The 70,605-nt window shown below is 35.1% G+C and overlaps 7 protein-coding genes and 1 long non-coding RNA gene across 9 annotated transcripts; 4 read left to right on the forward strand and 4 right to left on the reverse strand.

Moving 5' to 3' along the window:
* Positions 1 to 5,970: 5,970 nt before the first annotated feature.
* LOC133687059 (4-coumarate--CoA ligase-like 1) lies at positions 5,971 to 8,685 on the reverse strand. Its single transcript, XM_062107013.1, has 6 exons — positions 8,258 to 8,685; positions 7,567 to 8,148; positions 7,210 to 7,408; positions 6,955 to 7,100; positions 6,444 to 6,511; positions 5,971 to 6,315 (listed from the first exon to the last, which is right to left on the reverse strand). Exons 1-6 carry the CDS (start codon positions 8,672 to 8,674, stop codon positions 6,090 to 6,092), a joined length of 1,638 nt encoding a protein of 545 aa, XP_061962997.1. The 5' UTR covers positions 8,675 to 8,685; the 3' UTR covers positions 5,971 to 6,089.
* A 5,270-nt stretch (positions 8,686 to 13,955) lies between these two features.
* Positions 13,956 to 16,498, forward strand: LOC133683332 (uncharacterized). 2 transcript variants are annotated; one of them, XR_009836894.1, is made up of 3 exons: positions 13,956 to 14,303; positions 14,439 to 14,703; positions 15,064 to 16,498. It is a non-coding gene; the product is annotated as an uncharacterized LOC133683332 (long non-coding RNA). The 2 variants fall into 2 exon arrangements; XR_009836888.1 differs by having other exon boundaries at positions 14,439 to 16,498.
* A 13,894-nt stretch (positions 16,499 to 30,392) lies between these two features.
* LOC133680848 (uncharacterized) lies at positions 30,393 to 32,452 on the forward strand. Its single transcript, XM_062103861.1, has 3 exons — positions 30,393 to 30,547; positions 30,728 to 31,040; positions 32,085 to 32,452. Exon 2 carries the CDS (start codon positions 30,746 to 30,748, stop codon positions 31,019 to 31,021), a length of 276 nt encoding a protein of 91 aa, XP_061959845.1. The 5' UTR covers positions 30,393 to 30,547; positions 30,728 to 30,745; the 3' UTR covers positions 31,022 to 31,040; positions 32,085 to 32,452.
* A 466-nt stretch (positions 32,453 to 32,918) lies between these two features.
* LOC133680847 (REF/SRPP-like protein At1g67360) lies at positions 32,919 to 34,199 on the reverse strand. The gene is made up of 2 exons (XM_062103860.1): positions 33,840 to 34,199; positions 32,919 to 33,575 (listed from the first exon to the last, which is right to left on the reverse strand). The coding sequence occupies exons 1-2, from the start codon at positions 34,077 to 34,079 to the stop codon at positions 33,126 to 33,128; spliced, it is 690 nt and encodes a 229-aa protein (XP_061959844.1). The 5' UTR covers positions 34,080 to 34,199; the 3' UTR covers positions 32,919 to 33,125.
* Positions 34,200 to 36,327: 2,128 nt separating this feature from the next.
* LOC133682342 (meiosis-specific protein ASY1-like) lies at positions 36,328 to 41,813 on the reverse strand. The gene is made up of 20 exons (XM_062105640.1): positions 41,737 to 41,813; positions 40,863 to 40,954; positions 40,504 to 40,596; positions 40,211 to 40,337; positions 40,039 to 40,108; positions 39,848 to 39,889; positions 39,347 to 39,475; positions 39,139 to 39,251; positions 38,943 to 38,986; positions 38,795 to 38,836; positions 38,443 to 38,567; positions 38,312 to 38,324; positions 38,132 to 38,201; positions 37,961 to 38,051; positions 37,386 to 37,536; positions 37,220 to 37,296; positions 37,070 to 37,127; positions 36,800 to 36,966; positions 36,528 to 36,697; positions 36,328 to 36,438 (listed from the first exon to the last, which is right to left on the reverse strand). The coding sequence occupies exons 1-20, from the start codon at positions 41,811 to 41,813 to the stop codon at positions 36,411 to 36,413; spliced, it is 1,779 nt and encodes a 592-aa protein (XP_061961624.1). The 3' UTR covers positions 36,328 to 36,410.
* Positions 41,814 to 49,568: 7,755 nt separating this feature from the next.
* Positions 49,569 to 53,697, forward strand: LOC133689613 (65-kDa microtubule-associated protein 8-like). Its single transcript, XM_062109540.1, has 11 exons — positions 49,569 to 49,875; positions 49,977 to 50,180; positions 50,521 to 50,778; positions 50,871 to 51,083; positions 51,436 to 51,591; positions 51,663 to 51,822; positions 51,917 to 52,068; positions 52,159 to 52,246; positions 52,630 to 52,703; positions 52,850 to 52,954; positions 53,105 to 53,697. Exons 1-11 carry the CDS (start codon positions 49,798 to 49,800, stop codon positions 53,423 to 53,425), a joined length of 1,809 nt encoding a protein of 602 aa, XP_061965524.1. The 5' UTR covers positions 49,569 to 49,797; the 3' UTR covers positions 53,426 to 53,697.
* A 27-nt stretch (positions 53,698 to 53,724) lies between these two features.
* On the reverse strand, positions 53,725 to 54,463 carry LOC133689619 (DNA polymerase II subunit B3-1). Its single transcript, XM_062109552.1, has one exon. It carries the CDS (start codon positions 54,283 to 54,285, stop codon positions 53,848 to 53,850), a length of 438 nt encoding a protein of 145 aa, XP_061965536.1. The 5' UTR covers positions 54,286 to 54,463; the 3' UTR covers positions 53,725 to 53,847.
* Positions 54,464 to 57,097: 2,634 nt separating this feature from the next.
* On the forward strand, positions 57,098 to 60,899 carry LOC133687075 (mitochondrial import receptor subunit TOM20-like). The gene is made up of 6 exons (XM_062107014.1): positions 57,098 to 57,321; positions 57,584 to 57,662; positions 57,756 to 57,922; positions 58,041 to 58,088; positions 58,618 to 58,707; positions 60,568 to 60,899. Exons 1-6 carry the CDS (start codon positions 57,223 to 57,225, stop codon positions 60,688 to 60,690), a joined length of 606 nt encoding a protein of 201 aa, XP_061962998.1. The 5' UTR covers positions 57,098 to 57,222; the 3' UTR covers positions 60,691 to 60,899.
* Positions 60,900 to 70,605: the final 9,706 nt, after the last annotated feature.

Raw genomic sequence — 70,605 nt, forward strand, 5'->3', positions numbered from 1 at the left:
TGAAAAATAAATAAAAAACAAGGTCTCATGAATAAAGAAACAAGCTACTACAAAACTAAAATTTAAAATCAATTGTATGTAAAATTCATTGCAAAACAAAAAAAATACTTAACCAGTAATGAAATACCTTTTTCTTTATGATTAAAAAAATATATAAATTATCATAATACCACATGATCTGTACAAAAAAAAATATTAGTTTAAGTACTTAAACCAATGTGGTTTTACCTAACCTTATTTTATACTTCAAATTATTTAATAATTACAAAAAAAATCAATGACGTGTCTTTTTTAAACATAAACCATGTCAACAAAGAGAAATATTAATCCGATCTTTTTTTTTAATATGATATTCATATTCAGATGAGATGGTGAAGGTTATTGAAGGTAGAGGTGAGTAAAAAATTAAAAAACTGAATAAATTGAGAAAAATAAAAAAAATAACAAAAAAAATCAAATCATGAATAAAAACAGATTAAAATTTTAAAAAAACTGACCGGTTTGGTTTTGATTTTATAAGTCTGAAATTAAAAAAATCTAGCCAAATCAAAAAATTAAATCAAACTGGTCAAACTAGTTTTTATCCTAAAAAACCGAATCAAAACCTACTGTTTTGGAGAAATTGATGAAGGTTCGCTATTTGAGGATAAAAATAACCTACCGGTTTTTATCCTCTCTCGTTGTCATTTTTTGATGTTTTACTGTTAGAGATTCTATATACGTTTGGATTTTAATATTTATTTAAAAAATATTAAAAAACAAGTTGTAAAAAATAAATGTGTGAACGCCAAAAACTATTTTATATTGGGTTGCCACCTTTCATATCCTTATAAAAAGAAGGATGGCACCTTGGTAAATTAATCATAAAAAAATGTTAATTAAAAAAAGTCGATACCGTGGTTGATGTAGTTTAACATCAACAGCTAATTAATTAATTAATCTCATAACTTAGAAATCGTATATTTAATTCTAGAGTTTTTCCATGTATTTATAGCCTCACCCAACCATCAATTCCTTTTTTTTTTCTTGCTTAATATAGAATAAAGTGAAGAGAAGTAGGAACTATGAGAAATTGGATTAGGAAGAAAGGCTTTTTGGAATTAAAAACGATTAGATTGAGGCTAATCAATGGTGGTTAAGGAACTAATCAATATTTATGATAAATTAGGCACCATTAATCAGTTTTAATAAACTCTGGGAACTAAGTTATAAATCATTTTAATAAACTACCTGAAAGATGCAAGATCTGATCCCTGTGATTAACCCAGGAGATCCACTCGAGGACACGAGGTCATGTCTTCTATTTATTCCTTAATCTTTCACTGATTTTTTTTTATTTTTTTTTTATAAATTGAACGTGGCTGCTTGGCCATGCCTGGCTAATCAAGGTGTCCAGAGGACGCTTAAGAACCTTCCCCCCGCCCCCCAGTAAACAATGCCGTGATTGGTTGTCGTGAGATAATTTTTTTATTTATAAAAAGAAATAAAATTTTAATCGTAGATGTGCCGCGCACCCCCGCATGAACATATCTATGTGCATGCCAGCGCTTCTCATCTATGGCCATTGAATTAAATAGCTGAAACCTTTGAAAATAAATTAAATTGAAGGATGTGCGAGATGATCTTGTTTGAGAAGCCTTGAGGAGGAAAGCCTTGGCAGAAAGGGCATGTCCCGTCAGTAGATGATCTGGCTGTTCTTCATGCCCAAAGATCATTCGATCCACCTCGTCGAACCCTAGCTTTACTTTGCAAGTAGTATGATGTCTGTTATCTGACGTGTCTGCAATAAAGAAAAGTAGTAGCTAGGCGGCGATGCTAAGTAATGAGTAAATAATGCTGCCCCTATTCTCATATTTTGCTGCATAATGATATTTTTGAAATCCAGATGCCTAATTCTTCAAATAATTAATGTTATTGTTTAGTTTAGAGGGTTTTTTTTTCCCAACTGAACAACAAGGTGTCCAGTTGAAGAAGAAGAGACGAAAAGAGAGTGGAGAGACAAGACAAGTAAGTTAGGGTTTTTACAAGGAATTAAAGAGCGAGTACTTTTGAAAATAATTTCATTGCCGATTAGAATTAGAATTGGAATTGAATTCCTTGAACAAATCATAGGTCTCCTCTCTTATTTTCTTTTGTTGTGTACTGTTTTTAGATAGGAAATTTTTATTTTTTTTTACTTTCAATCTCCAAATAATAAGTTTTTTGAAAATTAAATTTTACAATTTATTTTAATTTTTTTCTATAAGATTATCACATTCTTATAATATTGGTTATAGATTTGATAAGTTAAACCGAGTTAATTTAAGTTCTTTTTTTTATTTACTTTCTGTGAGATTATCTCGATCTCATAACTTGAATCACGGGTTTAACAAGTTAACTCGGGTTATTTTTTTTATAATTTTTTTTTCAATTTCATTCTTTAACTTGGTTCGAATTGATTCAATATGTTGTCGTTTCAATATTAATTTTTTTAAAGATGAATTTTTATGAATCATGCGGTAGCCACCATGCTCTGGATGAGACCTTCTGTGATACCAATAGAATCATCACGACAAGGGCTTTCTTGCTCGGTGGTGCTTCAAGACAAAGGCCCTTCGATATGGCTCAGACAATTCTCTTTTCTCTTCTTGATTTTTGTGCTCAACTCTCTACTGTTTTTTTTTTGTGTCAAATTTAGTTTTTATTTTTTTTATTGCTATTTTTAGCAACAATTATAGTTTGATTTTGCAAAACTAATGCTCACTAAATCATGAAAATGGTGTTTGAAATTATAAACACGTGATATGATACGAGATGATAAATTAAAAAAAAATAAATGAAAATGGAACATTGGAGGAAAACACAATCCGTTATGGATTGCAATAACTATCCCATATCTTTTCTTTTTTCTTTATTTTTTTTTGTCACTTGATTTTTTTTTTTTTAATTTGATCATTTAATATTAAGTTTGCTTGGGACTAAATTTAATGTTTGGTTTTCGGTTGACTTTATATAGGGTTTTTTCCATGTTAATAATAAGTTTTGACGCTGAGTTAATACTTGATTTAAAAAATAAAATTTTATTTTATTGATTCAAACAAATTAAAATTTTAAAAATTTAATTTTAAATTGAAACAAATATTCAGCATTTTTTTCTAAGAAATAACTTCTCTATCTCATCTTGATGATTTAGTCTTTAGTTAAAATAAATAGATTTATTATATATATATATATATAATTCTCAATTTATTTTATTTAATAGATATATGAACTTTTCAGTTTGTATTTATATTTTTTCTTAATGGTAAAAAATGTTAACAGCGCCTGAATCTTTTTTTGAATTAAGGAAAAAATTGCTCCATCCAACGCAGCATGAGAAATCAAACTAGTAATTCATGCACTTGGACACCGATGATAACAACACCTCCGATTCTTGACTTCGGCTCATAGTTTTCAGACCTAATTTGGGATGATAAAGTACAAGTTATTGACTTGCTAAGATATTATTAAAAACGATATTATTTCAATATTTTTTTAAAAAAATAATTTGGGATCAACTTAGATTAATTAAAAACGGTATTATTTCAATATTTTTTTTAAAATAAAACTATGTTATTATGAATAAAAAATTTAAAAATAAAATAATATCATTTTAAATAAATATTTTTTTTAAAAAAATTACTTAGTCGGGGTGGGGGGAGGGGGGGGGGAAGATCTAGTTTTGACCTGATTAATTTCCAAACTAATTAAAAATAAAACTATAACCAAACTAGATTTTGGATCAACAAATCACTTTTATGAGGTAAACTTCTTAGGCTCAACTAGATTTAATAACGATGCTCTGTATTCTTACCGTGTCAATTGTGTGGTCAGATTCAAGAGAAAAGCACTATCTTATTAAAAATTATCTTGTCACTGTGGTTAGTCCTCGCTCAGGCTTTGATCAGTATTGCTTGCTAGTGATACTTTACAATGACACCAGGGACTAGTTTTGTCCGTCTATGAACGCCAATGCCTACTGAGATAATAGCCACGCACATGCTATGCTACAAAGGGTTAATTTATATGGTAATGATATTTTTTTTATTTTTTAAAAGTTAATTTTGATATTAATACATCAAAATAATTTAAAATATATAAATTATATTAAATTTTAGGAAAAATAAAAAAATAATTTTTTTGAAAACACGGTTTGCACGTTCCCGAACAGTTCATAACACTCATCTTTATTTCTGTATTCGGTTTTAAACGTGACGGTGCTTTTTGGTCCTTTTTTAAATCTATGTTACGGTTTGTTTTTTAAAATATTTTTATATTAAAATATATTAAATTAATATTTTTTTTATTTTTAAAAATTATTTTTGAGATCAACACATCAAAACAATTCAAAACATATAAAAAAAATTAAATTTTACCAAAAACAAATATTTTTTTTTGAATTTTTGTTTCCCAAACAGCGCCTAATATTTATTTATTAGATTTTAGTTAAAATATCCATATTACATCTGCGATTTATTTTTTTTTTTTTGTTTTTTAACCACTCTTAGAACTTAACCCAAAATAATAAACTAAAAAACAAATACACTTCCCAAATCCAAGACATGGGGAGCGCCTATTATCACTTTCCCAAAGTTAGATTTTAATTCTTTATCAAGATGCATTAAAAAAAGTTATAACTAAGATTTAACTATAATTTAGCCCATATAGTTTATCAAAATAAATTAATTGATTCCTATCTCATCAGAAATTGTTAAATAAGCCTAGACAAAAGTAGCTTGTCGCTTATCTTTTAAAATTGTCGAAGTGCCCTTTCTCTCGAATATCCAAATCTCAATATCTTAAAAACCTTCACTTCATCTCTTATCTCCATCCACTTCAATGATTCACTTTAATGGTGGATTTTGCGGGAAAAAAAGTGATATTTCTTGCAGAAAAGATATGGTATTGATAATTTCGTAGGAAGGATTTTTTCTTTTCGCTAGTCTAGTTATTCTTAACTTGTTTACTTATGTAATGTTAACGTTGGAATCAAACAGATTTTAAGTTTTATTTATTTGTTTGATTTTATTGTCGGTAAGATTTTATTCTAAATTGAAAAGAAAAAATTGACGAATTAAGTTATTAATATATACAAAACCATAAATATTATTAAATTATTTTTTATATTAGAGTGATTAATTAGACTTTGTATGTTTTTGCGTTTTAAAAATATTTTTTTAAAAATATATTGTTTTACTTCAAATTAATTTGTTTTAGTATTTTTAGATTGTTTTGATATACTAATATTAAAAATTAATTTAAAAAATAATAATATTATTTTAATATATTTTTAAGTAAAAAATATTTTGAAAAACAACAGTTACTATAATACTAAATAGATACTTAATTTATTAATTAACCATATTGGTAATAATGTGATAGTTTTTATAGTTGCCTTCTAAAAAAATAAATTTTAAAAAAACTATGAATTCACCGAAGAATTTTTAATGAAATTTATATAGAACCAAATAATTATTTTATTAATTAAAATGATTGAATAAGTATGCCGGCAAAACACAATCCTCAATATAGAAACAAACTGACTTATAAGCTGTTGTCTCTCTTTGGGTCTGTAGGACCTACGAGACAGTAAGATAGGCTCCTCGCGTCAAAGATTAAACTCTAGTTAACCAACCCAATTCGTTGTCCAACCAAAGTGAATAGAAAGCATATTGGAAACTGAGAAGTGCCATTTACCTAAAAATCTGTCGGTGAACGAGGGAAATATTATTTTTTAAAAAATTATTTTTAATAATAATTTAAAATTAATATTTAAAAACATTAAAAAAATTAATTTAAAATAAAAAAATAAAGTGTTCCTCCCATTAACCTATCCCACTTTCCGTCCCATCAATTAAAATTGACGGATGGTTGGCTTCTTTTATACTAAAATCCAAACAGATATTTTCAAGATTCAAAGCATGCATCTTATGATGTTATCGTAATCTTGGTCTGGAAGGGAAAAGGATTAAGTTAATTATCATGGGAAACAAGTCATTAATCCTCACATAATTAATCAAAAGATAATTAAGACACCACAAGGCCGTGTCACTTCGACAATGTTTCATTGGCTAGCTAGCTTTGGAGGTAGTCCCCATCTTCTCTTTAAGAAGCCTTCGCATTATTTTCCCTGAAGGTGATTTTGGTATGCTGTCCACAAATTGCACCACTCTCACTTTCTTGTAATGAGCAACATTAGAGGCAACAAACTCCATTATATCTTCTTCACTTTCTTTGGCACCTTTGCTCATCACAACACAAGCAGCTGGGATCTCTCCTGCCTCTTCATCTGGCAACCTGCAATCCCGTTAACCTTAATGTAAATTAATGTAACAAATTGATTAATCACCTGTTCCCATTTAACACCAACAGCACCCAATAAATTAGCAATAATGTTGGCTAGCTACTCGTTGACATATACTCACGGCACGACAGCTGCATCTTCAACTGAGGGATGGGTGAGGAGGATAGCCTCTAGCTCAGCAGGAGCTACCTGTCACGCCAAAATTATGGTATTAATTAGCCGCTAGTAGCTGTTAATGTGTGGTGAAATGGCCATGTGCTTAGGTCCCTTTGGCTTGCTCGAATACCAGAAAGCTAGTGGGGAGCCATAAATCCACTTAAGAGTATAAATATAATATATTAATTTGTAATAAAATAAACATAAAAGTAACATAACACGGGGTCTGATTCTTGGATTTACTAACTAAATCTTCCAGCAGCCCAGTTGAACTTCTTTTCGAGCCCGTTTCCACAGTCTCTAATTTTATACTATGATCAGTTTTGGTATAAATTCTTGAATTCGATTCTTGTATAGCTTATTTCAGCAGTCAATTTCTTGGAGAGTCTCAATTCCCCTTGTCGGGCATTGCTTTAAATTATTCTTGCATAACAGATTGTCCAAATAAAGAGAAAAATGAAGCTATTTGATCTTACTTGAAAACCCTTGTACTTGATTAGTTCTTTGATGCGATCCACAATAAAGATATCTCCATCGTTGTCTATGTACCCAATGTCACCAGTGTGCAGCCATCCATCAGCGTCAATGGTCCTGGCGGTCTCCTCCTTGTTGTTGTAGTAACCTGGGAAGTTAGTAAAATCAAGCTAATCATCCCTGACAGTTTAGTTACTTTAGCTCTAATTTCTGACGGGTATCTTCGCGTTTTCGATAAATATACAGTATCTTCGTACCTTGCATTACACACTGGCTTCTTACACAAATTTCACCAGGGGTATTCTCAGGGAGAGATTGACCGTTTTCAGGATTGATGAACTTGATTTCCAAATTTGGAAGGAGGAATCCTACTGAGTTTTTCTTTGCAATGCCATGGCCTTTACTAGGATCCCCATGAGTGAGTGTGATGCAGCTGTGCTCTGTCAGTCCATATGCCTTACGAAAAACAGGTTTAGTAGCAAATTTGAACATGACTTTTTTTTTTTGAATTTTTGATGAGATAATAACTATGAATCACAGGCAGAACATTTCTTGGAAACAAACCATTCAACAATGATGACTAATTCACAACAACGTGGTAAAATTATACTCACCTCTTGAACCTGGACGCCAGGGAACTTGTTTTCGAAGGCTGTGAGCAGCTCCGGGGCGAGTGGAGCTGCTGCGGTCATAATAGCCTTGAGTTTGAGCTTGCTGAGATCAAATTCATCCACTATAGGGTTCTTAACCAAGGCTAAAATTATTGGTGGCACAATTGGTGCAAAACTGACCTCTTGTGTGATCAATGCATTCAGAAATGTCCTGAGCTCAAACCTACCCATCACCACTACTTTCCCCTTGTTCCTAAGGGTGGCACAACATATTCCAGTGATACCATATATGTGAAAGAATGGAATTAGGCCTAGTGTGGCAACCTGACCCACCATTTCTGGTCCTACACTGAAGAGACTGGAGCACAAATTAGCCACCAGATTCCGATGGGTTAGCATTACACCCTTTGACATCCCTGTGGTGCCTGATGAGAATGGAAGTGCACATAGATCACTCTGGAGGACTTCCTCATAAGCAAGTGTATCGCCTGCACGGTCAGCTGCATCAAGCAGTTCATTCCAATTCACGGCAGTGCTAATGCATACTTCACCCAGTACGATTACAGGTAGCCCTAGACCCTTCACCTGTATTCACAAGACAGTGAAGACACCTTTAAATCGAACCTGAATTCATCACATTACTAATTATAAGACAATTATTTCTACAGAAATTATTATCAGACTATCCAATTACCTTTCCATAATTAAGGTCATTTGTGACAATAAGCTTAGCATCTGCAGCCTCCGCCTGCTTCTTAAGTTCTGATTCATGTGCAGTAGGATTAGCACCCGAAAACACACCGCCAGCAGCCATTATTCCTAGTGCTACAATGCCATACTCAGCAACATTTGGGAGAGCTACAACCACCACATGTCCTTTTCTTAGGCCGAGAGACCTCAAGGCCTTAGCGAACCTCCTAGTGTCTCTAACTACCTCAGCGTAAGTAAACGTCTTTCCTGTCGCAGCCTCCACAAATGCTACCTTGTCAGCATACAATTCAGCATCTTGGAGCACAAAATCAGGGAGTGTGATGTCTGGCACCACAACCGCCGGATGTCGGCTTCGGAAAATGTGCTCCTCTTGCGCTGAGCATGGAATGGGAGTTCCCATGGTGGATATGAGACAGTGAAGAAGGGCAGCAGAATTAAGCTGTGTTTTAAAGGAAGGTGAAATCGTAAAAAACTTCTTGTGGTCATGTCTTGTGCATGGAATTAGAGAGTAATTAAGAGACAGGTGAGAGTATGAGATTGACATGGACTTAGGTTGGTATGTGTTTGTTGAGTCATGTCAAGATCACAGGCATGCAATAAAATCTACTTTCAGCATGCTGATTTTTTTGCGAAGGAACTGTAGGATTTTGCATTAATGAACACAACATAATGTCCATACGCAAAAATACTTCAAAGAATCTAATTCTTGGATTTAAAATATTTTGAGCACCATGCCAAGCTCCTTCCTTTTAAGCTAAGAAGAACGGAGACATGCAAAGTTACATGAATTTTTGCTTTCCTTTAATTTCTTCTGAAGCCAGCTTTAATTATCCTAACAAGAAGAGGCCAGCCTTAATTGTTACTAAGAATAACAAACAAAAATCAGACTAATTAGGCGTGCATTTGTGAACTAATTAAGATATATCAACCGTAAGTGGAGGAGTGCTAGGGGCACTCGATTGATCGGCCGCTCTGTGACACCCGCCCCATATATTAGCCACATACTCTTGAGAAACACGAAGCCAACCCACGACTTATTATTCCCGATTCCCATTCCTAGTTTCTCAACCACGGTATAAACAGTCCCACCCCACCTCTTGCCTTGGACTCCATTTTGCACAATTCGATCGTTATCACCCTTACGACTGAGCATCAGTTCAGTTTGATTTGGAAAAAAAAATACTCAACTAGATATAATATACTTTTTAAGAATCTTTACCCAAATTAAATTGAATAATTTTACTTTATTTGTGTGGATGATAAAGATTTATTGGTGATTTGAAAGAAAAGGCGAAACCTTAGCATAGCATATTGACCAGAATCAGGGCACAACATATTTTGGGCATTTTCGTTGCTATTTGCAATTGTTGGATCTTGAAATTGAGAGTATACTTGCAAGATTGAATAGTTACAATTTGTAAGAAATCAATATCGGCAAGTTGTTCAAGAAACAAATTGAATTGCTGAAGGGGTTAAGGGTTCAGCTTAATTCTAATATAGCAATAAACAGACTTTGGTCTTGTTTGACATTGCCATCTGTGTTTTTTGAAAATTTTTAATTTTTTTAGCTTTAAATTAATTTATTTTGATTTTTTTGGATTGTTTTGATATTAAAATTAATTTTTTTTAAACTAAAACTAAAAATATTATTATAATATAAGTAATTTTTTTTTTAGAAAAACTTATACTACAATTATATTACAACAAAAGGTTGATGCTTTGGACAAGGTGCTGAATAAGAGGATCGCTGTTCTTGAACTTGAGAACTAGATGAGCATCTGGATCGTTTTATTGAAAACGAAGATGCAACAAATCTTTATTTCTAAGTGGTTCACGGAAAAAATTGTCAGACTGAAGGGAGGCTATGGAATTTTAATCAAGTAGGACATTCAATGGTTCGTTACATAAAGCATTGGCTGAAGAAAACTGATACCGCAGAAATCATCAAGAAGAGCTCTGTTGGGAATTCCGACGGGTGATGTACTGATATTTGCTCATAGGAGGCTTAAGCACACTGATACAATATTTACGTGGTTCGGTAAAACCGCCTACATCCACGGGAGAGTCAATATTATTAGAGATAGATAGAGAACGGGTTACAACACACATGGAGGAGGAGACTCACTTCACTCAAACTCAGCTTCCATTGCTCTCACACACTGCTGCACAAGGCAGCAGGGCTGCTGCCCTTGGCAGCTACTCCCTCTTTCTCTCCTCACGTATCTCTCTCTTGTTCTCTTCAATCCTCTCTACTTTGCTCTCTTTCTCAATGCTCTTTTATAGGCAACAATTGTGTCTTCTCAACAATGGCTGCACATGGGTTGATACATTTGTCAATGGTGGGTGCAACTACCATTGACAAATGATAACCCTACTCCTTAGGGTAGGTTGCCCAATAATGACAAATCCTAACAATCACCCCCTTTGACATTTATATGGGCAATTGTCCTCTTGCTTCTTCAGCACAGGCTTGCATCTTGCAGCTCTTCCAAGCTTACCATTCTGAGAGCGTCTGTGGCCGAGTTTACAGGTACTCGCTAAACCTTTCAATCACCAGAGTTACCAAAGCACACCTTTTCTCACACAAAAGGATCACTACAACCAGATGGTCTGCCACTTCACATCTGAAGAGTGTTAACGCTTGTCTCTGGAACACAACATTCCCCTTTGAGCGTATCAACCATGCTCGGTCCGGAATGATTCATCAAGCCTTACATCAAGGCTTACAACACCCCCTCAAAAGGAAATTTCTATTTCCAAGTGCGACAGTCATTATCTGAGTATCTCAATATGATCACGAGCTCACCACTCTTCCAAGAGTCTACTCATCCAGGAGTTGCGCCTGCCCTCTGTTCCACCCTAGGAACCACGCCTTACTTCTCCGTGAGTCTCTCGCTTTTAGTCGTAAGAGTCCAGGTAGCTCTCCACCTTCACCTATGGGGGCAGCCCATTAAAGGTTGATCCATATATGTCTTCATACTCTGAGTATTACAATGCCATTACCGAGCTCACCACCTTGACAAGAGTCAACTCGTTCCCGGAACCTGCGCATGCCCTTCTGCTTCTTCATAGCAGCCGTGTCTTAATGCTCCACAAGTCACACACTTATTGTCCAAGGCAAATGTCTTCTAGCTCATTGATCTTTAGCATGGGGGCAATATCCATGAAAGTCAATCCTGCATTTGTCTTCATACTCATCATAGCCATTTCATTGGCTATACACCTGTCCACTCATATCTAGCCATCACATTGGCTCTGGGGTTGTTCTGAACTGGGCTCATATCGTGGCCCACACACCTTCTCCTTAGGTGTCTCCGCTTGTTGTCATACGGCGGTCTGAAATGGGGCTCCTATCACGGCCCACACACCTTCTCTCTAAGGTGTCTTCGCCCGTTGTTATGGGGCGGTCGCATCCTCCTTCAGCTGAGATGCTTCAAAGTGGCTCCAAAAAAGTCTCTACCACCATGTGCACTATGGGAGAGATTACTGCCACTAACTACATAGAAAGAGAAAGTTGCGGTATACTCCTCGCAATCCTCCACCTCGATTTCTATGTTTTGAGCTTTTGTGCCTTTCTACTTGACAGCTCCACCTACACCAACTCTTTTTTGGTGTCTTCGCCTTTCATCATAGGCGGTTGCCTTGTATCACATGCATTTGCACCCCCTCAATTAGGTGCCTCTGCAACAGCTCTCTTTCCATCCTTGCATGCATTGGAAAGGTCTTCGCCTGTTGTCTTCATCAAGAGCATAAGAGACTTCCTGTTGTACAAACTTTAACAGTATATGCTCTGAGCTTTATCTGGGAACTCTTCTTCTCCTTGCACCTGTTGTCTCATTACAGTACCTCATTGGATCCTATGAGTACTCCTGCACAATCTTTGTGTGCCCTCGTGCAATTTATGTTCTCCAGATTTCTGCCTATTCCTTGCTTATGTTTGACAGCAGCTCATCCTGTCATAACATCTGTCCAAGTCAAAATAGGGTGCCAATCTTTATCCCTTGCTGTATTTCTCTTCCATTATTAGGGTCTTCATCAATTCTCCCCTCGAGAAATCACAGTCACCGAATCTAACTTCTTTGGAGAAATCACCACTTCATCAAATCCTTGATCATACGGAACCCAATTGTTCCCTTGTGCCGTCATCCTGCTAGGCTTCAATTGTTTCATTACAAACTGCTATATATACGAAAATAGTACCGTATGGATAATCCTTCCACTAAGCAAGTTCCCAGGAAAGATTGGAGGGGTCACACTAGTCCCGCTTAAAACCCAATCTCCTAGACAGAACTTCTCAGGCCATATCTATCCATCGTACTGTCTTTCCGTATATACAACCATTTGCTAGCTTTGTCCCGGCTTTCCTTTACAAGTGATCTGGAATATACTGGTTTAATACATGATTTCTCAGCATCTGGCGAGACTACCAGTTCTTAAATTCGTCAAGATTGGTCTTCGTCAATTTCCACTCTTCACCTCAAATTATCCACATGATCGGGTGTCCAGAGTGTCCCAATTTTGCCTTCCCTCAAGGCAATTAAAATTCTCCCCACTTAGCAGTTTTAGCACATGTAATTGGGTAAACATGTGCACCTTCTTCTTCTTCTCTTCAACGACCACCATGATGACCTTCAGATGCCTCCTGATCGGACAATCTCTCTTTAATAATTCACCACCACCACTTTCGGTCTCCAATATCAACGATCGGACCATACCATTGCATCCGGAACGATCAAATTAGCTGGAAACAAGTTTGAAATCATCCAAATCGCATTTCAGACGGCCAAGATTTGATCAAAACAATTCTGGCCTGATCAACGGCTCAGATTCAATCTCAGATCCGGTTGCACGTAGGATCAGCTACACTGGATCCTGTCCCTCGGCTCGGAGGCTCGGCTCGGCTTCAATTCAGCTCGGCTCACTCGGCTCGCGGCGGGTGACGTGGCAGGTGGGTCCCACTTTGCTGACGTGGTTGCTGACTGGTCGCTGACATGGCATGCTGACTGTGCATGCTGATGTCATAATTACGTCATGCTGATGTCATCCTTATCCGGGTCTAGCACGTGGGTCGGGTCGTCTGGTATTCGCGTCGGGTCGGCTCATCCGGGTGAAGAAGACGCGTGTGACGCGTGGCGCGCGTTTGTGCGCGTGGGCAGTGTCCGACGTCCGATTTCGACGCGGTTTTCAACAGTGGCTTCGTCTCTTCCTCCTCTACACAGTGGTATGGTCAAAACAGAATTTTGACAACTTTCATTTTTGAGCAAAAATCAAACACCCCTTTAAACCATGTGCTCTGATACCAATTGTTGGGAATTCCGACGGGTGATGTACTGATATTTGCTCATAGGAGGCTTAAGCACACTGACACAATATTTACGTGGTTCGGCAAAACCGCCTACATCCACGGGAGAGTCAATATTATTAGAGATAGATAGAGAAAGGGTTACAACACACATGGAGGAGGAGGCTCACTTCACTCAAACTCAGCTTCCATTGCTCTCACACACTGCTGCACAAGGCAGCAGGGCTGCTGCCTTTGGCAGCTACTCCCTCTTTCTCTCCTCACGTATCTCTCTCTTGTTCTCTTCAATCCTCTCTACTTTGCTCTCTTTCTCAATGCTCTTTTATAGGCAACAATTGTGTCTTCTCAATAATGGCTGCACATGGGTTGATACATTTGTCAATGGTGGGTGCAACTACCATTGACAAATGATAACCCTACTCCTTAAGGTAGGTTGCCCAATAATGACAAATCCTAACAAGCTCTTCATCAATGCCTTGCAAAGATCACAGTCAAATTGATGATCTTGAAATTTGAACTTTAATTTCACAACTGGATCATTACAATACATACTTGGATACAGATCTCATTTTGGAAGGTTGCGTTATTGCCACGATGTTTGAGGGAGAAATCCGATTGCTGGACTCTCATCTCGAAGAGACTATATTGAGAAAGATATCAGCAAAACGATTGACTATTTGAAGCAGTGGGTGTAAAAGAAGACGATTGACAGTGGAGATACAGAGGAGTATGTGTCGAATTTTTTTAGTTTGTTCACAATTCAACATTTCACTTCTGATTCTCCATAAATTGTTGGCTTTCTTGGTTTATGACTTTTTTATATATGGATTTTAGAATTCAGTGATCTTTTCCATGTTTACAGAATAAGAGATGAGAGGAAAAGGGAAGGCATGAGCAGCTCACAGAGTTCGATCACGAGGAAAAACATCTCTGTGCATGTTGTAGATAATGATTCTGATTATCCGATAGTCCACTGCTTACAACTGATCTTGATTGGAAAGATGAGGGATTTTGAAATGAAAGTTAAAGCGGTCACACAAGGAAATGAAGCATTGGATCTTATTCGCAAAGGAGCTTCTTTTGATCTCGTTATCATGGACATGGATATGTCCACAAATGGGTTTGAGGTATGTTTCTTCGCATTGATCCTGTGGAGTATAATTATAACCATAAAAGAAGGCAAGGGCTGTGTGCATGTTCCAGAAAGGCATTTTTCATAATTTACTGGTAATATTTGTTTCATTTTTGATATGTTTTGATGGAGTAAGATGACAGGAACAAAAGAAACTTGATTTATCAATATTGATATTGGCCTGCTTACAGGAGATAGTAGTGTTTGTTGACATGATTTTAAGGCCAACTTATTTGTTCAAGCGCAAAAATGGTATTCATAGAAAAGTAATCGCGATTTGCTTGATAGTTTTAGCCTCCGCGATGGACATGAACTAATATATGGGTATACTTCTTAAATCACCATTTTATGATAGGCAACAAGGGAGCTATGAGCCTTGGGTGTGAAGAGCAGCATTATTGGCGTAATCTCTTCTACTTCTGAAACTCAGCAACAAGCTTTCATGGAAGCAGGCCTAGAGGGGTGCTTTGAAAAGACATTGAAGGCTGATGTAATTGCTTCTTTTCTCTCGTAGCTAGTAAACAAAATGATCAGCAATTTGAAGCAAAGAGGCAATCGATTAATAAGCTTTACAGCATAAGTTTTTTTGGATCCAATTGGTTCATGTTATGCTTTCTTATAGTTTCAGAGATATGAACACTAGACAAAGTTTCTTACCGGATACACTATGAAGTTAAATGAGTTATAGAGCCAATTTTTCTTAGAGAATGACAAACTTCAAGCTAAACTGGCTAGCTTGGGAAGTGGTATGCTGCACTAGCTTGTAAAGTGCTGAAAATTTTATGTTACTTTCCTGTCTTTTCTGATGTCAACCATTCTGCCGGCGATGTGTTAAATTCTTGGATTTGATTACACCAGATTTAGGTAAATGAGTACAATGTACATTTGTTTTCCCATGACAATAGGTACTACATAGCAGACTAGCTATCAGTATGATGCATGTGCTATATTTTTCTTACAGGTTCTCCTTTTTTCTTTTAATTATTCCGCTCATTGTTTTAGATTTGCAAAATCAGCCAATTTTTCTTACAGGAGAATCTAGTTTCTATATCTATTGACTTCTGAATGGCTACGCAAAGTTTTTTCATGACAAAAAGGAATTGATAGTAAAAGTTACGTTGTCATTGCTAAGAATTGGATGATTTCTCTGCAGCAGAAAGAGCATCTAGTTTCGACATCAAGGGAACCACATACAGAAAAATTAGAAGGAAGGCTTCTTTCTGGCAGCTTTTGCAGAAGCAGCAGGTGTTGGACTTTATCCATCTTGGCATTCTTCCCATCCCTTGCGTCCCTTCTGTGTCTAGCAGGTATTTATGGGGAGGCATCATGTGAGGTGGAGTCAATTTCAAGAAAAGTCAACCGATCCTTGAAAGATCAACGGGTTTCGAGGGTTTGGACTCTGACCTAAATAGACAGTTTCTTTCCATCATATTTCTTACCGGTCTTATTTTCAATATCTTGCATCTCCCCAGGAATCACTTCCGCAACAGCTTTTAAGTAATGGTTTCCAGCTTCTTTATGGAATTCATCCTGGTTTCCAAGTACAGCTGCAGAAACACATCCATTCCACCTCCACAATAAAACTGAAAAAAATCACACAGTGCTGTGTGTGAGAGAGAGAGGAGCAGGGAGGGCACAGGGAATAGTATAGTGGCTTTTATAAAATTTACCTTCTCCATTTCTCTGTTCTGAGCTTTGTTGGTTTAGCAATTGAGTTGCCCTTCACATAAAATGCTCATTTATGTTCTTTAGCTTCATTGATGATCTTATTTTGCATCTACTTTCCTCAACTCTCCTTTTCCACAAGGTTGAGACAATTTTGGAACTATAATTATCGAATCCAGCTGTTCAGGTCTAATTCATCCATACGAAAATCAAGAAACCGTTAATTCATCAATGGCTGAACAAGATAACACTAAAATTGATGGAGAAATTCAGAATCTTGTTAAAAAACTGGATGAAGGCAAGATTTAGAGAAAATCTTACAAAGTTTTGCATATGAAACACTAACTAGATAGAGTGGGAAAAAAAAAAACGAGTGTTAGGCGGTAACTGATTTTGAATATGATGAAATAGATAGGAACCGAATAAAGTTGATCCTTCTAATTGTAAGGCCATTTTGGTTTAGTCTTGAAGCATAAACATGTAAATATATATGTTAAGCAACAGAGCAGTTAAGAGTCAGATTGAAGGTGTCACTTCTGAGTCTGACCAGCAAGCTTTCATCGATGCCGGCCTAGACACAATCCAGAAGTTGGCCTCTATGACCTTCCTTCATCGCTTCTTGTTTTTAGATATGAACTCTGGATAAAGTGTCTTACTAGCTATGCTATGATGCTCGGAACAAAGTGTATGAGTCAAAGGAATACGAAGACCTGACAAAGGACAATGTTTATGGATCTAACTAGTCCATGTTTATGGCTTTTCACAGCAACCGACCAAAACTATTATAAAAGCCTTGGGGGCTATTTTACTTACAAATGTGGTATGAACATAAACGAAGTGTAAAGCCAATTTCACTTGCAGGATACAGGGATCAAGTCTCGAGACTCGATCGAGCTCTTTTCGATTCTTCCTTTTGTTTGTTGGTTCTGGTCGGGGGACAGAAGAAATGCAGACTGCTAGGAGATTTGAAGTCTTGCTGTTGGCTCATTGCCTATAATACAATTGGGCTCTCATCCCGTTAGACAGCACAGCCCCAGCCTGTCATTGAAACTAACTTTGCCCCCAAAATTCAAAGAAGGAAGAAATTAAGTTACAGTTAACCAAACCAATACACTCTATTCACGACACCTGCCATTTATCTTTAGCCATATGTCATTATTTTCCTACCTCAATAAATCACTCACCTGTAAACTTAACAAATTCTCCATAACCGCCATTTAGAGACCACATTTTGCCGCTCAACTCTCTCTCTCTCTCTCTCTCTCTCGCTCTCTCGCACACACACACACAGAACTCATTCAGTATTTTCCTTCTCGTCCTCCCTCCTTCCCTCCCAGAAAGAAAAGCTTTAAAGCAAGAAACTAATTCATCAATGGCAGACAAAGATCAGACCCCAATTGATCAAGACAGGGTGAATTTCATTCTACCCATGCTTTCTGATTCAGAAGTGATGGATACAGATCACCATAAGTCTAGTCTTCAAGGGGGCTTTGAGCACCAGATGGATACTTCTCTTGGGATTTCAGCGGATGGCTTTCTTGGTTCTTTGAGTCCCTTGCATGAGAAAATGGAGCGAGCCAAGGGTGGTTTACTAGAAGGGGCCAGGTAGTTCTTTGGGTATCTTGAATATTGTCCAATAGTTGCACATTCTTAAGAGTGCAGTAATTAAGTTGCATAAAAAATAACAGGCAATTTTCAGTGATTGTCAAAGAAGCCCTATCTGTGCTGGAAAAGTTTTGCCCAAGTACTTCACCATCAAATTTAATTGATATTGATGAATCCGATAATAAAGAATACAATGGCACTGGATCTGATCTTTCTGGAGATCAAGGGAAGGGAGGACCTACGCCTAGTAAGAAGCGTGCTAAAGGAGAGACAGACGAGTTTGTGATAATAATTTCTAGCTGCTTTGTTTAAGTTCTTAATCATATTTTAGCTCCTTTTTTTAGTATTTTTTTTGTAGAGTATAGAAATTCATTAACTGATTTCACTTTGATAAAAAAAAAAGACTATATGAAATTTAAAAATGTTTTATCTTGTTTCATGTTCACAGGCCGAGAAAAAGGCAGAAATTAGAGCCTGGAGAAGCCATGGGTAGCTCACAGAGTTCAAGTATCACCAGCAACAATTTTTCTTCTCTGAAAAAGAAGGGAACTAACCCTGAAGTTGAGTCTCTAATTACAATACTTCGTCGTTCCCTTGAACTCCTTAAACAACAGGACAAAAGTATGGATGACATGAAGGTAACAACCAACCATGATATAGAAGCGAATAGTATCCGGAAGTTGTTAAATAATGGCTTACAACCTGGTACTGGAAGGAGCAAGCTTGCAGAAGAGGCAGACATTCGTCATGCCAAGCAGTGGATGAAAGAAGTGGATTTAGAGTCTGAAGAAGAGTATGTATTGAAAATTATTGTTCTGGTTCTTAATAAATCTACATGTTCACTTGTGATCCCAAGGCCATGTTCTATAAATTGTTGCCTATATTTGGGAATCGCTCTTTATGGCTTTTGATTATTTAATATGAATGAGCAGATCACAAAGCTTAACCCCTAGTAAGAAGCTCTTAGTGCTTGTTATGGCTGATCCTCTTGCTCAAATACTGTACATGAGGCTGTTCAACCAGTTAGGGAAGCAAGAAAATATTGCAATGGAATTTCAGGCGGCCAAAACATTTGAAGAAGCTGTTGAATGTCTTTGCGATTACGGAGATTCTTTTAATCTCATTCTTATGGACATGGAAATGCGTCGCTGCAACTGCTCTAAGGTATTCTTTTTCTGACAAATGATAAAAATGTCGTGTTCAAGAGAGATATTATGTCATCATCCTCTTTGTCGTCATTGTTATCGTGCCTTTTTTTCTTCTTGAACTACAAATCTGATGGTCATTGATATGTGATTTGGTTAATTATGATACTCTAACTCTTATGATACTCTAAATCCGTAACTCTCAAAAAATTAATAAAAATTGTCAAATTTTAACTCCTGTTCTATTAACATCTACTGTTACCATGGACATCTTAAATCATCATGTGATAGGTAATACGGGAGCTGCGATTCAATGGTATCCGCGGAAACACTGTTGGCGTCACCTCTGAAAATATTTCTGAACAGAAAGAATTTGTGGAAGCAGGATTGACTTACTGTGTTGAAAAGCCACTGGAGACACTTGACAAGATTGCATCTTTCCTCTTGTGTCCTACGGCTCAAGATAAGTCTAGTCTTCAAGTGGGCTTTGAGCAACAGATGAATACTGACCTGGGAATCTCAGTGGATGCTTTTCCTGGTTCTTTGAATCCCTTACGTGAGGAAATTGAGTGTGTCAAGGCTGGTCTACGTGATGGCTTGGACAAGGCCAGGTAGTTCTTTGGATATCTTGAATCTCGTACAATCTAGCATATTTTTAATAGTGCAGTAATTAAGATGCATAAGAAAACAACAGGGAATTTTCAGTGATTGTCGAAGAAACCTCATCTATGTTGGAAAAGTTTTTCCCAAGTACTTTACCATCAAAGCCAATTGATATTGATGAATCCAATAAAGAAGACAATAGGGATGCATTTGATCATTCTGGAGATCAAGGAAAGAGAGAAACTATGGCTACTAAGAAACGTGATAACCGAGACTCGGAGGAGTGAGTAATAATAATTTTTACTGTGCCATCTTGTTTTGTTCCTAATCGTATCTTAGCTGCTTCTGTTTTTGTGCAGAGTAGAAATGCATTAACTTGCTCATTCTGATCCAAAAGAAACCATGTTCCACATGCATATTCTTGTTGTAATATTTTAGTACATTGTGAACTTTAGAAATGCTCATATTTTTTCCATGTTCACAGGCAGAAATAGGTGCCTGAAGAAGTCACGGGCAGCTCACAGAGTTCAAACACATGCAAGAAAAGGACCCACGATCCAGAGGCTGGCCTATATGACCTTCCTTCACCGCTTCTCATTTTTAGATATGAACTCTGGATGAAATGTCTTACTAACTCTTCTATGAAGCTTGGAACAAAGTGTATGATTCAGAGGATTATATAGACCTGACAGAAAGAACAGTGTGCTTCAATGCTGAATTGGCTTGCTTGGGAAGTGCCTGGGATGTTTTTGGGTATTGTCCTTTGTCTCAGCCACAGTTGTGAGAAGACAACTTTTAGATAGAACTGTATAAATGTTTCCTAGTGCTGGGTTTTATGGCTTCTGTTCTGATGTTGGCTACTCGATTGGTACTATTTCTTTTCCCTACATAAACCTAATAAAGCATAACTGAAGATTTGTTTTCCCCTTGACAATCTGCTTTGCTTGAAATCGGTGAAGTAGCGACCAATATAAATAACATTCTCTCTTCTAATTAGTTAATCTGCCTAGTTAAAAAATTGAAATACAAGGAGAAACTCTCTTTTCCAATGATGCAATAGCTGTCTCTGTATTTCTATTTGAGGAATTAATTATGAAATGATATTTTCTATTAGAAATCGGGACAAACGGATACCATTTTTTTTCCCAGAGGGCGATTTTCAACTGTTTATCCGACAAAGAACCCTTTTTTAGTTGATTTGTTTCCCTCCCAGCTAGATCCTATTTTCTTTTACTCGGTATTCATAATCATGCATCTATGAAAATTGGAACTATGTTTAATTTATAGTATTTTTAGTTTCCGATAGATTCTTTACAATTATTTTATAAATGAATAAATTTGAATGTTTTTTTGTATAAACATTGATTTTCACACAATCTTATATTAATCTTGATGTTTGTGATCAAACTAATTTGTTTAATTTTGAAATTATATAACATAATTTATAATTGTACTTAATTAAATATTAGGGACACAATTTAATTATCTTGATTTTCACTTAACATTATTATGAACCTTTCTTATTTTACAAAATCTCTTTTCAATTATATATAACATGATTATAAATTAACAATGCATACATGAATAAAATATTTATAAATTATTTTATAATAAATCTTTCATTTTCTGATATTATCAAAGTTTGTTCAAAAGAGTAAAAATAACTTAAGACAATAACAAAAACATCCTTTAAAAATTAACTAAGGATTTAATTTCATGTTTTGATGAATTTTGATGTAATTTAATTATTTTCAGATTTTAATAATTTATATATTTATTGGATTTTCAAAGCTTTTTAAGAGTTTTGATTGTTAAAATAAAGTAACAATGTAGTACTATATATAGTATAGGTATGATTTAAGCATCTTATTTTATTTTATTTAGGGTTTTATGATGTGTTTAAAGTTTAAACTAGATTGGTAACTGAAGTTACACCGCGATTCATACCAAATTTTTTTAATGCAAAAAAAAAAAAAACCTCAAGTGAGTCATATTCTTAAAGAAGAAAAGGAAATTCACAAGTCAGGTGATTGGCTTAACTACATCCAATAAAGTCGGTTCATTTAATAATATGATAAAAAATAGACAATAATAAAAAATAAATAAAACAAAAAAATAAACTTGAGTTAACATAATTTAACTTGCCAAACTCATAATTCGACATATGAGATCAATATAACTCCATAAAAAAAATAAAAAATAATGAAGCTCAATTCTCAACAAACCCAATATTGAATGATGAAATTAAAAAAATTAATTGTAAAAAAAACATAAGTCAACTCGGGTTAATCTTTTAAACTCGTGACCCGGGTTTTAAGGTTGAAATTACCCCATAGAAAGCAAAACAAAAATAATGAAATCAAATTATCGATCAACAAAATACTGAGGGATGAAATTAAAAAAATTCAATAAAAAATGATCTAAAAAAAATAATAATCAAAAGAATAAAGATAAAATTTAAAATAAAAATTAAACAAAATCAAATATTGAAAAATCAAATTAAAAAAACTAAATTAAAAAAAAATTAAAAAAAAATAAATAACAATACACAACCAAAACAATTATAAAAGCTTTGAAATTTATTTTCCGTTATGTTTTACTAGGCTATTACTTAGTAGTTTTCCGCCCTCAATGAGACACATGAGGTCTCTTCTTAGCTGACCTCTCTTTTAACTTTCGTTTCTTGTCATTACAATTATCTGCTCTGCTTAATTATAAAAGGAGGCCCATTGGGCCTTTCAAGAAAAAAATAATAATTAGAGGCTTAATCGGGATGAACATCAGGTGTCCTGTATACAGGGATCAAATTTATGAGAACTAGAACTCAATTTATGAGAACTAGAACTCAAATTTATTAATTAATTCGTTTGGAGTTGAAATATTACTATCTTATTCTAATTAATAAAAACTAAATACAAGATCATGCGGTTATATACAAATTTTAAGATTTTTATTATAGAAGATATATTAGAAAATAATATAAAATTATTATCAATATTTTATCTAATAATTTAAATTTTTAAATCCACGTATATGCTTACATTGAAACTAAGAAGTCATTTACTTGAATTAATAAATTAGGATAGGACATCTCTTGTCGAAAGAGTACTGTTGATCAAATGAAGAAGGTCAATATATATATATCAGTAGAAATATGTTCATCAGAATCTGGACATATGATTCCAATATTGACATTAGATAGCTTAACGAGAGGACGCTCCCTCTTATTATACAGCTCAAGCCCATTGAGCCTTTCACTGAACAAAGAAAAAGATAAGAACTTATAGACCTAACCTGGATGAACATCGGGTGTCCTGTAGAGAGACCAATTATTGTATGAGAACTAGAACTCCAATATTCTTCCAGTTCTATTAGGAGTCATACAAAAGCTATTATATAAAGCTTTATAAACTTCCCCCTTGTATTTTTTTTTTCAGGGAGACGGAGAAAGAATTGAGAGTTCCTTCTCTGAATCAAGAACAGGTAATTATGATTGATATTTCATAGGAAAAACTTCAACTGTATGCTTAAAGTATCAGTTTCGTTATTGTATATTCTACAAGGGCATACAACAAATTGAAGACCAAGTACTGAAACATAATGTAATCGCGCCAAGTTAATTATGTGACATTAGAGAATTTTAGAGTTAAATTTTTTTGTAATCTGTACGTGATATAATGATAAATTCAATACCGGTTCTTTTTTTTATATGGATATATTCTATATTAATTAGTTTAGAAATATTCTAATGTTGATTGGATATATTCTATATTAATTATATGGCTTTTAATAAATAATTTTCTCAGGATTTGTTCTAGGATTGTATCTATGATATTCATAATTTTAAGGTTTGTGAAACCCTAATTTTCTTTCTTTGTTTTTTTTTTCTATAAGCTACCAGTTATATGTGTCTAGCTACTTGTTTGCAGTTTGGTGATAAAATTGAATGGTTTTTTTTTATTATTATGTATAATTATAATAAATACACCTGAATTTGTTACAGGAGTTTGCTCGTACTAAGATACCATACATCAATGGCTGACGAAGATCACAATAAAAAATACGTTGAAAGTGAGACTGTAATCCTTGAGATTATGAAGTCATGGTTGAGGCACTGCATTGATGAGGACTCTGAACGAAGGGTTAGGGAGCTCGAGAAAAGAATCGGACAAATGAAGAAAGGTGAAGAAGAAACAGAAAAGATTTTGAGCGAGTTGCAGATGTATGCTGAACAATCCTTTGCTGGTCAAAGGAACATAAAGGAAGTAGTCGACATGATTAATTATCTGGTTCTGTGGCTGAAAAAGAAGATCATTGACTGCGATAAATTTCTAAAAGAGTATGTGTTGAAAACTTTAGTTCTACATGATTGTTTATAATTCAACATATTTACTAATTCTGATCCTAAACAGCAATAGGGTGTTTTTTTTTATTTATTTATGAATTATTAGCCTTCTGAAGATCTTTACCTATTTATTATGATTTCTTACTATGAATTTTAGAAATTAATTAATATACAGTCTTTAATTTCCATGTTTACAGAATAAGAATGAGGAAAAGAAGTGGGGTTGAGGAAGGCTCGGACAGCTCAACCATGATGAAAAACTTCTCTGTGCTTGTTGTGGAGGATGATTCTTACCTTCGAAACTTGTACAGGCGGCTGTTGAACGTGTTTGGGTTTTTAAATGATTTCCAAATGAAAGTTGAAATGGCCGCAAATGGAAAGGAAGCTGTTGATGTTCTTCGTGGTGGGGTTTCTTTAAATCTAATTATTATGGACATGGATAGATCCACGAATGCGCTTGAGGTATGCTTATTTACATTGAAACTAAGAAGGCATTTTACTCATATGAAGCAATTAAAAACATCATTCATCTGCTTCTGCTTCTGCGTTTGCGAAATGCAAGTTGTCAAGTTTTACTCATCTGAAGCAATCAACATCATATTCACCTGCTTCTGCTTCTTAATTGAAACAGGAAATAAGGGAACTGCGAGCTTTGGGTGTGGAGAGCAACATTATTGGTTACACCTCGAGTACTGCTGAGGCTCCTGATCAACAGAAAACTTTCATGGAAGCAGGTCTAAATGGCTGTTTTCAAAAGCCTATGACTTTTGAGATAATAACTCCATTTCTTTCTAACCTCACAAACAATAACTGATCTAGATTATCATGAAGAGAGATCTGCCAGTCGATCCATGAGCTTTATGCATTTACTTTTTTTTGTTTTTTGGAGATATGAACTCCTAATTTCTTAATTCTTAGTAGCTATGCTATGGCCGCCATGTCATTTTCTCTCCAGTTTTTGTCCCCCTAGCCATCGATTTTTTAAATCTTTCGATGAGTGTTCGTCTCGTTAAATGTACAGTAACCTGGACCGCAGACATTCTTCAACATATGCGCATTAACTTTCATCTCTATGGAGTTCTGAAAAACTAGTGCTCTGATGCATTCTTCAGGTTTAAAATAGGTTAAAGTCGTTGAAGTGATTGTTGATATGGCAGTTCAGTTTGTATACTAATGATCAGCGTACAGCGACATGCAATTCGCAAAGCAATTCTACCCAGCACTAATCATTTCATCAGGTTTTAATATTATGGCCCCAGATTGTTAGCCTAATGAGAATTATCTAAATCCATCCATCCTTGATGATTCCGTTGCAACTAATTTAGCATTAATAATACTTTGATGAGAACATATGGTATTTAATTAGTACTTAGCCTGCGATGAGAATTGTCTGAATCCATCCATGCTTCATAATTCTGGCAGCTTAACTTTTCCTAGACATAGAACGTTTGTTAAATAAACGAGCTTCTTGACGAAGAAGAAGAGCGGGAGGTTATTAATTTCACACCTTCATATTACAATCATTCTTTCTTTTGATGCTGTATCAGTGACTTCGAAAAGAAACAGAGGCTTGAAAGAAATACTTTTCAGTTCTTATTAATGATGGGGGGTCGATCTCTCTATTTTAATATCTTCTTCTTCTCTTTTTAATATCATTTTATAATAATGTTTGGTTAGCGGGTTCGAGATTTGGTCGGACCTTTAATACTTTTAAGAAATAATATTATTACCTTACTAAACAATAATATTACAAATTATAAATTGTTTGATATCATCTTTGTCCCATAACTCATCTTGTTAGCGTGTTGGCATCATGAGTTGTAGGCAACACGCAACAGGCCCGGGCATTGGTTCTCATGGCAATTAGACCCGAGCCATTGGGTTGGACATGCCCAGCCTAAGATCCTTTTTTTTAAAAAAAAAAAAAAAGAAGAAGAAGAGAAACAATGTGTCATTGTCTATCAAGCAATTTTTACGCCGTCGCCTGCAACTTTTAGCGATATTTTTCCGGAAGAAATAGGGGCTGTTGATTTATCTACAGTAAAATCATATTTTTAGTTTGGGATTCTTTCTAAAATCCCTAGCATCTTTTTTTCGAAGTATATCATATTTACCTGTGTTATATTATGGGTTAGATTATTTTTTTTAATACTAAAAAAATACTTAAATATTGCTAATGTTTTTTTAGTAGAAAAAAATCTAAACCATTTGGGAATTGACTAGATATGACCCGGTTCACTTAACGGGTCAAAAAGTTGCTCGGATGACTGATTAAAACCTAATTTGACTAAAGAAAAATTTCAAGATGACATAATTTTTTAATATTAAGATGATAACATATTAGATTGACTTGGGTCAACCCGGGTTAACATGCCAAACTTGTAACCAGGGTTATGAGACATGATAACCCTGTATAAAGCGAATCAAAATAAATTATAAAACAAAATTCTCAATAAATCCAATGTTGAAAGATAAAATTAAAAAAAAAAAACTAAAAACAACCCAAGTTAACCTATCAAACTCGCAACTTGGTCATAAGATCGAGATAACCCTATAAAAATAAAATCAAAATAAATTACAAAGCTCAATTCTCAATTAACCAAGTGTTGAAGGATGAAATTAAAAAAATAAATCAATTAAAAAAAACATAAAAGAACGACCCAAATTAATCCATCAAACCTATGACCCAGATCATAAGCCCGAGATAACCTCCTAGATAAAAATCTAAAAACAATCTGATTTAACTCGGGTTAACATGTTAAACTCGTGACCTTAGTTATGAGACTAAGATAATCTCATAGAAAACAAATTAAAATAAATTATGAAATTCAATTACTAACCGATCTTGTTGGATCTAATGTTGAATAATGATATTTGAAGAGAAAAATTCAATTAAAAATAACAAAAAAATATCCCGAGTCAACTCGGGTTAACTCACTAAGCACTATTTTTAGGGCATGAGGCTAGAATAATCTAATAAAAAGCAAATTAAAACAAATCATGAAGTCTAACTCCTAAACAAACACAATATTAAATAAAAAAATTATGAGAAAAATTAAATTAAGAAAAAATAATAATTATCCCTATAAAAGTGTTTTGTGAGAAGATTTGCAGGAAATTTTCTTTTTTTTTAGTTTTTTATTTTTTTTAATTTTAATTTTAATGTTAATATCAATCGCATCTTCTGTCTAATATCACCCGCATGTGAAAGAATCATTCTCCGTTACAGAATATAACTGCTCTTCATTTGGCGCTCTCTGCAAACTAACCAATTCACCTCTCTCTCTCTTTCAAAAGCAAGAAAGTCAAGAAACCATTCATCTATGGCAGACAAAGATCACAATGAAACTGATGTTGGCATCAAAGATCAAACTCAAACTGATGTTGGCAGCAGTACCCGAATTGCAGAAATGGCTGTTTCTGTTGAAAAATTCATTCAAAGGATCAATGTATCTCCCGGGATAAGCAGGGAGACAATCGAAGCAATGAGCGAAGCAGTCAAGAAAAGCTCCGAAGCCCATATGTTACTAGCTGACGAAGCCACCAAAATTTATCATGAAGCGGTCAGGGAAAGCTCCCAAGCCCGTATGTTACAAGCTGACGAAGCCACCAAAATTTATCCTGAACTTGAGAATACATTTGCAAAACTGAATGATACCATTTCTGAAATGGATCGACGGATGCTTGAATCTGCCAATAAGATCATGGAACTGAAGAAAGGCCGAGAAGAATCCATGAAGTTATTCAATGAGACGAGGGATATCAGTCATGAAAGAAACCGTAGTGAAGTAAGAGAAAAGATTGATTCTGTGAATCACTGGCTGAAAAAAAGGATTATCGACATTGATGAAACCATGAAAGAGGAAGATAGTGCAACTGGATTTGATCATTCTGCTGCTCTTGGAAAGGAGCAACATGTGCTTAGTTTGAGGAATGGCAGTGACGACACAGAGGGGTAGGTGTTATTTTATTATACTTTTGTTTAATTTAGGCTTTAGAATGTAGTACTTGGATTTTAATCAACTCTGTTCTCTTTGATCCAAGAAACCTGCATAAAGTTCCTTTAATATTGTTTTTCTTTTAGTTTTGAATTATATCGTGGGATTTTTTTAAATATTTCCCAGTTTAAAGTTCCAAGATTATGTGCAAAGAATTCTAATAATTGATAAACATTTTCATACAGAAGCCGAAAAGGGCAGAAACTAGGGCATGAACCACACAAGTTCTCTGTGCTTCTCGTGGAATATGACACTTCTGCTCGAATACACAACAAGACGCAGATAATCCAATTTATAGGGAGAAATAATCTTGGGGTGAAATTTCAAGTTGCCGAAAATGGACAGCAAGCTGTTGATCTTCATAGTTGTGACAAGGCTTCTTTTAACCTCATTCTCATGGATATGGATATGCCTGTTCACGTTGCCACTGGGCCTGAGGTACAGTTATTTAACCTTCAACTCAAGAGAGTGTATTTTCAGTTCATTTGTTTTATGAAAACTTGGAATATAGAGGTAGTCTTTGACAGTACGAAGACATAATGATAAATCACAACAAAATTATTCAAGATCTACAAGTTAATTAGTTGAAAATCATGGACAGGACCATTAACCAATCTAAAAGGATGCATCCAAGAACTTTTTAAAAAATGATTCAATTCCACTAATTTATCTTAAGACAATCTCTTAAAGAATAAAAAATGCGCCAATAATATGCTATTGTTTGGTAGATTAAAAGGGCAGCAACTGCAGGCATGTGAATCACATTATGAAAAATGCAGTATCTGTAGGAAATTCACTCATCTGTATTCTCTTTAGAGAACTCCGCAAGGAGATGATTGAGTTTCATGATACTGTTAGGACATCCAAAATCTAATTCCTTGAGGGAAAATGGCTATAGGAGAGATGTATATATCCTCCAGCTGTTTGCTAATTTTATAACTCTCAAAGATTATTTCATGGAAGTTGTCAGATTTTTCTCACTTTATGCTATCGGCATGCATTTGCTTATTTACATCTGCTTCTTCGATTGTAATTTTATGGTAGGCAACAAGATCGCTGCGAGCCCTCGGTGTGAAGAGTAAGATTGTTGGTTTCAGCTCCGAGTCTGAATCTGAGAAGATAGATCAGTTCATTAGTGCAGGCCTAAATGGATGCTTTAAAAAGCCACTGACTGTCGAAAAGATTGCTCCTTTCCTTCCTCATCCCAGTTCCCAACAGGCAATAACTGACTCACCGCAGGAAGACAAAGGGCTGATAGATCCCTAAACTTTATCACTCGAGTTTTGGGTGTAATTGGCTTGTGTCACTTTCTTTTCTTTTCTTTTGTATAAATGAATTGTTGAACCAAACTTGGAAGTTAGGAGAAGGCAAAAGACTTGGCTAATTCGTACAGATTTGGCTAATTCGAAATCTAGCAGAACTGACTAGCTTAACTGGAAATTGTGTGCTGTTTTAGCTTTTGTGCTGCATCTCCAAGAAAATAAATGACGAGGACAAAACTTCTTATTGTAGTTGTCATTATTTTTTTTCCTTATGTTTGCTTGATAATTACATGCATGCATAGATTTGAAGCTCAGATTCAAGTATTATAGAAATGACTACAGTACTCTTCTTTGTTTTTTCCTCATAATGATAAGTACTGCACAAGCATCGAGCCTTCAGAGTGCTAGTAGTTTTTGCTCTCCTCCTAGCCCTTTATTATTATTATTATTATTATTATTATTATTATTATTGGCATATTTGATAATTGATTTTTTTAAAATATTTTTTAATTTTTTTATATCAGTATAATAAAATCTTAAAAAATATCGAAAAATATTATTTTAAATGAAAAAAATATATATAAATTATCACAATATTGAACCCACTAAAGTCCAAACAATAAACTTTTTTTTTTTTGGGCATAAAACATGTTTTTTTTCTCACGTTACATGGAGGGTCTAATTTTAAGATGTTGCTCGGAAACAATGCTCAAATAATATTTTATAAAAATTTAATTTTTTTATATTTTTAAATTGTTTTGATGTGATGATATTAAAAATATTGTTAAAAAAAATTAATAAAAAAATATTATTTTAATATATTTTCAAATTAAATTCATTTTAAAAAACAACCTATTACTTCTAAACACGTAATGCACAGAGAACATGTCATGTAGCAGCTGGGTTTCATTTCTATGCTATCATTCCTTTAAATGATTTAAAATGTTAATATTTCACATTAATTTGATGCTGCGTATATGTGTAAAATATATAATTATGATTTGCACGCTCATGTTGATCCTGGTCTCGTGTCCTTATTATCTTGTCATGGGCTTTAACAACATGACTCCACGGCCCTGACCCAAATCTATACTCCAGCACTTCGCATTATTGCATTGATTTAACTGGTTTCAGATCCCCTCTCATCTTCCCAACAGAACAGTCAATCAAAGCCGAAACGTTGTTTGTTGCTTAGCGAGTTCTCAAAACTGAACAGGTAATCTCTGCTGTTAATACTTATTTAAATTGATTCTCTTCATTATTAATTTGGTCTCATTAGATCGATTTGATTGTTATATTTTAATAGTTATCTGGTCCAATTTGGCCAGTATTCTTGATTTGGGTTTCCTTTGGGAGAATTCATGAACTGGTTTTTCTTGTTTGATTGGAAACTTAGGTTTTTTAGGAAGAGAAGATGGGATTTATTATGGAATTTGCTGAGAATTTGGTTCTGAGGTTAATGGAGGATCCCAAGGAGAGGGACCGGAAGTTCAGGGAGCGCGTATATGCCGTCAAGGATCGATGCCAAAAGACTAAGGAGATGTGGAGCTATCCCCTTCGCCCTTATGGGTTTTGGACATTTGAGCGCCACAATGCACAGCTTGCTTGGGATGCTCAGATTAGCCAGGTGCCTGGTCGAAGGGACCCCTATGATGACCTCCTTCAAGATAGCTATGGTTCCCCCAAGTGAATGAATGCATTGACTCAAGGTTTGTTTTTCCAAGCTCTATTGGGTTTAAACTAGATTGGTGTTATGTTGGTATATTTGTATAGTGTGGAGCATGTTCTGCTGAAATATGGATTGAAGGTGTTGTGGTTATTTTGTTTGGTGGCTTCGTGTTCCTAGGTTTTCTCGCATTCATGTAGCATTAAGAGTTTTAATGAATGACATGACTTTTGCAAAGTTTATGATCTTACATCAATAGGCTTTTTTTATTTTAGGGTGTGGAATTTGAGGTGATTTTCGGTTTACTTTTATCTTAGAAGATCTGCAATTTGAGATTTTTTTCTTCACCTAACAACCAAAAAAGATTTTCGCACCAGCACAAACGACTTTGTACTTTTTTATTGGAACTCTTGTCAAATGTATCGATGGCATTGACAATGAGAATACGAGGTTGCCTGGAGGGGGCAATGATGACTCAGGTTGTAAAAATGTAAGAAAATGCAGTTATCATTTGATCTCAAGATGGTTCGATCTCTAAGCTACTAAACCATTGTTTGATCTCTCGAAGGCATTTAGCTTCATAAATTTAGTTGCAAGTAACCATAACAAATTTTACCATACTATGTGCTCTTAGTGGAGTATGTCTGTGTGGAATATCCGTCTATAACGCATTTCTTATTCTTAGGCTTTTATAGTTTGAATCTCTTTACGCATTTCACACGAGTAGGGATGAAGCAGCATAGGGGATATGTTTTGGAACCTTGAAACCTGATTTAGTGGTTGATTGGAAGCATGCACATGGTGTGTGATGCTATTCATCATCTGTTACTTTGCTTAGGAAATAAAAATGATTTTTCTGTGCTTCTAATTATTGATAACATGACTTCGTCCAAAGCTTGATCTTCTGGGTTATTGCATACTGTTTATCAAAGTGAAACTTATTTATCATTATCACAAGATATTTGGGGAAGCATATTTTATTCGAGTCTAATGGAGAACTTTTTGAATCTCCAAATCTAATAGAGAACTGTGACTGATATCTTTGATCATGCAATCAGTACTCATCAATTTTCTCCCATGGATGCAGAAAGCCCAGTTTCCATTAGCATGCTGACAAGGGGCTTTCTTGGAGGAACCAGAGTAGAGATTGATGTTTAAAGTCATGTATTCTGTGGACAGTACGAGTGTCGGTTGGTTTAACACCTTAGTCCAGCCCTTTTACGAGTTTTAATAGCTCTTTTCTCACTTGATCAGGGAAAGGTTCTCGCATTTTCCTTGTACCTTATCATTGTTCCTAGACAACCTTGCTATTTTTGTTTAGTGGGGGTGGCATGGACAGAGTAATTTATCAGAATTTGGACCGCAGCTCAGATAAATAAGAATGCAGTTGCAACTGCTCTTTGTAATTTGCCAACTTTTTTATTATTATTATATTCAGATTTCAAACCGTGAAAACGATTTCTGAGATGTTCATTGGCCTGTTCGACGTGCTGCATGGAAAATCTGTCGTAAATTTTACATGTAATCATCCCACGAGGCTGTACGACCTCGCTCTATGCCATGTCTCTTCATGATATAATGCAATCTTTTGAGAACAGACCCGCAAGTTCATTGTTGAGAATGAAAGCGATGTAAACTTGAAACCCTGAAGAACACCCAGGATCTTCCAAAAATACAGGCTGCTTAAAACCACCACATGAAGGAGCATCAAATTTAATGTTTTTGCCCGAACAAGAACCACATCCGGCGGAAGATAAATACAGGCTGCTTAAAACCGCAGTGCGTCCTAGCCGCCTTGCATATCTCAAGAGCCAATCCATTAGGCCAGGGGGTTCAAGATACAAGGGAGCAGATGCTGACGACACACTCAAAAACTCAACAAATCCTGCGCTATCATTTCCAAAAAACATACGAAGAAGAATTACAAAACATTCACATCCATTGATACAAAGAAAGGATCAACCGAGTTTCATTTACATATTGGCATGCAGTTCACATTTCAACATAGGCAAAAGATGCTCCCAACACCCACAAACCCTATTGAGATTTCAACACCCACAAACCCTATTGAGATTTTCAACACCCATACTACTAGGCTAAGGATACCCTTACTCTCGATGCAATTTTTTTAATCGGAGTCTGACGAATCCGAATCTTTATGTGCAGTTGCATCTTCTTTCTTCTCTGGTTCACCTTGCTTGAATGCGTTGGAGATCTCATCGACTGGAACCACAGGCAGGTAACCAAACACTACATAACCCTTCTGGCTCATCTCCTTAACGAAATGGTTGTACTTCTCTGACCAATGCGCGGCTGTGGGAACAGCCACCTCTGCAACTTTGTGGACCGAAGGATACTGGTCGAGTTTAACCCATACCTTCACAGATTCAGTGAGGAATAAATGCTTGGACTCTGTAGATACATAATGCACAGCTGCACGTGGTCCTCCAGCTTGAAATTCGTTCGCAAGCACTTTGGCCTTTTCCGACGCTTTCTCGATCAAATAGCGTGCTTGGCTCACAACTTGCTTAGCAACAGGAGGAGCACGCTTATCAAACTTGATTGTTGCTTCATCTACCTGCAGCCATCAAATACAGTCATTAGCCTCTGTTTTTTCACAACCATATAAAAACTAATCTAAGATATAACTGCTCTTTCTTCTACAAGTTAAAAGAAACATCAAGAAAAGATACGGTAATCTTTGTCAAAAATACAAGTAAATCATCAATAAAGCAAGGAAAAGATAGAAAAAACCTCAAAGATCAAAGAGAAGAACAAAAACCCATAGATAGAAATCAAGAAAATCAAATAAGAAACCGACAATCAAAGCATGAAGAATTACCTTGTGATCAAGAAAGACAAGAAGATGATCGGGGACGCCCTTGAATTTCTCATAAACAGGACCCACCACAGCATTAACAGTACCCTCAACAGTTCCAACAGCAGATCTCAAAGGCCCAGAGTTGCGTTTCGCATAATCGTAAAGATTGGAAACGCAAACCACAACCTGAATCGCAGCTATCCTCACAAACCCCAAGTGCTTCAGATCTAAATCTTTCCTTTTGCTGTTCTCTACCTCCATGATCCGCGTCAAAATCTAAACCAAACAGAGTGAAGAAGAAAATTTGATTTTTATTTTTTTATTTATTCGTTGCTTATTCTTTGCGTTTTAGAGCGTGTCCTCGTAACGGAAAGTTCAGAATCAGGGTTTACGTTTATAGATCGCTTCATTTGTGTGTTAATGAATCTGAGTCGTTGAAATGATCTGACGGTTGAGAGGAGATCTAGATGTGTGGGATTTCGTTATTTTTTTTTTGTAGGATACTGTAGGGTGGGGTCATGTTGAGGAGCCTAGGATAGAGTAGAGGTTTCGGGAAGGACACGTGGTGGTCGTTGACATGGTGGAGGCTGGTAATATTGGTGCAGCTTCTTTATATTTTGTTATTTTTGGGTCCCTGGGGTGACAATAGGGTCCCACTCCAGTGGAAGATTTGGAAAAATAGCGACTTGTATTTTTCCATTCCATGCGCCAGGCAAAATTTGGGAGAAATTGGGAAGATGTTACTATTTCTTAACAACTTACATGTTGTTTGGTAGTTTAGTTTAATTGTATTTTTAAAGATTTTAGAAGTTTTTTATAGGTTTAAATTAATTTTTTTAAAAGTTTTAATTTGTTAATGTTAAAAATAGATTTTAAAAAATAAAAAAAAATATTATTTTAATATATTTTATAAAAAAATACTTTAAAAAAACCACTACTCCATTATTATTCCTCCCTTGAAAAATACAAGCGACAATTCTCTAATACTCGCATAAACAACCTGGTTGCCGGTAACTTGTGATTATGAATTTGTGATCTATGGAACTCTTGTTGATTCTTTTTATTTAATTAAAGATTTACGGATATCTTGCGGAGGGTTTTCCATTTTATTTGTTCTTTGTCAATTGTCACGACTCATGGACTTTATTAAAGACGAATACGACTTCAATGGCCAATCAATACAATCCATTCCCAGGTGCTTCGTGGAATATTACAATCTGGTGGTGAAGTCCAGTCGATGGGCTAGGTGAGTTATCTCTTAGGATAATATAAGAATATGAGATGAAATAAAATCTACTAGAATTGCATAAAATGTTAAAAAGTAATAATCATGAATATGCATATAAGATAATGGTTTGGTTCATACGTCATTGCATTTTAACTCAAGTGATAAAACAATGGGCTTTGTTGATAAGTGGCCGGTGGTTTCAAGTCGGAAAATCCACACCTACTTTATCAAACGGAAGGCAAGTGCCAAACACTATAGAAACCTGGGAAAGCTACCCCACTAATACCAGTTATATCAGCATACACAGTTCTAGCGCCTTGTTTGTTTGTTGAGGAAAGAAAGAAATCCCAAGCTCCCATTTGAAATCCTAGCTAGCTAGGTAGGTAGTCAACAAGCATGCGTACAGGTCCCGTTTGTATGTTTTAAAAATATTTTTGAAAAAATTTTAAATTTTGTTTCTTCAAATTAATAGTATTTTAATATTTTTAAATATTTTTATGGACTGAAGTGAAAAATAATTTTAAAAAAACTATTTTAATATATTTCCAAATAAAAAAACACTTTAAAAATTAACCAATACAAATAAAAAACCACCAGTAACACATGCTTCAACCCCTATCATCATTGTTTGATGAGGCTCCAAACCAGTATAACTTGAAAAGTTTACGCAAACATTTGCAGGTCTTACCAAGGCATGCTACTGCTAGAAGTTTCCTGATAGTCCAACGCCATTGTCACCATCACTTTGTCGTTTGTAGGTAAGCCATCCAATTTTCATGGTACAGAAGGTATGAGTTTATCATAGAAATCACGGTTTATACACGCTTCACGACATTGATATGTTAACTCGCCTTTTAATTCTATCATTTTTAATTTTTTAATATTTCTTTTTGTCCTTAGCAGTGCTCCATTAATTCATAAAAAAATAAGTAGGCTGGAAAAAAAAATTAGTTGATAGACCAGACTGCACATCTATAGCAAAAATGCTGCTAAATGGAATCGCACGCATTTGACTGGCCCTACATCTGATCTTGAGGGTGTGGACACAATTATCAGAGCCCATAAAGTTCAAGTGTATGGGAAAAAGCATCCACCGTGAAGGGGGGGGAAAAGCTAATTAGAAAAGGAAGAATGGCATCATAGTCAGGAAAAGCATTGTTCATTCATTGTCATATAAACACATAAAATACAAGTGTATGGGCAAAAGCATTCACACTTACCATATTAAACGTTGTAGAGATGTGTAGACTGTAAATTGTTGTTCTCATAATTTGTAAAGTTAGTACCATTCTGAAGGAGTGGAAAGTAAATTTGGTGACTTCAAACTCCTTAATCCTTTCAGACAGCTTGGGATTTCTGGCGCTTCATAGACTGAATAATAGGCTCCTTAACCTGCAAAAGATATAAAAGACCCGTTGTATCAGTAATACAAATTTAGTGGTTTTAATAGGACTGCCGTATATGCAGGTAAGAGCTTCAACCAGTTCATGGTGAGGAAGTTGAAGCATACCGTGCTTGTCTTTCTAGACCGCTTATCTTGAGAGGATCTGCTGCAGATAACTGTATCTGCCTCGTCAAAGTAATTCGTGTTTCCATTTGCTCTGGCATTCTCCTTTCCTGGAAAGACACTCTCTCTTGAAGAAGCAACAGGCTGCAAAATTACAAAAAAAAAAAATCATCCGTTAGTTAGCTATGGAGTATTGGGATTGATTTATTGATGTGCACAAAGGAGATATTCCACAACTCAACTAACCTCAGCCCCGCTTGTGGGAGTGTTTCCATGGTTCCTTGTCTTAGAGATAGTCTGTTTACTCCTAGTTGATCCATTTTGATTTACTTCTGATCTGATCTTCATGCGCGTAAGATCTGAACCAATGGAGTGGAGGAAACCACATGTTGAGCCATCCTTGTAATCATTCCCTGATTTTTAAAGAATCAATATATGGTAGCAGTTTCTAGTATTCAGATAGAGCATAAATAAAAGAACTAATACTAAGATTCTAGGAAAAGTTTGAACTGGTACTCTCTTTCTGGAATTCTGGATGGTTGGACTTGTTATTTGGTTCATTAGTATCAATTTCCTGCTCAACACCAGTTAAAAAATAAAATTAAAAAAAAAACACTTTATATCTAAATCAGAAGCCGCAGTTAAATAATGATCACAACAAATCACCATAGCATCATTTCCCAAGAATCTCCTTACTTCCATAAGCTTTATCTCAGTTAGAGTAGAATGAATGACACGCTTGCCTATAACAACATAGGACGGGTGACAAATACATCAGCGATAATTTGGTCTTCAAAATATGAACAGAAACGGCTTTTGTTTGGAAACACACCAAGCCTGCGGTTTCCTTTGGCTTCAAGATAGCCATCTCGGGTCATTTTATCAATTAATTTGCGCACAGTAGACTGATTGGCTTCTCCATCTAGCTTGTTCTGAAGCTTTGCAATTGTCACATATTTCATTGGAAGCACATGATACAGAGCCTGAAATCAGAGCAGTCAAATCAGGATACCTAATGTGAGAAAACTTTCATCTATCATCTAGCTGAATAATCTCAAGTTACAGGAGAGACATTTGTCTCAAAAAAAAATGTAACAATAAAGATGGCTAATCATTTCATAGACACTCATCACCAATCTTGTTATCAATAAGCTGGCAATAAAAATTGATTTGAATCAAATCATCTCAGTTGTCTCATGCACACAAATCTGGTCTGGTTGGCTCCAATTCTAGCAGCACTTATGTGGGTGATCCTAAGTACAAGTAGTTGCGTACATAAAAACACTAATGCAAAGTTCAATGTAACATGTAATGTCGATCCATATAGGAAGTTCTTTGCTATGGTAAATGCTAATGACTACAGGGTCTTTGTTGATTCAAACTAATCAGATTCAGAAGAAAGCTCACCTTCATGCACACGAAATCCTCAACCTGAGGAGCTTTGTCACCATCTATTTCCTCTTTCACCACAGTATACTCATACTCAAAGGCCTGATGTGTCATAAAAGAAAAGAAGAATGAGCCAAACAGGCAGCCAAGTAACAGAACTTCAACTAGTCAGAAAATTAGAACCTTTTGCTTGGCTTTGCTGAAGCATCTGTTCCAGTTCTCAATAAAACACCTTCCTTTACAAGATTGTCCATGATTTCTGAAATCCAATTAAAGGAGAATCAAAACATACAGAAAACTTGATACAAGAAAACAAAAAATGGAAGTAACACCCTTTCCTGTTTTAACTTTAATTAGAAGTTGAGTTACTTTCAATCAAAACCTGCATTAACAAGACAAAAATACCGTCAGGTCTAAAATTGAATTCCTTTGCTAGTTGCGCTAAAATTCTTTTTCCTGCTCGGTTCCAATTCAGAAATTTGAAAAGAAGTGGCCCTTACCACTGAGATGTCTGGAAAATTAGAGAGAATATCAGTAAGCTCAATGGTATCAAGATGGTAACTGTTAACCCAGTCCTTCACCCTACCCAATTGCTGCTCATCTTCCGCTGGATCCTGTGTATCATCTACACAGCGTATAACAGCACATTAGTAAAAGACAGCCCTAACCCAGAAATGGCTCCAATGGCCATACAATCCTATAAATTAATTACAAAAATGAGAGAAGGAAAGGAAGTAAGAATGTTAACAAGCTAAATTAAATATCAATTGCCCATCCTTTTGTTTTTGACCTTGAAAAGTTCGTAAATGTGAAGAAAGTTCTAAGGTCTTGTATTTAAATCGATATTTTTACCTTCATCAACCATGCCATTGTCTTCCTCTGGACATTGCTTGTCTGTCAATACTAGTATTGATTATTTGTAGCACCAAAATCACCAAATGCAACTAGTAATGGGGTAGCTGGAGATGAAACAATGGCCAGAAGGAGTTCATGTAATTACATACTGTTGCAACTATGTATTGATCTTCTTGTGATTGGTTAACCAGACATTGTTACAAGTTTGTAACAGTTGTATAGATAGCTTAGTCATTTAAGGTAACTTGTCGTAAATAATTATCGATTTTCTTCATCTAAGCTTATTGGAACCCTCAAGTGGCAATTAAAGAATAAAACTAAAAGAGTATTGTAAGTTCACCTCTTTGTCAGATTCAGAAGAATCATCCCTTTGTTCAGAATCAGCTCCTAAACTAAATTCATCACCCTCTATATCATCATTTCCGTCCTCACAGGGGTCAAGCACACTCTTCACCTGTTCACGTTACCATTCAAACAAAAGTTGACCTCAATATGAACCACGGCTTGGAATTTCTGGTCACAGGCAAACACGTCAGTTCAGTCCCTTACCTTGAGAGCTAATACAAAATGCTTGCTGTTGACATTCCCAACCTCCATTTGCAAAGGATGCTTAGTCCATGCATTATGGGCTTCTTCTTCTGTGCAGCCCCTGAAGAATGGAGGCTCATAATCCGCTGGCTGCAAGGTCAAGTAATTTGTACTGAAACATTCTTCCCTTGCGTGTACACTCATAATTTGGGAAGTGAAGAATATTCTGTAAAGCTATTTTTACGCCCTTCAACGAATATAATTTATCAAAATACATTTACATGCACCTTACATACATTATAAACCTTGTAGATGCTAAAGCCGTTGCCACAACCATATCTAATCCCCAAAGTAACAGTCAGAAACCACCAAACTTCGATGTGGATGAAAAACCACAATCTCATACATCTCCAATTCTTCATTGAGTTAACTCAGATTTTAGACTAACACGTCACGAAGGCACATTCCTGGCTCAAGTGTATAAATGATAAAAACTAAATAAGAACACAGGTAAAGACATACCGTCACATCATCATAGTAGAGGAGCTTCATCAATATTGTCCGCTGAACCAGAAAACAGATAATCATCTTGCAGTCAATAAATTAACAACTGCTGTAACCGACATCGTCTAGACACTTGCACGTTGAAAATTTGACCAGCTTGCAACAACTCAACAAGAATAAACTTATATTTGGTTTCTGAAGGGTTTCACCTCTTCAGGCATCTTATCCAGAGTTCTCATCAGCTGGACCAGTGTTCGGACCATTTTACAAGCAGAACTCCTGCATTTTAACAATGTCCCATCATTTGCTTAAGAACTTGTAAATTTTCACAACAGTGACAGAGATAGATTCAGAATTAAGAAGAGATTTCATTTCAGTCACCTCATCTGATTGGGAGTAATTTCAGTTGTAGAGTTACACTTGAATGTTCCTCCTTGCTTCTTGTTTCCAGTGCGATTGATATTCATTGAAACCTCTTGACTTTCATTATTAGAATAACTGAAGGAAACTGCAATACAAGAGATAGCATTGAAATTTCCCTGAGACTGTGTTAAAAGTAAAATTCAAAAGAAAACACGGTCAATTGAAGACCATCAACAATTTGTTAAAGCATACTATACTCCCATTCAAAATTTTCCACGTACAGTATCGTAAATAAAAAAAACCTCACTTACATGTGCACTCCTCGATCATCCGGCCATCTATAGTCTTGCACACACAGAACAAAAGTGTCTTCAGGTATTTTTTCCGTAATGCATCATAGACACCTATCAAACAGGAGAAGGGCCATAGAGTCAAGAAAAATATTTACAAGATAAAGAAACAAATCAGTAAAACCAAAAAACAGCAAATAATTCAAAGATGTAAAAACAACATGCCTTTCTCCATCCAATCAATCAGTCTACGAGCCGCAGCATCCATAGGCATCAATTTCTTGATCTTCATCTCTGCTTTGTGATCTCATAATGCCATAGAAATTCACCGACTCATACATATTTTGAAGCAAAATTAGAAAACAAATAAAGAAGATTACCTAAAGCAGGAACAGACTTGTCGTTGAAATACTTCTCTGGAAACAAGCCTCTTATGTAACTGATGTTGAATATAGCAATACGGAGCAGGTTCCTGTTAGGTTGGTTGCCATTAATGTGCAACAATCCACAATTGTAGCAGCCACCATTATCAAAGAAGATGGCTGCAATGGTGGGTTGTTGGTGGCAGCCAACAACCATTGTCTAATGTCAAAGTTTGGTAAGTTTGGCAGCCACCAATGTTGACAACAAAGCAAGAAGAGCTGCTATGAAATGCCTATAAATAGAGGCATTATGTGAGAGCAAAATAAGAGAGTTGTGAGAACGTGAAGAGAAGAGAAGAAGAGAGAAAGAGGGGCTGCAATGGCAGCAGCCTTGCTGCCATTGCAGCAGCTGCAAGTGCAGCAAAAGAGTTGAGAGAGTTGAGTAGAGTGGATGTAATCCTCCTCCTCTACATGTATTTATTGTATCATTTCTCTATCTCTAATAAAATAGACCTCTCCCGTGGATGTAGGCGATTTGTCGAACCACGTAAAATATTGAGTCAGTGTGTTTAGCCTCCGATGAGCAATTATCAGTACACCCCCGGTCCGCGCATGGGGAGCCGGAATCCCCAACAATTGGTATCATAGCACATGGTTTAAAGTGGTGTTTGATTTTGCTCAAAAATAAAAGTTGTTAAAATTGCGTTTTGACCATACCACTGTGTAGAGGAGGAAGAGACGAAGCCACTGTTGAAAACCTCGTCGAAATCAGACGTCGGAAACAGCCGCACGCGCCGTCACGCGCCGGCGGGGTGGCTGGCCACGCGCACAGACGCGCGCCACGCGTCACACGCATCTTCTTCACCCGGATGAGCTGACCCGACCCGAATACCAGACGACCCGACCCACGTGCCAGACCCGGATAATGATGACGTCATCAAGACGCCAGTATACACAGTCAGCATGCATGTCAGCGCCCAGTCAGCAGACACGTCAGCGTCCAGTCATCAGACACGTCATCACAATGGGTCCCACATGCCACGCCACCAGATGCGAGCCGAGCCACGCCGAGCCGAGTTTAGCCGAGCCGAATCGGAGCCAGCCGAGCCGCGAGCCGAGAGACAGGATCCAGTGTAGCTGATCCTACGTGCAACCGGATCTGAGATTGAATCTGAGCCGTTGATCAGGCCAGAATTGTTTTGATCAAATCTTAGCCGTCTGAAGTGCGATTTGGACGATTTCAGACTTGTTTCCAGCTAATTTGATCGTTCCGGATGCAATGGTACGGTCCGATCGTTGAGATTTGAGACAAAAAATGGCAGTGGTGAATTAACAAAAGAGATTGCCCGATCAGGAGGCATCTGAAGGTCATCATGGTGGTCGATGGAGATGAACAAGAAAAATGTGCACATGTTTACCCAATTACATGTGCTGAACTGTTAAGTGGCGAGAATTTTAATTGCCTTGAGGGAAGGCAAAATTGGGACACTCTAGACACCCGATCATGTGGATAATTTGAGGTGAAGAGTGGAAATTGACCAAGACCAATCTTGACGAATCTAAGCACTGGTAGTCTCGCCAGATGTTGACAAATCACGTATTAAACCAGTATATTCCAGATCACTTGTAAAGGAAAGCCGCAACAAAGCTAGCAAATGGTTGTATATGCGGAAAGACAGTACGATGGATAGATATGGCCTAAGAAGTTCTGTCTAGGAGATTGGGTTTTAAGCGGGACCAGTGTGACCCCTCCAATCTTTCCTGGGAACTTGCTTAGTAGAAGGATTATCCATACGGTACTACTTTCGTATATATAGCAGTTTGTAATGAAACGGTTGAAGACTAGCAAGACGACGGCACAAGGGAACAGTTGGGTTCCGTATGTTCAAGGATCTGATGAAGTGGTGATTTCTCCAAAGAAGTTAGATTCGGTGACTGTGATTTCTCGAGGGGAGAATTGATGAAGACCCTGATAATGGAAGAGAAATACAACAATGGATAAAGATTGGCACCCTATTTTGACTTGGACAGGTATTGTGACAAGATGAGCTGCTGTCAAACATAAACAAGGAATAGAGAGAAATCTGGAGAACAAAAATTACACGAGGGCACACGGAGATTGTGCAGGGGTACCCGTAGGATCCAACGAGGTATTATTTTGAGACAACAGGTGTAAGGAGAAGAAGAGTTCCCAGATGAAGCTCAGAGCAGAGACTGTTAAAGTTTGTACAACAGGAAGTCTCTTATGCTCGTGATGAAGACAACAAGCGAAGACCTTTCCAATGCATGCAAGGATGGAAAGAGAGCTGTTGCAGAGGCACCTAATTAAAGGGGTGCAAACGCCTATGATAAAAGGCGACCGCTTATGATAAAAGGCGAAGACATCAAAGAGAGTTGGTGTAGGTGGAGCTGTCAAGCAGAAAGGCATAGAAGCTCCAAACATAGAAATCGAGGTGGAGGATTGCGAGGAGTATACCGCAAGTTTCTCTTTCTATGTGATTAATGGCAGCTATCTCTCCCATAGTGCACATGGTGGTAGAGAATTTTGGAGCCACTTTAAAGCATCTCAGCTGAAGGAGGATGCGACCGCCGCATGACAACGAACAAAGACACCTTAGAGAAGGTGTGAGGGCCATGAGAGGAGCCCAAGATCAGACCGCCCCATGACAACAGGCAAAGACGCCTTAGAGGTCTTCGCCTTGAAACAAAGAAAAATAAAACATGCGTCCAAGGACCTTTCGGTTTTTCAAAATGTTTTTTCATTATTGATCTTTTTGTAAAATTTAAATATTATTTAAATGAAAAAAGGTGTTGACACATGTGGTACAAGCATTGATACGTGAGAGGTGTCACACACTTGAGGAAGTGCAAGCGACGCCTCCTAGCGACCAAAAATGACCTTCTATTGTGTCTTTAGATGGTGGTGTGCTTGTTGATACGTCCTCTTTCTGGTGGTGCAAATTGTATCAACGATGGTGAGGTGGTTTGTTGCTAGTGAGGTTTTTTTTTCTTGTTTTCTCTCTCCTCTTCAAAAGAATATAGTTTGGTGCTATTTTTTGAAACCAACAAAAGAAAGTATTTGTCTTCTTTTTTTTTCAAAACACAGTAAAATAACACTTTTACCGTTCAAATAAAACATGCATCCGATGTTTTTTTTATTTTTTCACAATGATTTTTTCATTATTACTAGTTTCATGAAAAGTAATTTGATCATCTTACAAAATTAAATATTATTTAAATGAAAAAAATGTTGGCGTGTGCGATGCTTCTCAGCGGCAAAAAATGCTTTTTTATCATGTCTTTGGAAGTGACACCACGTCCTTTTCTTGCTAGTGAGAGGTGTGTCAACAGTGGTAAGGCGGTTTGTCATCGGTGTGACTTTTTTTTCTTTTTTTATTTTCTCTCTCCTCTCTTGAAAAGTACAATTTGATCCTCTTTATTGCTGATATTCAATTTTAATCTTTATTCTTTTGATTTTTTATTTTTTTTATTTTTGACCCTTTTGTATAAGTTTTATTTATTTTCAGTTTCGTTATTTAATCCTAATTTTCCATATATTATTTTTACAAAATGGTTTTTATTTTTTTGATTTATTTTATCTTTTGTTAAATTAACTTTTTTTTGGAAAAATTACCCTAAGCATCCTATCATTCACTCCATTTTACACTTTGCTACGTTGTGTTGAAAAATATAAAAATCATGTTAACTTTATAAGTTCATAACACTTACATGATATAAAAAATCAACAAAAAATATTGAATTATTTATAGATTCGTCATTGTATTCAATTTAATGATTAAAAAGTCCATTTTACTTTAAAATAACTAAATTACCGCTAAAAAAACTCTGTCTCTCTCTCTCTTTTCCAAACATAAAACCCTAACCACCAGCTCGAATTTAGTCATGTAATTTGTTCCCAATAAGCCCGGCTGATTTCTCCAGCTAACATGATGAGTTTCATCTCCAGTCTTTATGAAATTGAGGTTGATTTTGTCACTCAGTGCATCGTGCAATAGAGAATGACAGAATTAGAAGATCAAATGAATTGCCAAAATTGTAATTTGTAAAAAGCATCATTTGTATCATGCACCAACACCAGCAATATCTCCCGGCATAATCCACTTGTCACACATTTTTCTTGGTTGACTCCGTATGTTTGTGTAGCTCCTTAAACTAAAATTGCAAAGCAATAACATGTCGGATTCTTCGATTTTCCCAGTTGCCTCTTGGTTTTCAGCTTCACACAGAAGATGGCAACAAGCACTGCTCGCAATAGCCAACCACATGCAATTTCAATTTGCAATTTCATATACTGATAGAGCTTGCATTTGCCTGTTCCAACGCAAACTACACGTTCAATCTACCACCCGAGCGAGGTGATTGGTTGTACACGTCATCATAAGTCATCCTGACTTCTGCCTAGATGGCATTTTACCCGTGGGCCAAAATAGCGAGCAAATTGCTGTAGTATTTTATCAGTATTTGGGGCCCATGAAGGCAGTAGCTGAAGTCTAAAAAAAGTGAAAATTGGATTGTGAGTAGTTGAGATATGTATACCAGAAGAAGCGAGTCCTGCTGGGTGATCTCAGCGTCTTTCAATTTCTGTGCAACAACCTGATCGAATACGAAACAGAGATATAAATCTCTCCTACATTTAAAAACAAAAACGATAGTGAATTAGAAAAGGATAATTCTCGAAAATGAAAGGATTGAAACAGAGATTTAGAATTCTTATTTTGTTCTTTGCTCACCATTGTTGTGAGTTTCCGGAGAAAACTGAGAGAGAAGTAGAGAAATGATAGAGAGATAGAGGCGGTTGGTTTTTGAAGTTTGAAAAGTAAAGGAAATGCGAGGCAGCGGCGCGGGGGGGGGGGGGGGGAGATTTTAGTTTGGGGAGGGGTGTGTAAAAGACCGGTATGACCGTGGTTGGGTTTGCTACCCGTGGTTAACTTGGTGGCATCAGGCATGCGAATGGCGTGAAAGGAGGGATGTTATTTTTATTAGCCTCTTTAGTATCCTGTTATAGGGTTTTTAAAAAATATTTTTTATTTAAAGTATTAAGATAAAGAATTTAAGATATTTTTAATTTTTATATTAATATATTAAAATTATTGAAAAATATAAAAAAACTATTTTTTATATCAATCACACTTTTAAAATGATATACAAACACGTATTGAAATGTAATAGTAGACAGCATCAAATCTAATAAAAATGTAAGAGTTTGCTTATTTTTACGGTATAAATGTTGTTTTTAAAATATTTAATTTTTTTTGTTTAAATTTAATTTTTTTAATGTTTTTTATCATTTTAATGTATTAATATCAAAAATAAATTTTTAAAAATAAAAAAATATTATTTTTATATATTTTCAAGTCAAAAATATTTTAAAAGATAATCATTATTACAATTACGAGTCTATGATATGGGTTGCCACATGGTCATTTAAGACTAGCTATGAGAGGAGTTGCTGAGAATAATGATTTTGTCATGCTGATGTTAAAAATAATTTTTTAAATATATATATATATATATATATATTATTTTGATATATTTCCAAAAAAAAAATACTTTAAAAAATCACCGCAACTACACTTTTAAATACTCCAGAAAGCATTGCTAAAATGCTATCAATTGAGAAATAGATATATTTGTAATGTTCACTAGAATAATGTGATAGCGTCTGTCCTTTTTTTAAAAAAATCAAGTGTCTTGGTATTAGTGGTATTTAAATTTTTCCACAAAAGTCATTATCGTTAAAAAATTGATAAGAGACATGTGCGTCTTTTTTAATTTTTTTAAGAATAGTAAAATAATTCAATTATCTTTTAAATCAAGATTTTTAAAATTGATAAACAATAATATTTATGTCTTTTTACTTTTTTAAACATGGTAAAATGACAACTTTACCCTTGAAACAAAGAAAAATAAAACATGCGTCCAAGGGCCTTTTGTTTTTTCAAAATGTTTTTTCCATTATTATTGTTTTAATGAAGGGTGATTTGATCTTTCTGCAAAAATTAAATATTATTTAAATGAAAAAAGATGTTGGCGCATGTGGTACAAGCACCGATGTGTGAGAGGCGCCGTGCACTTCAGGAAGTGCAAGTGACGCCTCCTAGCGATCAAAAATACCCTTCTATTGTTTCTTTAGATGGTGGTGTGTTTGTTGATATGTTCTCTTTCTGACGGTACAAAATGTATCAATGATGGTGAGGTGGTTTGTTGCCAGCGAGGTTTTTTTTCTTGTTTTCTCCCTCTCCAAAAAAATATAATTTGGTGCTATTTTTTGAAACCAACAAAAGAGAGTATTTATGTTTTCTTTTCAAAACACAGTAAAATAACACTTTTACCCTTCAAATAAAACATGCATCCGATGTTTTTTTTATTTTTTCACAATGATTTTTTCCATTATTACTGGTCTCATGAAGAGCAATTTGGTCCTCTTACAAAATTAAATATTGTTTAAATAAAAAAATATTGGCGTGTGTGATACTTCTCAGCGGCCAAAAATGCTTTTTCATCATGTCTTTAGAAGTGACACCACGTCCTTTTCTTGCTAGTAGGGGATGTGTCGGCAGTGGTAAGGTGGTTTGTCATCGGTGTGACTTTCTTCTTTTTTTTTCTCTCTCTCCTCCCTTAAAAAGTTCAATTTGATCCTCTTTGTTGCTGATATTTCAATTTTAATCTTTATTTTTTTTATTTTTAATTTTTTTTATTTTTGACCCTTTTATAGAAATTTTATTTATTTTCAATTTCGATATTTAATCATAATTTTCCATATATTATTTTTACAAAATGATCTTTATTTTATTTATTTATTTTATCTTTTGTTAAATTAACTTCTTTTTTTTTTGGAAAAATTACCCTAAGCATCCTATCATTCACTCCATTTTACACTTTGCCATGTTGTTTTGAAAAATATAAAAATCATGTTAACTTTATAAGTTCATAACACTTACATGATATAAAAAAATCAACAAAAAATATTGAATTATTTATAGATTTGTCATTGTATTCAATTTAATGATTAAAAAGTCCATTTTACTTTAAAATAACTAAATTACCGCTAAAAAAACTGTCTCTCTCTCTATTTTCCAAACATAAAACCCTAACCACCAGCTCGAATTTAGTCATGTAATTTGTTCCCAATAAGCCCGGCTGATTTCTCCAGCTAACATGATGAGTTTCATCTCCAGTCTTTATGAAATTGAGTTTGATTTTGGCACTCAGTGCATCGTGCAGTAGAGAATGACATAATTAGAAGATCAAATGAATTGCCAAAATTGTAATTTGTAAAAAGCATCATTTGTATCTTGCACCAACACCAGCAATATCCCCCGGCATAATCCACTTGTCACACATTTTTCTTGGCTGACTCCGCATGTTTGTGTAGCTCCTTAAACTAAAATTGCAAAGCAATAACATGTCGGATTCTTCGATTTTCCCAGTTGCCTCATGGTTTTCAGCTTCACACAGAAGATGGCAACAAGCACTGCTCGCAATAGCCAACCACATGCAATTTCAATTTGCAATTTCATATACTGATAGAGCGTGCATTTGCCTGTTCCAACGCAAACTACACGTTCAATCTACCACCCGAGCGAGGTGATTGGTTGTACACGTCATCATAAGTCATCCTGACTTCTGCCTCGATGGCATTTTACCCGTGGGCCAAAATAGGGAGCAAATTGCTGTAGTATTTTATCAGTATTTGGGGCCCATGAAGTCAGTAGCTGAAGTCTAAATATACGTGAGATGCAAGCCTCCCGTCTGTTACACGAAGTGGAAAGAACACAACCTAACGCATGACCGTAAACCAATACCCACGTTCTCTTCTCTACACTTTCTTTTCCTTTCACATCTACTGCCACTTGGAGTCTTTATAGTAATAAATAATAACCAAAACGAAGTTCCTGTTCCTTGTTTGAGGGTTTTTCTCCTTTTTCGTTGGACACTCCTGGTGTCTTAACTTTCTATGATCCCTCTCCCCGCACAGGTTTTAAAAGAGATTTTATTCGCTGAGCTTATGACTAGAAAAGGACTGCTTACCATTAATAGAATTGAGGGTCATATTTTTTCTTCTTCGAATACAACTTCAAATGGAAATTTGCTGTGTGAAAAAAGGTGAACTAGGTGGAGTGTTGTGTTGACAATGATTCACTACCCATCATGAATCACGTGATTAAGATGTCAGTGCCATTACAACTCAAAAAATTATTGCATAATCTGTACTTTAATGAGATTTAATGATCATCCATCAGAATCCAAAACCTCTGGAAAAGTAACCCAAAAACCGAACAATAATTCTTAAATGGCACCTAATGACATGTGGGGCAGTTAAATTATCTGTAGCCAAATTTACTAGATGAGAGAAGCTGAAAATGAGCTGATAAGCAAGCAGCTAGTAGTATTGATCAGGGTTACCTTATTCCAGAACTTAAACAAGGGATGCACGCTGTTGTTATTTTCATTTGGCATAGATTGCTGATGAATCAAGTTCACAAAACAAAAATCAAAAATCAAAAATCATAATCATAATAAAAAAAAAGGAAAAGGTTCGGTTAACTGCTGCCAAATAGAGGTCGCGTGTGTTTGTCTGAACAAGAAACTCCGACCATGTGTTAATTAAGAGAAATTTTTACCACCTTAAATTGATATAAGAGCACAAGAAAGACATAACCTGAGAATCAATAGTAGATAGAACTGGCTAATCCTTGAACCCAAAGCTTCAGTGTTACCTACTTCTTCAGCCTTACCTTTTAAGCAAATACACGCACCAAAGTTCCCAGCCATCATTCTCTCTCTTCTCACTCCCTCTCAAAACTAGGTTGCTTAACAAGTAACTCAGAACAGAATGCTATCGAAGTTTAGAAGTCCAAGAACCTCTCCCAGAGCTTCCGCATTTTGGTAACCCAAATATCTCTTCCAGCAACACCTAAGAAGCCATCAGATGGGTTCGTTCCAGATTGGAATGCGGAGCTCTGCATTACTAGAAACATCATGTGGATATCTACTTCAGGAATTGCAGGCAAGACTGCCTCTTGGAAATCAATGATATTAATTTATCAATCAATAACAGCATTGCTTTTTTCTTCACGATCTCTTTCCCTTCCTCTTAATATGAAACAGATGATATGGGAAGAAGTTGGGGAAGATCAGTTTGAACGAGAGAAGGTCCTGCTGGATTTAGAACAAGAGTGCTTAGAGGTTTATAGGAGAAAAGTTGACAATGCAAACATATCAAGAGCTCGCCTGCATCAAGAGCTGGCAGAATCTGAAGCTGAATTCACCCATCTTCTTCTGTCCCTTGGTGAACGATCACTCCCAGGACGGGTATATTTTTCATCCATCTGCATCCAAATCACTAATTTGAGCATTAAAAATTGCATGGTTAGGAGCTAAAAGTGCAGTGGAACATAGACCACCAGTGCGAAGCAGTAAGGATACAAATTGAGAATTCTGGAATCATTCAGTAGTTAGCAACACACATTTAACATAATTACTTCAGAATTATCAATTACTAAACTTTTGTCATCTTCATTCAACATGGAGATGAACCAGCCATGGAAATCTATGTATCTGTTGAACAAATCCCATATTGATGATAGTATTGTTGAATGCACATGATGTTCTCGTTGACTTTCATGGGCCAATTATCTTGTCGTCTCTACAGCCAGAAAGAAAGTCAGGAACACTGAAGGAGCAGCTAGATGCGATCACCCCAGCTCTACGGGAGATGCGTTTGAGAAAAGAAGAGAGGGTGAGTCAATTTAGATCTGTGCAAGGTCAAATTCAAAAAATTTCTGCAGAAATTGCAGGTCAATCAGTGTACAATGACCCGATAACAAATGTCAAGGTAAATGAGAATGATCTTTCATTAAAGAAACTTGAGGAATACCAAATTGAGCTACAAAGGCTGCACAATGAGAAGGTAACAATAGCAATTCACAAATCTCATGGAAATTCATACTCTCACATATAAGAAAGGAACTTGACTAATCTTCCTCCTTTGCTGACTTGAAGAATGACAGGCTCCAGCTAGTGGACACATATATTGACACAATCCATGATTTGTCCTCAACATTAGGAATGGAATCCTCCATGATCATAACAAAGGTGCATCCAACTTTGAATGAATTGTGTGGAATATCAAAAAATATAAGTGACAGTATTCTGGAAAAACTCCACAGCACTGTGGAATCTCTCAAAGAAGAAAAACAAAAGCGGCTTGAGAAGGTAAATTTTTCTCAGTGTTGTGGTGCTTTAGGCTTCTAGTTTGCAAAACTCAATGACAGAATCTAGCATCTTGTCTACAGCAAAAATACACATTTGAAAATGGCATCATAGGGACATGTGGATATAAGTGGCAGATACAACAGGTTACAGTAACCAGAAACATGAATGATGAGAGTTAACCAATATGTTTCATTAAATAACATATATATTAAACAGTTTGGTCGCTCTAAATCACATACAAATAACAAAATTAGGTTGTTTTTGCTTCCACCATTTTATTTCCATGTATTTAAGAAACAGTTAGTGGTACTCATAAATGACTGGCATGGCATAACTTCCATGAATTTGGCAGCTTCATCAGCTCGGAAAGGCACTGAAAAACTTGTGGAATCTAATGGACACGCCCTATAAAGATTGTCACTCATTTTCCAATGTCACGGACTTATTATTTCTCTCATCAGATGAAGTATCAGGTCCTGGAAGCCTTGCTCTAAATATAATCCAGCAGGTTAGTATATGATGAACAACATAACTTATCACAAACAACTAAGACATAATAGTTATTTGAATCGTTTCAAGGCTGAAGCTGAAGTCAAGAGACTGGATCAGCTAAAAGCAAGCAAGATGAAAGAGCTTTTTTTCAAGAAACAGAGTGAGTTAGATCAAATATGCAATAAATCACACATGGAGATCCCTTCACAACCAGAGATGGAAAATATAATAAATCTTATAAACTTGGGTAAGATCAACTGAATTTATCTTTTATTACAGCTACCAGTTCCAATTCATGTTTAAACTTGTGTTGCCTAGTACTGACTGAAAGGCTAAAAAAGGGGAGATTGACCATGCCGATCTCCTCATGAGCTTGGATGAGCAGATATCAAGAGCAAAAGAGGAAGCTTCTAGCAGGAAGGCTATAATGGAAAAGGTAGAAAAGTGGATATTAGCACGTGATGAGGAGCGCTGGTTAGAAGAATACAGCATGGTTAGTATCACCCAGTGATCTGCATGATTTGTTAGCTCCTGTCCTTTGTTGTGTCTGCATGACATTTCAAGTTTTCATGCGTGTTTTCAGGACGAGAATCGATATTCAGTTCGCAGAGGTGCTCATAAGAATCTGCAACGTGCAGAACGTGCCCGGGTAATAGTTAACAAGATCCCAGGTAAGAGGAGGAAGTTGGTTGGTTTGCAAAGAACCCTGAAACCGCAATGGGCATGCAATCATGCCAAATAAAAGCCTCTACAACCACAAACTAATCAGAAACAGCCTACAAATCACCATTTAGACTAAGATGCCAGTGCTAAAATATCCATTTTCAATAGGTAAAGAACTGAAGGTAGACATTAATCACTAAATAAAATACTAACTAGTAACCAGGTCAAGGAGTGATTGATGAAGTGAATTATAAAAAAAAAGAGCAATTGTGGGATGAAAAGCCTGACTCTATATTTCAGCTATGTAGACTGCTGACGTTTTGTTTTGAAAATCTTATTGCTTTAATGCATGTCAGATATATTTATGCATAGTGTAAAACTGATTGTACAGTTCTAGTGGCATCGCTCGTAACAAAGACTGAGAGTTGGGAAGAGGAAAGAAACAAAGTATTCCTGTATGATGGAGTAAGTAATTTATTTGCTTGTGAGTTGTGACTAATATTGGTTATACACATTTTTGTCGGCATGTATGGTGAATTGTGTTCATCTAATGTTAAAGAAGCATTGGTTACTTGCAAATCAAATAAACAAATGCACGCACTATTATCTAGGTACCCCTGCTGGCAATGCTGGAAGAGTATAACATATCGAGGCAGGAGATGGAAGAGGAAAAGCAAAGACAAAGGGCTAGTTCATCCAACACTCTACAGGCAAAGGTTATTTTTTATATTTTCTATCCCTAATGTTTGCTTTCTATTTTCTGCAATGTTAATCTTCTTGTTAGCATTAAAAAAAGAACTCCCACAATCAAAAATGAACTTTATTTTCCTTACCTATTGTGTCATGAGCTGGCTTCTACAACACAGGAAAAGAAGGTCCCAAGCCACGTAGTAGTTGAGCAAGAAAATTTGATCGGGTCAAGGCCAAGCACCAGCAGTCGACGTCTTTCAAACAAGAGCTTGAATGGAGGATTTAGCAATGCAACGCCTTTAAACAGAAGGCTTTCTCTTGGTCCCAGACTGCTGGGAACCAACAGCATCAATTCTGCAAATCAAGGAATATCTTACATAAATGAAGGAAGAAAAATCCAGGGGCAAAAGATGTTTCTTCGACCTGACCTCTCTTCTCATCTTCGAGATGAAGCAGCTTCAGTTGTCTCATCATTTTCTGGGCCATTATCTCCCTGAATTCCAATTCGGACATTTGAATCGAAAATCACATGTCACGGGAGATTAGACAAACCTTATCAAGGACCGTAATAGTAACTATTATTTCTGCAAAACAATAATTTACCTATTTGCATCAATTTCATAAAAAATAATTGTGTATCTATGTCTTGTACCAACACCCGTATCTAGAACAGAACCCCAAAGAACTGTCATTGCAATGGAAAAATAATTATTCAGGTTTAAAACTATGTAGAGCTATGTTTTGTAATCAAGAAGCTTTGATTTTCCTATTCTATTGAAATTATGAAACATGATAATTTCCGATGGAAATTCTAAAATAATTTAATATAATCATAACAAAACCACTTACATTATAGAACTTGAACATGTTTCTATTACATTTAATTAATTAAAAGAAAATAAAAGAAAAGAAGCCAAGTTTAGGACTCATTTATCAGAACCGGAACTTCTTCACTTGCCGCCTTAGCGAAAAACTGATCAATCCGGCGCGTGCCAGCCGGGGCTGGTTTATCAGTCACGGTGCGAGCACTGGTATTATCACTTGCAGGCTTCTCTGATGACTGAGCTGGCAAAGGAAGCGAATCTAAGAGAAAATCACTGGTAGGGTGGTGCCTTTTAACAGCAGCTCGAATGTGATCGAGTTTCACAATCTTTCGCTTCTTCTCGATTGCAACTTCTGCTGATTTCTCCGCGAGGAACCGGAGAAACAACTCAGTGGAGCTGGAGACGAGGAATAGAGCATCTGCATTGACCTTGTTGGTGTCTTTGTCGAGTTTCATGATTCTCTTGATCCGGCCTGTTGGGAATTCGGGTCGGGTTGTTGTTGTTTCTGTCTTGTTCTCCTCTGATTCTACCATCGGAGAATGTGAATTCGATTGGGGATGGGGACTTAGAGGGATGTATGCTTTGAATGTTTGATTTGGAAATGGGAGAAGGTTGAGAGGGGGAATTTATTTTTTAGGGTTTCATTGGCGGGAATTTGGGTTTTTTTTCTAAAGCATGGTGGCCTTTTAGCGGGAAACACCGAAACACTATTTCTTCACGCGCACCAACGTGAGAGAGCTAAATAGTTTTTCTTCTTCTTTTCTTCTTCTTCTTTTTTTCCATATCGTTTGATCCATTTACAATGTTTTTTTTTTAATATCAATAAAGTTTTATTTTATGTTAATATTTCAATATCATTAATTTTGTTTTTATAATTTATCTCTCAACAAAGTTTATATTTAATGATGATATCTATATTATCTTCTTCGTATGCTTAAAAAATTTTATTTAATTGAATTTTATTTGCTTTTCTTTTAGCTTTTTTAAATATTTCATAATAATTTTTTAATGTCCACTGTGCAAATAGTTTATGGTTTCTGTCTATTTTTTATATTATCATTATTGCAAATCTTGATTGTGTTCGCATAGTAAAAATAGAAAATATAATTCTTCATGTTTATAGATTTTTTTAATAAAAAAATCTATATAATTGTTAGCTTACGGAGGTGCTCTGGATATTTTGTTGGGAATTTTAGCAATTAACAAAAATAAAATTATATGATAATAAGTATTTAATTAATAAAAAATGATTTGGTAAAAAATATAAATTAAAAAGGTTACATAGTAAAGTATTTCCTAAAAAAAGACAAATAAAAACTTTGCAAGTGTATTTTATAGAAAAATATAAGAAGTCATGAACTTGTTTTTAATAAAATCTTGAAATCTAAATTTACTAAAAATATCATATAACTTATTAATAGCTTATCTTTTAAAAAATTAACTCATATACTTTTTTTTTAATAGGAAGAAAACTTTCATTCATATTTATTACATTATAGCAAATTCTTAGTGAAATATATAAATCACAACAAATAAAATAAAATAACAATATATTTAGGAATGTGTTAAAGTTATTTTTTAAAATATTTTTTATTATAAAATATATTAAAATAATATTTTTTATTTTTAAAAAATAATATTTAAATTAGCATATCAAAACAATTCAAAAATATATAAAGTAATAAATTTTAATAAAAAAATAATTTTTTTTAATTTTTAAAAAATACAAGGTGGCCATATTTCCACGCTTTATGAAGAAATTGCAGCGAGGATATGGAATTACCTATCACAGGGGGCGGCACTTGAGAACAGCACAAATTGAGCTGAGAATCACCTGTGCAAACCAAGATCGTCCACTTTATAACCCAAGAGAGGCATGAAATATGTAAGTGATGAACCAGAATTTATCAATATTTTTAAAACAATTTTTCATTAAACTGACCTTGTTTTAACAACGGCTCATGCTCGTGAGGGTTCTTGAAAAAAGGGTTGAGCTCAGACACAGGACGCACGCCCTGGCACCCTTGGGCTCGTGCAGTGCGCTGGAGTCCGTGTATCTTTTGAGCCTAGTACGTGTCTTGACATTTCTTACACCCCGCCTCATGATCTAGACTCGACACTTGGTCCTCAAGATTTTTGTCTAATCCAAGTTTTTTCTAGCCAAGACCCGGCTTCATCTACATTTTTAGATGTCAGGAGTTTTTTTTATAACCTACTATATTTTTATTTTATTAATACAAATATAAATAATATTTATCTAAAATTAATGTTAATGCTATAACTATTTGTTCCCTGTTTGTATATTTATTCTTTATTAATAAATATATAAAAATATTTATATTTCATTATTATTATCGTAATTTTATAACTTTCAAATCTTTTATTTAAAACAAGAGGATAAGATATAGGAAATATAAATATTCCTCATAAGAAATTTATAATTTTTATTCTAAATATTTACATTAAATTATTTACAAAACATTTATTTTAATATAAAAACAATAATAATCAACATTGTTATTAAAATTTAATAATATCTTGCCTGTTTATTGTATTTTTCATCAACAATAATATTGATTTAAGTATCTTATGATACTCAAGGCCATTTAAAAACAACTATTTTTCACGAATTGATATCTTTACATCAACTTATCATTTTCCTTTGACATGAAGAATGTATTTAATAGCATAAACACATGTTAAATTTAATAACTATGAGGAATCACTGTATCTCGTTTTTTTAAAAAAATAATATCTAAGTGGAATTAAATTGTCATCGTTTTTAATACAATTCACATGATTCATGTAAATTTATGAGAAATCTACAAGAGAAAAATTATTATTTTTCTTCACGTCAAATAAGAACAGGATTTCATTGAAATTAGAATACTTGATTGAAGATATTCTAACTCTAAAGTCTAAAGTTTGAATATTTTATTTGTTTTAAAGAATATTTCATGGTGTGGTTATGGTTACTTTTCAAATAATTTTTTGTGCTGAAATATATGTCAATGATATTTTTTTATTTTTTAAAAATTATTTTTGACATTAATATATCAAAATGATCTAAAACATATAAAAAAAATTTAAAATTTTTTTAAAAACAAGTTACCACATATATTCTAAAATTTAAATCGAGTTGCATTCACTTTTTTCCTTTTTTTTAAGAAAAAAAAGAAGGAAAAGATTGATGCCTAACTCCAAAAGTCCAGAGTCAGCAGTCAAGCCAGCATTAACATTTGTAGGCCCAGGTCCAACAACTGCTTCCTATTCGTTGTCTTAACGTGTGACGACGTGCATCACACGTGACAGACATAAAATCTTGACACCAAACAGTTATAAAGATTGAAGACCGTCACTCCTAACCTCAAACCCTAGCTATACCTCTGTTTCTCTCTCGAGTCTTCATCACTCCTGACAGAGCATAAAAGAGAGAACTAAAAAAGCGAAAATAAGGAACAACAACAGCAATGGAGTTCTCTCAAGATGACTTCGATCGTCTCTTAATGTTCGAGCACGCTCGTAAAACCGCTGAAGCTACCTACGCTAGAGACCCTCTCGATGCCACAGTGAGTACTCTATATTCCTTAAACGAACCGTCGTTTTGTTTAATTTCCTGTTTTTTCCGTTGTCAATTCTGCTCTTCTCCTTAAAAGATTTTTTTTTTACTCGATTATCACTTGTGTGTGTCAGACCATATATATGCATCTCGTTCAGTATTTAGGGAACAAACACTAGCTATCGCTTCAAATTTCATTCTGTAAATCATTGATGTATTATCACTATTTCTAGTGATTTGTTAGCATTAAAGAAGGGGGTTATGTTTCGCAGAACTTGACTAAGTGGGGTGAGGCATTGCTGGAATTATCGCAATTTCAAACTGTGGCAGAGGCAAAAAAGATGATAAATGGTACTATAGTTTATTCGTTGCTATAATTACCAATTCACAACTGAGCAAATTTTCTGGGATTTATGTTATTGGGGCGGTGTCTTTATTATACAGATGCCATTTCAAAGTTGGAAGAGGCATTAATGTTAAATCCAACATCCAATGCCATGTGGTCTATAGGAAATGCCAATACTTCTTATGCATTTCTGACTCCTGATCTTGACGAAGCTAAAAGTTATTTCGACAAGGCAGCTAATTATTTCCAACAAGCAGTTGATGAGGTAATTTTGGAGTTATTTGGTGTGTTTTGATTCGAGGCACATGTTTAAGAATGTTAGTTTCTGGTGGTCTTTGGCGAGATGCAAGTTATAACTGCAAATTTGATATTTTTTAATACAGGATCCAAACAACGAGCTTTATCGTAAGTCTTTGGAAGTTTGCGCTAAGGTATGTGTCTCCTTCTCTTCTGACAAGTAAATGTGAGTGTAAACTGTTGTTTCTATTTGTCTATTTGGTGGTTTTGAAGCCTGCCCTTCTAAACTTCTGGTATGCAATTTACTAATTATACTAATATGGCCCTCTATCTACTATTAAAACAGAAATCACCTAGCATTTTACATGAAAGCAGTGCGGAAAGCAGAAAGTACATCTTACTTTTGCAAATTTTTCTATTTGAGGTGTTAGCTCTCATGGAATCAAATAATAAAAAACCACGACAATTATATTGATTGTTGCTATTGTCAGCTTCTTCAAATCTTCAATATTTTCCTTTTTATTTTGTGCACGATATTCAGATTGAATATTGCAAATCAGGATTTAACTTTTCCAAAATCACTTCTGTCTATCCTGATCAAATGAATTCCACTTTTTTTGATTATGTGTTAGTACTATCTTCAAAGTGATCTGTTTGATTAATTATTGATGTGTGCCACTTCCTGTGTTCTGATGAAAGATGTTGTTGATGATATCTTCACAGGCTCCAGAATTACATACGGAGATCCATAAGCATTCAAGCAGTCAACAGATTATGGGTGGGGGGGGTTCTACTGCTTCTTCAAATGCGAAGGTGAGAAATTTAGGGGTTTATTGTTTAAGTTTTGCCCAAGTCAATACCTACTTTGTTGTTTACTCCATCCCATTCTTCGAAAAAAAAAAGTGCGGTTTCCTTCCTACCCTCCCTCCTTTTTTTAAAAAATAAAAGGAAAAATAGTGAAGGGGGATTTTTTTATTGCAGCATAAAATTTCATCATGTATGAGCTTTTCCTACTATACTGTGACTTGCAGATGGTTTCCTCTTTGAAACTATAGGGTTATTCTAAATTGAAAGCCCAATAGGAGTTTTCTCTCTCCTTTTGGGATGAAAAGGAATCTATTGAGAACGAACACAAAAAATGCTGGCTTCAAACTGAAACCTAACGCAAAGTGTTCCCAATATCTCTGCATGTCAGCTAAAGAAACCAGTAAGAATATTTCAGATTTTTAGCATTCAGAGTTTGGTATCTTAAAATGTTGTATGGCCCTTAAAATTTCTGATGGGTGCTCTTGTAAGGTAAAATAGGAAAGTAACCAAATTATTGAGACAATTGGAAACATTGTTGTGATTAAATGGCAGAAATTCTTGTGATTGAAAGCCCAAGGGATATGTTGACATTCTAGTCCACATCTGGTGGAGTAAAGTGAAGTAAATTGTAGCAGCAGTGACTTAGATTTGGCAGGAAAGAGAAATAATACTTGGACTGTAGAGTTAAATAAGTTCTCATACCGCGCCTTGTTGCTTGTACCTTTCCCCCTTCCAAAGTCTTGAGCTCGAGTCCTCTTGAAAATAATAAGAAATTGTGAAGAGTGCAGTTCTTTTGATTAAGGTGTCTTCCTATCTCCTTTCCGCTTTTCTTTTCTTTTCTTATTTTTTATAAAAAAAATTGTAGAGAAGTATCTAGCAAATTAGCACGAGAAATTGTTAGTTTTTAACCCATTTTGTTATTGAACTTACCACGTTTGAATTGAAGTCTCTAAGATGCTGTAATGGTAGTTTGGTCATCAATTTTCTTGCGAATTATTTGCAATGTACAGATGACCAAGAGTCCTCTAGTTTCACTCCGTGGTTCTTGCTCCATATTCTCTTTATTTTCTTTTTTCTTCCAAATCACGTGATATTGAATATAACACAAGATATTTCCGCAACATGAACACTGTATCCACCACTGTGGTTTGCAACAACTATGAACTGCTTGCCCTCAATGGCACTTTGCGATTTAGATTGGGGTCCTGACAGCATGGAGGTTTTCCACTGATAATTTGTACAACTTCTGTCATTGTGCACATGGGTTGTTGAATTTTTTTTAACAAATCGACTTGGATGCACAAACTTCAAATTGACTCTAAAGGTTGCATGCTGCTATGCGCATGCTATTCATACATATGTGTAGTGCATTGGTGTTTTCCTTGCATGCATAACTTATGCTTATGGTGGAAGAATGTCATTGATTTCACTTATCCAAATGCTAGGTTGGTCAATCAAGTTTTTGTAAGTTCCTAGGGTAAGTCAAAACCTTATTTATGTGTTTCCTGCTGCCTAACTTCACGAAACAGTCAACAATTTGAGCTTAAACTCTTTTCTTCATTCTGGTTAAAGCTATTTGTGGTTTCTTGTTGTTGATGGATATCTCAAGTTCGACATGATGTAAGGTTCTCAGCATATGCCAAGTCCCCCAAAAATCTAGAGAAACACATCAAATCCATAGTTTGTAATGCAGTTTTCATACTATCTTTTTCCAAGGATTTGGTTCAGGAAGTGATGGTTGGGAATGGGTTAATATTGAGCTCTAACTGACTGTTTTCCCGCAAGTCACTACATTAAATTTTATCTCAAAACACTGACTATTTATTTCTTAAAGCATCATCAGACATTTTTTTAATTCTATTTCAGGGCTCCAAGAAGAAGACAAACAGTGATCTGAAGTATGATATATTTGGATGGATTATCCTTGCAGTTGGCATCGTTGCTTGGGTGGGGATGGCGAAATCCAATGTTCCTCCTCCTCCAAGATAAGCATGAAGTAAATACGCCAATATCTTTGCGAGAATGTTCAAGTATTGATCAAAAGATTCCAACTGGAAGGCATGTAAATTCAGTTATACATGTGGTATGCTATCCGCATGTTGATTTTGACCTTTTGGTTTCTCTATGGCTTATTCGGCTAGGATTATCATTTTCATGCAAATTTTTGTTATTTATATCCGTTGACAGTCTTTCAAGCCCTTTCTGTTTCCCTCGTGCTTTCATTTGCTTGGGGTGGTTTGATGTCATGAAAGCCCTGCCACCTATAAAAAGGTCTTTGAAATCCACCCTGTTGCGTCAGTCATAAGTTTGGTGCCATGACTAATGCAACCATGTATCACCTAGAACTGAACGCTTGCGAATTTATCTTGGTGGATCCATTTTTCTTCATCGAAACCAAAATTAAATGTTGTAGCTGGCAGGCAAACTGCTCCTATAGCACAGAGAATCCAAGAGGAGAGATATAATTCTAGATCTTTTGATTCTTATGTGAACACTAAGGGAGCTTGGCCAACGGGTTTTTGACCGTGGTAAGGAGTATGGATGCTCAGAATGACAGTGAAAATCAGGAAGCAATATGGCTGGGAGGAACCATTCTCTTTGATTACCCGGTGCGATATTTTATCCCCTTGATTAAAAGCTTGATTCATGCATAGCCTATGCAGTGTCATGTAGCTGCCTTGGTGAATTGTCTATGGTGGTAGATGTGATGACTGACGTACTTGAGTTGTAGAGGCCACGAGGCCTGGGGTCCATGGGTTTGGTGTTAGATTGATCTTAAAACATGGTGGTGATGATAAATTTTGCTCTTGATAACTGATTCATATGCCATGCATAAAGGTCTCTTGCCTCTAGTTTCCCAGGCATCAGGGAAGCATGTCAGGGAATCTCTACGTGTGTTTTCTTGGATGGAATTGCAAATACGATGCCTGTGAATCAATAAAACCTCGAGTTTCTGAACTGTATACCTCCTAAATGACGCTCTCAAATTAAACCCTCTTGACTTGAAATCCACTATCAAGCTGAGAAGTGCAGTTTCTTCGGTTGGAAACACTATCAAGCACGATAATTAAACCCAGCTTGACTTGAAATCTACTCAGCTTTACTTGAAACCCTGCCGACTTGGCATGGTTTGGGCAGAGTTAAAAAAACAGAAGTCAACTTGGAGTTGATCTTCTTTTAATGTTTGACACGGCAAGTGATTCAGTTGATTTGATTTTGAATTTTTTAGAAAAAAACTAAAATTTCCTTCAAAATGATGTCTTACAAAAAATCTTGACTTGGATTAATTATCTCAACCAATAACCTATTACTTGCTTCCAGTCATATGAACCGAGTCGAGTTTAATACGTAACAAAAAAAAATCATGTTTAATTTTGTTTTCTTCGAACTTTCTCTCTTCTATTTTTTACATTTTGCTGACCACCCAATGCGGCCAGTGCTAGTCCTAGCTGTTTGAAGATGATTCATTAGAGCGTATCTATTGTTTGAGAAGATATACATAATCCACCAAAAGATGGGAGATGCAACCGTGGCCATTTAATTGTGGCTTATTTTATTTTAATCTTTCCCTATTTGGCTTCCACGCTTGTTCTGATCAATGGGATCCATTGTCGTGGGCAAAGGCTTCTTTCTTCTTTAAGTGAAACCATATTCTCTGTGGCATTTACCATTATTCAACAGCATCACTTGGTGCTTCAATGCACCTATAATTTGGTTCCTCGCTTCTCCCACTGCAATTTCTTTCTTCTAGTCCATAAAGCACCCGAGTTAATTTAAATCTTGATCACAAGGTTTCTGACTTGATTTTGAATTTTATACCAGGAGATATCTTCAAGATGCACCCCATGTTTTGGTTTTTGTCTTGCAGGTCCAGTTAGCTATTTTTTAGCTTAGCATGCTGCTGTTGCAATTATTTGTATTCTGGGTATCATAGTTATGATTACTTTGAACTGCTCGTAGTTTTTGTTTGGCCAACAACAGGATTCTCTTTCTCTGTGCTCAGGTACTATTATACCGGATAGTTACGGCATCTGATGCCAAATTTATGATTCCTTGGTGGAATCATGATTTTCTTTTGCCGCTGCAGGTCCACCGCATTCTCTTATTGGTATGTAGTGGTGGGGGCTAAGCTGGCAGATTCATGGTGGACACCTTCCTATGAGTGGAGAGAAATCTCACTACAATTAAGGTTTGTGTTTATTTTATTTTTTTCCTACGAGGGTGCAAGTACTATGATAATGCTAAATTAGCTAGAAGTTAACTAAGCATTCCACTTTGATTTAGCTGTATTGGGTGTTCTTAAAGGGACGCTCCCAGAAGATGTGATGGCTGCCGCAAAGACACCTTACTTTTGTGTAGTTGTTAACTCCACCCTCTTTTGTTGGTTCCTATTGGTGAAGTTGTATTGATAGCTTTTCTCTTTAGATTTGTTTTTCTGCAACACCTTTCTGGCCCTTCTGCGGTTCTTGTTTCCATTAGTTTCTGGAGAAGCAATCTATACAGGACTTAGTGGGGTGCTTGATATTACCTCCAGCTTAGCTTGAAATAAAGTAGAGCACCCATTATCATTATTATTCTACTATATTTTAAAGCGCTATCGTTTGCTTTGTTCTGAAGGATATGATATGCTGATTTAGTTACAGGCCCCAGTCGTATGAATGCTTTTTGTGTGGAGAAGCATGGAAACTGCTTGATATTTGCACCAGGAAATGCTTCCGTTGGCAGAAGTTTCTCTGTCTGTATATGATTGTGGTTAATTTGTCCAAAACAGAACGGAAGAGATAGTGGGTGTGTGCATGCTGAAGACAAATGATTTGTGGCCTAGTAGAGCGACTATGGTAGGGATTTCTCCCCCCTTCTTTAAGGAGGGACTATCGCAGTGTTTGTCCATTTTCAATTTACTTGATCGATCCTTGGTTGTTCTTGCATGTATTGTGCCTGCAATTCAAGTCCCATTTTGCTTTAAAACTTGCTGGGACCACACCATACAGACAGCTTTTGATCAGTCATGAGACAAGCAGTTCAACATGTGCAAGGGTTGGCTTTTGATCAGTTCAAAAGACTCGTCAATTTCACTACCTCATTTGATGATCAAAACCTGTGGAAATATATCCATGTTTAATAAAATCTTGTTCAGGAGCCAATAATCCTGAGGAATTTAATGATGAAAACCTTGTGGAAATACATGTTCAAGTACAGAGAGAACATTTCTAATCCAGACAACATATGCGAGGGTTGGCTTTTGTAAGATTGCTCTCGTATCAGTCAATTTTATAAAAAGATTGGATACATTCTATTTATAGGTGAGGCCGAGTTTCTCTCCATTTTCAACAAAGGCTGCTCTACAATATGTACACATATCCCATGCGTTTGCTTTTTTCAAAGGCGTGGTAGAAGTTCAGAAGGGGTCAATTATGAATGTACACTGATTTGGTGAAATCAATGATTGTTTTCAAAGTAATTTAAAATTATTTTTAATACCAATAAATCAAATTCAAAAATATAAAAGATAATTTTTTTAAAAAAAATCAAAAAATCATGAAACAACAAACAAAAAAAACATAGTTTTAATAATGAGAGATAGTTTAATTGGTCAAGTATTGTGTTTACTCTTCAATGATCACGAGTTTGAATTCTTTTAGGACCACTAGAAACTTACACGGTCATTAACTTCAGAACCTGTGTGATTAGTCGAGATACACGCAAGCTGATTTGGACACAATCATTTAAAAAAAAGAAGAAAAAAGCATATCCTTTGTGCCTGTGTGTCAAAGTGCATAGGTGAAAGGTATGGCTGCGTTGGGCTGTGAACGAAAGAGGAATAGAAGATATGCCTCCCAGTTTATAGTATCGGTGAAGGTGGAGTATATTATATGTGTGTTTGATTAGGAGCAAATCACAAATTCGATTTTTTTTTTCGGTGAATGCAATGTAATTAATGTAATAGAACAATTTCCTAGGAACGTGTGAATAGCTTAATTTCTTAGGTTTAGCTGTCTTAACGTGCTACACACACACTAGTTACATGACCCGCGTGGCATTGCAGGTCATTTTTTGACATAAAAAATATATTAAAAAACAAAAATTTAAAAATCTTGGGGTTTTCTATAAGTTATACCCAAGAATCTTGGGTTTGGCTATAACGCCCGACCTAAGAGTAATATTTATAATATTAATAATAATATTAAACTTGCATGACCCAAGTTTAAGTGAGTCTGACTGCAACACCGGACCCAAAAAAATTGGATGTGGGTCTGGCTATAAGGTAGTGTCATAAAAATATGATAATTAAATAGATTAATTAAAAAAACAAAGAAAACAAATCAACAGGAAAAAAAATTAATGAAGAAATTTTTTTTTATATTAATTGGGTTAACCCTTTAAACCAGGTTATCTCATAAAATTTGGGATTCGCGTCATGAAAGTTTGATAACTAAATAGAAAAAAAAATGAAGGGTTTACCCATCAAACCGGGTTAACCCATCAAACCAAGTTAACCCGTCAAGCCCAGGATACGTGTCATAAAAGTCTGATAATTAAATAAAAAGAAAATGAACTTTAACAAACTAAACTAAATGAAAAAAATAATTAAAAAAAATCCGGATTAACTCGTCAAATCAGGTTAACCCATCAAACTCGGGATCCGTATCATAAAAATCTGATAACTAAATAAAAAAAATTTAACATTAACAAACTAAATCAAACAAAAAAAAATTCATTAAAAAAACAATTATATAATATAATATAATATAATATAATAATAATAATAATATAACATATTAATAAGTAAATATATTAGTAAAAGGCGTGGCCTTTTAGAGTATTACTTAATATATATATATATATATATATATATATATATATATATATATATATATATATATATATATAGCACGTTAAGACAGCTAAACCTAAGAAATTAAGCATATACACACAGCATGGTGTAGTTTGAAGTACAAATACTACCCATCCCATTCCTTAGTTTTCACTTGGGAAAATAAGTTGGTGAATGTAGTAAAATCATTTCCTGTATTTAATCTCACTTAATTACTTAATCAGTTGAGTGCCTCTGTGAAAGAGACGGTGTTTCAAATAAGAGGCAAGAGAATTCCCACACAATTATATTTTATTGGAAGCAATAATATCTTGCTTAGTTATTAAATTTGATATATATTCTATTGATTTGTCAATTCAAAATCTTGGCTAAGCTGATTTTTTAAAAAATTATTTTAAAAATTAACCCGGTCAAATTTTTTTAAAAAAACTCATCTAAACTCGTGTTAAATATAATACAGTCAATTTCAAAGATCTTTAAAGATTTTTGTTCAAAATAGTATTATATTTTATTGGAAGCAATAATATCTTGTATAGTTATTAGATTCGATATTCTATTGATTAGCCAATTCAAATTCTAAGTCTAGTTAGATTTTATGTGAAATTATTTTTAAATTTAACCTAGTCAAGCTTGAATGACAAGAAAAAACAATTCGGATCGAACTAAATTTGTGTTAGATATGATGTAGTCAATTTCAAATATCTTTTTAAAGATTTTTGTTCAAAAAAGTATATTGTTTTTAAATTTTATTTAAAATGATATTGTTCAGCAAACCCATATCAGGCAAATCCTAAGCTGACAAGCATGGTCTTTCATCATTAAAAAAAAAAATAACAACATCAAAAGATAGAGAACAAAACCTAAATTCATAGATGGAGGTAGGAGGAGGACACGAAAATAGTTGTCACTTTCGATTTAAAAACAAGGGTTGTGCATTGATGTGTCGATCTTGTCAAAGAACTATCTCAGTTCAATAGCTTAAGTTATAAAGTGAGGTTCCAAGATATAATTTATATTATTCTCTAACACACTCTCTCAAGTGATAATCTTTTGGGCTTGAAACTTGTATAAACTCACATTACTTTATGCTTAATTTTTATCAAATAAATGAGGTGATGAGATTTAAACCCATGACCTCTTGGTCATCAATTTAATAGCTTAAACTATTAGGTAATGTCATAAGATATAATTTATATTATTCTAAAAAGAAATCTATCCAATAAAAAACAAAAAAGAATATTGCGAAATGCCACCACAGCACACATACATAGTAGAGTTGAGGCCTCACTCCTCAGTGTAAAGGATGCCTTTAAGGGACAATGGTGGTGGCACCCCATTATTGAGAAACTGGGATTCCCACCCCTCCATGATTAAGCCATGGCATAATTCTTCAGATCTTCTCTACACCTGTCAGACATCTCAAAACGGGATGGTTTTAAATGAAGGAGAGACACAACATGTTGAAAACGAATATTAATGACGACCATATCTAGAGATTATTCGGTGATTATGTTCACCATGGACCACCACCCAGTTACTTATGTGGATGCCTATTAATTCTTCTTCTCTTCTCTTCTTTTTTACCAAAAAAAAAAAGAAAAAAAAGTGGAATAGAGACCAGTCCAGATCATTCCTGACAGAATAATATTTATAAATATTTGGATGGACTCGACAAGGTTAACATCCTGTCTACTTTCGAGATAGGAGATTGAGTGTCGTTAGCACTAAGCCTTTGCTGGCTAGACGACTGTTAGCACGCCATCGCCAATGTCATCCGCTTGAAGGAATAAAGCGCGCGACTGCATTTTTAAGTGACCGTACGGGAAAAAAAGAGGAACCCATTAACGTCCCTTTCTCTCAGTTCTAAGCATTATAACATTCTAATTTTCCATATCAATCTCCTTCTTTTTACGATATCGCAGCCGACATGAATCGCAGCCGACATGGTTTTTGTGTTTGGTATTGTGATAATTTTTGTGGTTGTGATTTGAAAAAAATTATTTTATAAAAAGTATTTTTAGTTGAGGTTAGTTTGATATTTATATATGTTCGGTTGAAACTGTGGTTGAAATTGAGGTTGAATAAAAAGTAATTTAATGTGTTTGGTTAAACATGGTTTTCAAATTGAGGTTATAAAATAGCTAAAAAAGATATATATTAATATTGATGGTTTTTAATTTAAATATTGTAGATTTAACTACCACTGTTACATCATTAAATAAATAATATTTTATATTAAATATTTTTAATTGTTCCATTAACTTATCTACAATTTCATCACGTATGAAATTCATCCGATAAGAACTACAGTTTTCATGGTTTTTTAAGCATGCAATAAAATCAGGTAAAATATCATCAGAAACAAAATTAGAATTGCGTTCAAATTCTACAGATGTTACATCATCATGCGATCTCCTTCCAATTTATGTAATGTTATTGAATAATATTAAATACTAGTTTTTGAGTAAAACACAATTAAAAAAAAATTGAATTTTTTTCGGGTCGGACACGGTTCAACGAACAGTGGAGTCACTGTTCACGTGAACAGTGACCCGTGTATTAATTCACCTGGCACTATTCACGTGAATAGTGCCAAGTGAATTAATCCATGATTGCCAAAAAAAAAATTAAAAACTCCTACTTAGGCTGAAGGAAGGAAGCAAACAACAAATTGGGTGGGCTCTTGAGTTTTTTCTTTCTCTTGGCAACAGGCGGGCATAAGTGAAAAGTAATAATTTTTTGCTTCATCAAAACTGGCAGTACAAACTCAATTTTTAGTGAGACCCGTCTCCAAAATCTGTGTTCAAAATGTTTACTAAACGATTATAAATTGTGATTTGAACAAAACACAATTTCAACCACAATACCAAATGGTTAAACATGTGTTTAGGGTTGTGATAAATATTATTTTTTAAAGCATTTTTATTTAAAAATAATTTTATATAAATAAAAAATATATTATTTTAACTTTTACTAAATCAATGTTTGAAACACAATTACGCATAGGACTGATGCAAAAAAACAAAAGCTACTTAACTAACACAATGATTTTGTTTTTTTTTTGGGGTTGAGCAGAAAGTATGAACTATTACAATACTCTAATTTTTTATCAAGTAGTTTTAAAAATACATTATTTATGTATATTAAGAAGATTTTAATTGTTTTAAATAATAATCTCAAATTAAAAAATAAAATAAACTAGCAAACTTTTTCTATCTATATTAAGAGTAAAAAGATATATAGTGAAAAGGTCTCAGCACACCACTGATCGTGCAATTTGCACTTCTCCATGCAATGACATTACCATATATGAAGATAAAGTAGGCAGCTTTAGTACATGCATTCGTGCTTAGATAATTTGCAATTTCAGCAATCAAAATTACATTTCCAAGTGCAGCCTTCAGATATCATAAAATAAGCATAATTGCACATGTATATTGATCTTGAATTATGCATAAAGTGACTAACAATACTAAATATATTGTTCTTAAGTATATTAATCTCTCTGCAAATCTTCATTATCTTTCTTCATCATATGATTGGAATCGATATATAGTTTTGAAACTCATTCTACTAGTGTATCAACTAGCCTATTATAAAAGATCTGAAGCATATTTTCTTTGAAACAAAAAAAATTCCTTTTCAAGATCGAAAAACTTTAATTATAGTAAAATATTTTCAAGTGCCTAGATTTTTCATTTCAATTTTTTTTTGCCAAGTAGTCTTCATGAACCGTTATTTTATCTATCATGTTAATTCGGTTAGTTTATTAAAATTACTAAAATTTTTCTTTTATAAATTTTCATTGCAAGGAAAAATTTGAATGGGAGAGAGCTAATAATAATATTGTGATGAGGATTTGAGAAAATCACGCTGCAACTAAGTAAAATCATAGGATAATTATTTTTTAGATATTAATTTTTTTTTACTAACGAATAATTTATTAGTAACATATAAGTTGTGTGATTTTTTGTACGAGACTCAAAAGAAAAAAAGAAAATATGCAATAGAAAACGAGCTTCCAACCTGGAATGATATATGGTGTTTTGGAAGGATTTTAGACCGTTATATATCTCGGAGGTTGTATGGGTGGAATACATTCAACATATGACATCCACGGACTTCACACGACGGTCATAGTCTGATGCGGAGAACCAACATTGACATGTTCATGATTTTGTTACCACACACACCGATAACTCCATTCTGTTTTTTTTCGCATGCAAGGCAGATGGTAGGATATTTTTTTTATTACTTCCATTCTTTTATTTTTTTATTTTATATAAATATATTTAACTGACAACATTTTTATCTTGTAGGTTACGGTTCTTGGACGCGAGCCAAGCCCGATAATTTTTTTTGTTGAAATGCATGTGTAGAGTGATGACCGTCAAAAAGAGGTGTAACAGTCCATCGATAGTCGAGCTCAACACTTCGTAATATGTTGGTTTTCAACCATTTTTTATTAGATATAATTTCCTTCAATTTAATGATTTTTTTTCTTTTCATTATCCGTATAACAGCTGCTTGAATGAGAGATACGAGGACGATCCTTCGACCCATCCGGATATCGATCTGAATTTGTGGTTGGAGGCAGGATCGTTTGTTGGGTCTGGTATAAATTAGGTGTATGAAATCTCTAACACTACGACAGAAAACTTACGGATGGCCCGTAGTGTTTCGAATACTGGATGCTTGCAATCAATTCCAAGCATTCAGACTCCATAGTTTGCGGCAATGTTAGACCAACAAGTATAGGATCGAATAGCTCATCGTGATGAAAAAATACGAATAACTCACTGCTGATTATGAATAATTCTGTGAGTGGTAATTGAGATGAGATCACATATGAGTGGTCTATTTGCTCCTCTTTATTGGCCACATAGTCCCAACGACGACTAGCCTCTCCATCCTCCTTCAGCGTCGCCTCTACTTTAGATTTATTGTATTTTAACCTAAAAATGTTTAAGTTTGTAATAAATATTTATTTTTTATATTATTTTAATTTATTTTTATATATTTTATTTTATTTTATTTTAATTATTTTAATTATTTTTCTACTTACGTTG

This window comes from Populus nigra, chromosome 1, assembly GCF_951802175.1.
Source record: "Populus nigra chromosome 1, ddPopNigr1.1, whole genome shotgun sequence".
In the NCBI taxonomy this organism is placed as follows: domain Eukaryota; kingdom Viridiplantae; phylum Streptophyta; class Magnoliopsida; order Malpighiales; family Salicaceae; genus Populus; species Populus nigra.

Bases quoted from the DNA above. Each gene is read 5' to 3' on its own strand.
- LOC133687059 (XM_062107013.1), bottom strand. From the start codon at position 8,674: ATGGGAACTCCCATTCCATGCTCAGCGCAAGAGGAGCACATTTTCCGA. The intron at 7,409-7,566 runs GTGAGTATAATT...GTTTTTCGTAAG, and splicing joins CTGGCGTCCAGGTTCAAGAG to GCATATGGACTGACAGAGCA. The intron at 6,512-6,954 runs GTAAGATCAAAT...TTGGCGTGACAG, and splicing joins TCAAGTACAAGGGTTTTCAA to GTAGCTCCTGCTGAGCTAGA.
- LOC133680848 (XM_062103861.1), top strand. From the start codon at position 30,746: ATGGGATTTATTATGGAATTTGCTGAGAATTTGGTTCTGAGGTTAATG.
- LOC133680847 (XM_062103860.1), bottom strand. From the start codon at position 34,079: ATGGAGGTAGAGAACAGCAAAAGGAAAGATTTAGATCTGAAGCACTTG. The intron at 33,576-33,839 runs GTAATTCTTCAT...TGATGGCTGCAG, and splicing joins TTGTCTTTCTTGATCACAAG to GTAGATGAAGCAACAATCAA.
- LOC133682342 (XM_062105640.1), bottom strand. From the start codon at position 41,813: ATGCATGCTGACTGTGTATACTGGCGTCTTGATGACGTCATCATTATC. The intron at 39,252-39,346 runs GTAAGGGACTGA...TAACGTGAACAG, and splicing joins ATTTTGTATTAGCTCTCAAG to GTGAAGAGTGTGCTTGACCC. The intron at 38,987-39,138 runs GGTGAACTTACA...GTAACAATGTCT, and splicing joins TCTTCTGAATCTGACAAAGA to GGTTAACCAATCACAAGAAG.
- LOC133689613 (XM_062109540.1), top strand. From the start codon at position 49,798: ATGGGTTCGTTCCAGATTGGAATGCGGAGCTCTGCATTACTAGAAACA. The intron at 52,069-52,158 runs GTTAGTATCACC...GCGTGTTTTCAG, and splicing joins GGTTAGAAGAATACAGCATG to GACGAGAATCGATATTCAGT. The intron at 52,247-52,629 runs GTAAGAGGAGGA...CTGATTGTACAG, and splicing joins AATAGTTAACAAGATCCCAG to TTCTAGTGGCATCGCTCGTA.
- LOC133689619 (XM_062109552.1), bottom strand. From the start codon at position 54,285: ATGGTAGAATCAGAGGAGAACAAGACAGAAACAACAACAACCCGACCC.
- LOC133687075 (XM_062107014.1), top strand. From the start codon at position 57,223: ATGGAGTTCTCTCAAGATGACTTCGATCGTCTCTTAATGTTCGAGCAC. The intron at 57,322-57,583 runs GTGAGTACTCTA...TATGTTTCGCAG, and splicing joins GAGACCCTCTCGATGCCACA to AACTTGACTAAGTGGGGTGA. The intron at 58,089-58,617 runs GTATGTGTCTCC...ATATCTTCACAG, and splicing joins CTTTGGAAGTTTGCGCTAAG to GCTCCAGAATTACATACGGA.